General features: G+C 45.8%; 1 protein-coding gene across 1 annotated transcript; it reads left to right on the top strand.

Annotated features, from left to right (window-relative positions):
* Positions 1–16,158: 16,158 nt before the first annotated feature.
* On the top strand, positions 16,159–27,690 carry LOC308150165 (serine protease 27-like; the record flags this gene model as incomplete). Its single annotated transcript, XM_080523024.1, has 4 exons — positions 16,159–16,331; positions 26,062–26,330; positions 26,874–27,019; positions 27,364–27,690. Coding segments are annotated over 4 exons (915 nt in total), but the record flags the coding sequence as incomplete, so codon positions are not given.
* Between the last annotated feature and the right edge of the window lie 44,399 nt (positions 27,691–72,089).

Below are 72,089 nucleotides of genomic sequence, written 5' to 3' on the forward strand. Positions count from 1 at the left end.
CCTAACTTTAGATAGATAACTTTACATTAAATATGTCTACCATCATCCGCTGTCAAACACCACAGGTAATAATTTATTTCTAAATAAACATGATTGTACATCTCTGAAATGTGAATCGCGCACCGATGTATTTCTATGGGGAAGGCTGTGCTTGACGCTTTCCATTGGACTGACGTCGGGGCAGAGGAACAGGGTGTCTGTCACCCTGTGACAAACGCGCAGATATGAGTGCTCCGGTGTCCTGCTTTGGTAGTCTAATGGAAGTGATCAGGTACCAGTCCTCTACTGCTAAACCCGAGTGCGCTGGACTGTGGAACTTTCTATGTTAAGCATAGGCACAGCACCTCGGCATAACAGCGATTTTTTTGTTATGCTTGTTGTAAAGAAAATGTCTATAATGCATTGAAATGACATTAGGTGTCATATGCCATCAGATATGGAAATATGTCATATGCGCGACTGTCGTCCACAAATCAGCCTGTAACGTTAGACACAGCACCTCGACATAAAAGCGTTTTTTTTGTTATGCTTGTTATAAAGAAAAGGTCTATAACGCATTGAAATGACATTAAACTAAGATAATAAGATGGTTATCATAATTTTTCAAATCTTTATTTAAGTAATTACAGAAAAAGTAAATGACATTTCAGGCTAGCTTCCGTATTTACGAGAGCGAAAATGACATTTCTGTAGATGATTCGCAATGCATGCCGGAAGTCCCGGAGTCCCATGGCTCCGAATGGAACGTGGGTCCCGAATTTCTCCAAATGGAGTCGTGGATAGCCCTCCCCCTACCCCTAGCCCTCCATGAAAGATGAATTGGGACGCCAATACCCCTACACGTGAACGCGCAAAACGGAGCCGAAGCGGTGAAAACAGAGCCGGAGGGGTGAATTGGGATTCATCAAAGAATTAAGCAGGATGGTGTGTCCGGTCACCAACGTTTGCCCACACACACACACACACACACACACACACACACACACACACACACACACACACACACACACACACACACAATTGCCAAACAATTGCATTCCAGGCTCAGTCAAACCCCCTCTTCTGCCCTGTTTAGAGACCTAGGCTGCTCATTCATGACCACTGACCTGGTTTCCATGGGAGACCCCTGAACGGCCCGTACACACACGGCACCTTCTACGCCACGGCTGCGTCAGCCTGACCGGAAGGCCCGTTCTGTCAACAATGCAAAGCTGGAATGCCCACGGTAATGGGGTACGCTCGGTTCAACCCAGACTCACACATCACGTTATGTAAGCCAATCAGCTAGCGTTATAACAAGGGTCGGTATGTGGACTGACGTGGGTGTATTGTAAAACAAAGCATAGGAGATAACAGCAGCATCTTTTGGTATAATAAGTCAGGCCAGCTCATGGTTTGCTGTTGTCAGCTGTGGCCTGTTGAGAGATACTGTTCAGAACAAGTCCCCTTCCTTCTTCCCTCTATCTTCTTTCTCTGCTCCGGGACAACATCAGAGTTGACCGAGTAGGTATAAGCTAAGCTAGCTCTTTGCACCGAAAATTCACAATTCCCCAGCATGCTAGCTACATTACCTCCTACTTCCATTCTTTGGATTTGGTGAGGCTGCATTCTCATTTTATGCACCCAAATTGTGGAATGCACTGCCAGTTTACATTAGGGATGCAACCTCAGCAAATATGTTCAAGTCAAGACTAAAAGCCCATCTTTTTAATATTGCCTTTAAATGACTAAATCATTAAATTATGATTAAATAATGATTGGAGCACTTTGAGCTGCAACATTTGCAGGAAACAACTTTGTTAATGCAGTTTTTTCGGGTGGCTAGTCCGGCCCGAGTGTGTGCAAGTCTATTAGTCTTCTTACAATGAAAATCGTTTTCATCTTTGAGGTATGTTGTGGTCTGCCAATATGGAAACGCCTGGATTCCTGAATTTAAGCTATTACTTCAACTAGTTAAAAAAATGTATACCGACAAAATAGAACCATTTAAAGTTTGTTAGACTATAAAATAGAACCATTTAAAGTTTGTTAGACTACTAAATAGAAACATTTAAAGTTTGTTAGACTACTAAATAGAAACATTTAAAGTTCATTAGACATACAAAAAAATGTTTGATTATTATAATAAAAAAGGTTCTATACCATGATGAATGGCACCATCTCTTCAGGACCATTTAGAAAACCCCATATGGTTCTTTCGTAAGAAGCATGTAAAATGTTGCACTTTTAGGGGTGCCTTATATGTATAAAAGCATGGAACCATTTTTGGTTCCATATAGAGCTGCTAGTTCTAGAGTGTATAGCTCCGCTAAGGTTCTGCCATATTGCTTTCACCTATCCAGTCGTGTCAGATCCATGATAAGGAGAGAAAGAAGCAGAAGTTGTCTCGATGATGTGTTTGCCAAAAGACCCCAAAAAGGCAAGGCAAGCAAAAAACACAAAGTACAGTGGCAAGGAAAAACTACCTGGGAGGAAGAAAATTCTGCACAAATACAAACACGCTTTTCACTCATTTTGCAGTTTTAAACCACACTTTTTTCAAAACACTATGCAACATTCTCTACATTTGGCACAATCTTCATTGATAAAATCTCTTGTGTTCACATGGAAAAAAACATACTCCACAAATCTCTTGCAAAAGCAAACACTGCATTCAAAATAATGTTATGTCTTCTCAAAATGAAATGTTGTCGTCAAATGACACACACACACACCATCAAATGAATAGACACTTGTAACAACCAATTGAACATTGATGTGCACAATGGAAAACACTATGATCAGCGGAGAACAGTACTATGATAACATTATCAGTAGGCCTTTTGCATTTTTAGTGTTACCCTACATACATACAGTAGCCCATTATAAACTGTTATTATTTTCATATTCAAATATAAAACACACAAATGCAAGAATAGAACGTTTTTTTAATTCATGTATGTACACATCTCAGCAATGACAGTTGGATTTGTAAAGTGTTCTTCATACAGAACAAACAATAGAAGAAAGAAAATATGCATACTCTACACAAAGGCCACAAGACCTTGTCAACATCACAGGCAATGTTCTCCCTGGCCAAACGGAGGGGAAGGTTTCGCCTGGCATGATGAATCCAGCCCTGATATACCCTGATATATTTAAACACAGGAGAGCTCACCCTTGGCCCTTTTATTGCTAAAGCTATGATTGCTAATTCAAATGCAATAGGTGTTTGCCCATATGAGGAGTGTGATTGTGTGATTGGTGGTTTAGTTTAGTTTAGTTTATTTATTTAGCACACAAGAAATTGTGCAAGGAGGGAACGAAGCCCAGAAGGCTTGTACAGAGTTCCACTCCACGTCCATATCATTGTTTCAAATGAAAATCAAGGGACACTTACTGCACGTCAATAGGAGAAAAGAAACCACAAACAAAATCATATCCATCGGGCAGAAAGGGAGGATAGCACATACAAACACACAAGACAAAAACAAAACAAACAAAAATAACTGAAAATAGATACAAGGATAGTGAGATTAGTAAAAAAATAAACATAGATTTCCATCTAGCCCACCTTTCAACGGGAAAAGCACTACAATATAAAATAAACAGCTTATAACGAGATTAAATATTTTTTCAACTGCTTTTTGAAAGCCGATCGAGGTGTTGATCTCAGTGGCGAGCTCAAGGTGTTCCAGATTTTCGGACCTCTATAACAAATGTTAAATTGGTGGCTAGAAGTTCGACAGAAAGGTAAGTGGAGGTCATTATTGAATCTTGTTGGATAAGAGTGGATGTCAGATGAGAAAATAAAGAAACTATGGAAAGTAGAAGGAAGATCTTGCTTGTTGTTGATGAATTTGTGTATGAATAAGCATGTTTGCAAAATATTCAGTTTATTGGTGGGTAATAATGAATATTTCCTAAATAGTGGTGCAGACGGTTCGAATCTGTTAGAGTGAGAGATCATCCTAAGGAACCTCTTCTGGATAACAAGTAATTTGTTGAGGTATGAAGGATAAGTAGCAGCCCAGACTATATTACAGTAGTTGATGTAAGGAAATAAGAAGCTATAGTACAAGGTTAAATGAGCAGAGGAGTGGATCAGGGGGCAGACCCTTCTCATTATACCAAGCATCTTCATGGATGTCTTGCAGACCTGATCGATGTGAATATTCCAGTTTAAACCTTCATCAACAATGACACCTAGGAATTTGGTATGTTGAACTTGAATAATGATGGTTCCATTGATTGATATTTTAGCGTCATCTTTGGAGTAGCACTTGTTTTTGTTGCAAAAGATAATGAAATTACATTTTTTTACATTGAGGGTTAATTTATTCAGTTGGAACCAGTTAGAGGCAATTGATAATTCTTCATTAACACATTCAATCAAAGATTTGAAGTCTTCATGTACAGCTATTAGGTTGGTATCGTCAGCGAATAATAAGGGGAGAAGGTTTTTGCAAGACGTAGACAAGTCATTGATGTAAAGTAAGAATAGTAACGGGCCCAAGATGGAACCTTGTGGAACCCCAGAAAGAATTCTTGATTTCTTCGATGAGCAGCCGTTAGAGGAAACACATTGTTCTCTATTATCCAGATAGTTGGTAAACCATTTAAGAGCAGTACCTTGCACACCATATCTATTAAGCTTGGAGATAAGAATGTTGTGGTTAACAGTATCAAAGGCTTTGCTTAAGTCTAGAAAGACACCAAGAGCAAATTTTTTATCATCCAGTGCTGTAGAAATAGTGTTGACAAGTTGCAGTAGTGCATGCTCAGTGGAGTATTTCTTACGGAATCCATACTGATGGTTGTACAGGATGTTGTTCACTGTTAGGTGCTTAGAGATTCTTGTGTAGACCAGTTTCTCCAGGATTTTTGATAAACAGGGCAGAACAGATATAGGACGGTAGTTGCCGAAGTCCTTTGAGTCGCCTGATTTATAGATTGGTATAACTTTGGCGATTTTGAATTCCTGAGGGACGATGCCAGTTTGTAGGGATAAAGAAAGGATATGAGTTAGGGGATGGATAATATATTCAACAGTTTCTTTAATAAGACTGGTTTTGATACCATCGTGACCATGGGCAGAATTCTTTAGGTTCATTATTATATCATGTACTTCATTGTTAGTGGGGGGATCCAAAGTTGAGAGTGAAGAAAATTGGCCTTTGATTAGGCTACAAGGGTGCACATCAGAGGCCTTAATACTAGATGCTAAAGACGTGCCAACATTAACAAAGAATTCATTAAAACCATCAGCTATATCTTTTGGAGTATGGAGGGTCCCGTCCTTCCCTAGCATCTCAACAGGTGCAGCAGGTGGAGATTTGGTGCGATTTAGTAATTGGTTAATGATGTTCCAGGTTGACTTGATGTCGTTCGAAGCTTGACTAAATTGATCTGCATAGTACATTTTTTTTGTTTTCCTTAGTGAGGCGGTAAATTTGTTTTTTAATTTCTTATAGGTTTCAATATTTGTAGGAGTGGGGTTCATAAGAGCTTTCTTATATAGTTTTTTTTTTTTACGAGAGCATTTTAATAGCTCTTTGGTAATCCAAGGTTTCCCTTTGGAGGAATTTATCTTGTTTTTTGAGGTGGTCAAAGGAAAGCATGTAGCCAAAGCAGAATTGAAAAGGGTTAAGAATGAATGGTAGGCTTCATTTACATCATGGAGCTTAAGAACCACATCCCATGACATAGCACTAATAGCAGACTTGAATGACTCCATATTCTTTCTGGTATATTTACGATATGATCTCTGGTTGTGGGCAGGGTTATTACATTTAGCATTTACATTCTCTGATGGGTGAATAATCTGGAACACCGGGAGATGATCAGAAATGTCAGACATCAATAGACCTGAGGTGATTTCAAAATCCAGAGAGTTGAATAAGATGTTATCAATAAGAGAGGCTGATGAACTAGTAATTCGGGAAGGCTTATGAATCAGAGGATAAAAATAAGTAGAATAGAGTGTGTTAAGAAAATCTGCCGTGGTTGGGGATTCACTCTTAAGAAGATTGATGTTGAAATCACCAAGTAGAACACATATCTTACGTTCATTGGTTATCATTTCCAGAGTGGAATACAGGGCATCATTAAAGGTACTTATGTCAGAGTCAGGTGGTCTATACATACATCCAATTATAATGCTTTTCCCGTTGAAAGACGGGCAAGACGGAATTTCAATAAACACAGATTCACCTAGAGACATTTCTAAGTGAATACTCAGATCCTTTCTGGGGATGAAATGAAAATTGTTAGATACATATAGACTCCTCCTCCAACTTTGTTCTTTCTACAGGAGTGAACAACATTATATTCCGACAAAGGGTAGAGACCAGTGATATCATCATTTAGCCATGTTTCAGAGAGCGCTATAACTGAGAAATAATGAGTTAGAGTTGATAAGTATGCTGTTAGGTGGTCAAAGTTTTTGGGCAGACTGCGGATATTTAAGTGCAGGGTAGAAAAGGCTTTGTGTTTTCCAGATGATAGGGTATGAGTAAGATTGTTGAACTGATCATCAGAGTAGTATTCACATGATAATTTTACAATATTCGAATTTATATGATTCATATCTGGGCAGAAAAATTCGTCATAGATGTCACTGTCGGTTTGAGTTGATCATTCTGAATGGTAGTGTTTTCCATGTGAAAACAAGAGATTTTATCAAGGAAGAGTGTGCCAAATGTAGAGAATTGTGTTTAGTGTTTTGTTAACTGTGTGGCTTAGAGCTGCAAAATGAGTGATAAGCAAGAAATGTGTTTGTCATTGTGAAGAATTGGTGTGAGATAAAATACACCAGTTTCAGGTTTTGGTCATTGTGTTTGAGGTTCCGATGTTAGTGTTAAAGCGATAGAGAAAAACTGTAATTTTGCAGGATACTATGAGGTGTTTTGCACTTCGGGTGTGTGGTTTTGTGAATTGTGTTAAGTGCTTTGAGAAAATGAGCCGTTTTAAAAAATGTGTGTTAGCAATTGAAAAAAGCTGGAAGACCATGGCAGCTCTCCCCAATCAGACCTGTTGGCATTTTTCACAATATAAGTTGTATTGTCATCATAATCATATAAAAAGAAAGGATCATTGTCATCATGATCATCACCGCCATCAATGTCATTACCGACCTCATCACATGATTCTATGTCACATACAGACCTCATCACATGATTCCATGTCACATACAGACCTCATCACATGATTCCATGTCACATACAGACCTCATCACGTGATTCCATGTCACATACAGACCTCATCACGTGATTCCATGTCACATACAGACCTCATCACGTGATTCCATGTCACATACAGACCTCATCACGTGATTCCATGTCACATACAGACCTCATCACATGATTCCATGTCACATACAGACCTCATCACATGATTCCATGTCACATACAGACCTCATCACATGATTCCATGTCACATACAGACCTCATCACATGATTCCATGTCACATACAGACCTCATCACGTGATTCCATGTCACATACAGACCTCATCACGTGATTCCATGTCACACACAGACCTCATCACGTGATTCCATGTCACATACAGACCTCATCACGTGATTCCATGTCACATACAGACCTCATCACATGATTCCATGTCACATACAGACCTCATCACGTGATTCCATGTCACATACAGATCTCATCACATGAATGAATGAATGAATGAATGAATGAATGAATGAATGAATGGTCTTTATTGTCATTGCTATAGTACAGGTACCAAACAACGACATTTGGGAGGGGTGGCTCCCCTGGTGCTAGGAAAGAAAAAAAAAGAAGAAAAAAAAAGAAGGGAAAGGAGCTGGCTTACATAAATAAAGGCTATGTACACTATCCACTATACTATCCTGTACAGATAAAACACTGTGCTGTACTCTATGCTATGCTACACCTATTCTAACATTTCCTATTTCTCTGCAACCTTATGTACCCTAGGGTTGTCATATTGCACATAGTGTTATTGCACATTCATTTAAAGTGTCGCAGTTTGCAGGCTTGAAATGTACACATTTGTGCCTCAGCACTACACCTGATTTTTCAATCCAGCAGCTGCCATCAATCCGTCCAGACTGTCCAGGGCCCAGAACCTAGGTCTTTGCTGTGTTCAGGGCCTGGATGGCCCTGGGGTAGAAGCTAAGCTTCAGTCTGTTTGTCCTTGCGGCCATGGTCCTGTACCGCCTGTTCGAGGGCAGCCGGGCAAAGTGTTCGTACCCAGGGTGGGATGGGTCTCTGGAGATCTTGGAGGCCTTCCTGAGGCAGCGTGTGTTGTACAGCTCTTCCAGAGAGGGGAGGGGGGCGCCGGTGATCTTCTGGGCTGTTCTCACGACTCTCTGTAGCGCATTTCTCTCTGCGGCTGTGCAGCTGGAGAACCAGTTGCAGATGCAGTAGGTGAGGATGCTCTCCACTGCGCAGCGGTAGAAGGCCACCAGTATCTCCTGCTTGTTGTGGTCCTTCCTGAGGACTCTCAGGAAGAAGAGCCGCTGTTGTGCCTTCTTGATGATGGCTGCTGTGTTGTTCTTCCAGGACAGGTCATCCTGTATGTGCACCCCCAGGAATCGGAGGGTTGAGACTCTCTCCACGCTCTCTCCGTCGATGAGCAGGGGCTGGACCTCAGATTTTTTCCTCCTGAAGTCCACGATGATTTCCTGGGTCTTTGACTGGTTCAGCAGCAGGTTGTTAACCTTGCACAGCTTGCTCAGCTGCTCTACCTCATCCCTGTACGCCGCCTCGTCCCCCCCCGAGATGCAGCCCACCACGGTGGTGTCGTCTGCAAACTTTACGATGGAGTTGCTGGGGTGGACGGGGGTGAAGTCGTAGGTGTAGAGGTTGTAGAGGATGGGGCTTAGCACGCAGCCCTGGGGGGACCCAGTGCTGAGTCTGAGGGCTGTGGAGGTGTGGGAGCCCACCCGCACCCTCTGGGGGCGGTCGGACAGGAAGTCCTTGATCCATGCACATATATAGTGTGATAGTCCCAGGTCTAGTAGTTTGGTCACTAGCCTGTCTGGAAGGATGGTGTTGAAGGCAGAGCTGAAGTCCACAAAGAGCAGTCTCGCGTAGCTGTTTCCCCTCTCCAGGTGGGATAGAGTGGAGTGGAGAGTCGTCGCGATGCCGTCCTCTGTGGACCTGTGGGCTCTGTAGGCGAACTGGTATGGATCCAGGTTGGGCGGGAGGCGTGTGACTATGTGGGCCCGGACTAGTTTCTCGAAGCACTTCATGATGATTGGTGTGAGTGCCACCGGGCGGTAGTCGTTTAGGCAGCTCACCGTGCTTTTCTTCGGGACTGGGATGATAGTTGAGGTTTTCAGGCAGGGTGGGATGGTGGCCTGGGACAGGGACTGGTTGAAGATGTTGGTGAAAACCCCGGCCAGCTGGTCGGCGCAGTCCCTCAGCACCCGTCCCAGGACGCCATCCGCCATCACATGATTCCATGTCACATACAGTACATGCATGTTTGTGTCCCTTCTCCGACCTCATTCATCAGCATGACAGTGTGTACAAACACATGAAGTGAGGGTAATGACCTGTGACATGAACTTGGAGAGGAATGTCAGAGCAGGGGGACAGGTTTTGTGAGGTGTGTACACATAGTCAGGGATCCAGTCACCAACATTTGAGAGAACCTGACACGGCATGCTATACTTTTTGTTTGTGTTTTTTCTATTCATTTGGACATTAAGGTCCACTGCATGAGTGGTATGCTCTGCCGGAAACCTTGCGAATTATTTTGGTATAAGCACCCTTTATTTTTTGACCGAAAAATGTGAATTATGTTAAAATCCTCTGAAGGTTGGTAGGCTGTCAATACATGCATCCCAGATATGCAGCACACTGTGTTTATTTTGAGAAATACACTTACAAACCCTTTCCAAATGATCTAGAATTTTTATGCAAAAGCGCCCCGATTTTCTTTGCATTATTTCATTATTTTCAACTTTACTTCATTAGTAATCAACTATGCCCTGAGTTATGACATCAGCCAATGTGTCATTCTTTCCAGCAAACATTATATTATATACTTATAGTTAGGTCTGGAAATATTTGGACAGTGACACAATTTCCATAAGTTTGGCTCTGTGTGCCACCACAATGGATTTGAAATTAAACAATCAAGATGTACAGTAATTCAGGTCCAGACTTTCAGCTTTAATTCAAGGGGTTGAACAAAAATATTGTATGAAATGTTTAGGAATTCCGATTTTATACACAGTCCCCTATTTTCAGGAGCTCAAATGTAATTGGACAAATTAACTTAATCATAAAGAATATGTTCATTTTTAATACTTTTGTTGAGAATCCTTTGCAGGCAGAGACTGCCTGACGTCTGGAACCCACGGACATCACCAAAGGCTGGGTTTCCTCCTTTGTGATGCTTTGCCAGGCCTTTACTGCAGCTGTCTTCAGTTGTTGTTTGTTCACGGGTCTTTTTGCCGGGTTGAGATCAGGTGATTGACTCTGCCATTGCAGAATATTCACCCGGATGACATAACCTTTGACATGAACTTGAAGAAAAGAATGTCAGAGCAGGGGGACAGGTTTTGTGAGGTAAGTACACAGTTGTGTCACACCTTGAGTATAAAAACTATGAACAAATTGTTGAGGTTAAAGCTGCACAGCAGACAGGCCAACTGTACAGCTCGAGACAAGATGGACTGGTGGTGCAGACAGGTGTTGAGGACAGTGGTAATGCTGGCCTTAATGGTCAAGGGTAAGCGTGACATTTTCTACACACTTTAACAAAAGCCTCACCAAATGTATACGTCGATAAATATTTTTGTTGCTAGATAATGGAATGAAAATAAAGTCTCAGAAATTGGGCTAGTTCCCACATTGATAAGGGAAAATAAATCAAAGAACACTACTAGGCTCACCACAAACATTAAGGACTAATATTGACATGTTTAGAAAAGATGAGTTTACTGAAATTACTGTAAGTTCATAATATGTTTGATATGACTACTGGGGACAACAGTCTTTACTGTCTAAGTGTTTATAAATAACTTTAGAGTCTTATTCCAAGACGCTAAAGTGTATGTCCATTTTCAAACATTTTAATTACAAGATTTATTACAACTGCAAGAATATGATGAATATGTAAGAGAATAACCACCATTGCTTAAGTTAATATAGCTACTGTCCTTTCAAATGGATGATAAAGTGTTTTTATGTCATGACAGCAATCATCAAGTCAATTGGTGGATATATAGTTTTGTAGCTAAATTCTTCAATTGCTCTGATAAAGCGCAGTTCATGTGACAGTCACATTTTTACTATATATATATTTTTTTTTATACTTTATTGCAGGGTTGTACATTACATTTCAAATTCATTTCATACACTTTACAAGTTTTCTTCACTTGTCTAAGTTCATCCTGCATCATTTTTTATTTTTTTTTATTTTTTTTAAAGAGAACAAAAAATAAAAAGATAAAGAATAAAGATTAGAGAAAAAAGAAGAGAGAAATTATAAGGATAGAGATAGAAAAGTAAGAGATAAAAGGAGGGGGGTGGGATCGGTGAGGGGGGGGGGGGTTCTTCCTACTCATTCATTCGGTCCATTTACTCCAGTTCATAGTGAATTGCTCTTCACGGTTTCCCACTTTATAAGTAATTCTTTCCATTTCTTTTATCTCTTCAACAGTTTTTTTCCAATTATTAACAGAACACATTTTTACTAATTTTCAGCCAAATTAGCTGTTTAGTTTAACATTTCAATCATACACACTAACTATTTAGTTTAACATTTCAATCATACACATTACCTATTTAGTTTAACATTTCAATCATACACATTACCTATTTAGTTTAACATTTCAATCATACACATTAGCTATTTAGTTTAACATTTCAATCATACAAACTAACTATTTAGAGACAAATCAAGACACACACACACACACACACACACACACACACACACACACACACACACACACACACACACACACATATATTTGTCTCTAAATAGTTCGTGTGTATGATTTAAATGTTAAACTAAATAGTTAGTTCTATGTATATATATATATATATATATATATATATATATATATATATATATATATATATATATATATATATATATATATAGTCTTATACAGTATAGTCTTTTAAAGGGTGGGGGGAAGAGCTGGAAAAAACACTCCTTGTTCCATTATGTAATACATAATTGTATGGTTTCAAAGTACACTTGAGTTCTGTGAGCCTTTGTTATTTCTATGTTTACCTGCATTACCCAGCCCACATTTCACTCTTGTCACACTGGAACATTTCACCCATGTCACTTTAGATGACAATGAGACAGGATCATTTCTAGGAGGGTTCAAACATGAAATTCTGGAAATGTCAGTTTGTTTCTGCATTGCAAAAATGCCCGTAGAACTTAGAATGACTTGGATCAGTGACACAATGGTGGGCCACCAGAGTTGAACAATGGAATTACAGGAGCTGTCAACTATGGGTTGTCAACTAACAATGGTTGTCAACTAACTATGTCTGGTTGTCTGCAAACTATGGTTGTCAGCTATGGTTGTGGAAGGGGTGTGATGTTGAGTGGGGTCATTCTCCAGATAGGGTGCAGTCATTCTCTGGGGGGGTGAGGTCATTGTCACCAGCCTTTTGTAGGGTTTGGTTAGTCTCTTGGGTTGTTGATTTTCAAGTTTTCACTTACAAATCAATTGAGAAATGGTTATGAGAAACAAAATAGAGTCAGAAGAAAGCATACAAGAAATGGCTATATTATATATGATTATAATAATATAATAACAACATTGCAAAAAAGTTGCTAAACTAATTTATATTGTTTGCCATTACAATGAAAGCATGTATATTGTTTTGTCTAGTGGAAAGTATTCAGACCCCTTCACTCTTTCCACATTTTGACTCAATTTGAAATATATTAAATGTATTTTTTGCCATTAATTCACACAGAATACCCCATAATGACAAAGTGGAAACAAGTTTTTTGAAATGTTAGCAATGTATTAAGATTTAAATACAGAAATGCGTCATTTACATAAGGATTCAGACCCTTTGCTATTCGACTCTTAAACACAAGGGATGGTGCAGAGACTGCTTTGCATGTGATTTGCACTATATTTAATGTTCTGGAGTAAAACCAAATAAACACAATTCCAGCCACTTTCTTTTCTGTATCACTTAAATTCATTGTTGCATCACAATTATGGATGTGAGATTTTTCATGAAGGGATTCTTTTTGGCCACTTGGTCATGGACCAATTTTATGAAGTGACTGAGATTATGTTTTCCCATCGACTGTGCTTTTTCCTCTCCACCATTCAACTTTGTAGATGTTTGTAAGTCTCCCCAGGCTTCAGGGTCGCATTCCTAAACAGTTTTGTTCCTCTCCATTTGCTCAGTTTGTAATGACAACCTGATTAAAACAGTATGTAATTGATTCCTATGCAAATCAGAGACCCTATGAAAACAAACATATGAATTACAAAAGCACCGTAACTATTATCCTTGCATGAAGATGGACTCAATTCAATTTATTGAATGACTTGTTGACGACATTCTGCATTAAGCTAATTTTAAGAGTGTCATAGCAACGGGTCTAAAACTGTGTTTTCGCCTAGTCATTGTGGGGTATTGTGTGTCGATTGATGGCAAACAATCTCCTTAATTGAGTCTATAACACAATCTCTTTAATTGAGTCTATAACACAATCTCTTTAATTGAGTCTATAACACAACAACATGTGGAAAAAGTGAAGGGATCTGGATGTTTTCCAAAGCCACTGTACAAAGCCGCTACTAAACATTGCTTGAAGTTTCTCTGAGACGATTTTGGCATGTCATTTCAACAATGCTAAACTAGTTATCATCGGAATCCTGTCTATAGGAGATGGCACTGTTAGCCTGTGCTGCAATAGCAAAGCAGATAACAGAGAACCAAATAATCTTTCACCTCTGACCTATGAGGACAACTCAGGGTAAGATGATATTTCACCTGAACATGAAAACAGGCTGAACCTTCCATTTAAGCATTTGCGAGAACTGGACTTAACATTACATTTATAATGTGGTGAAGTACTTTTGTTGTGTTTTGACCAGCTAAAGTTGTAGTCCTAACTAGGCACAGCAAAAATAGGCTTTGGGGTTTACTGTAGCTTTAAAGTCCCCTGTCTCCATCATAACCACATTCACAATGTGGGTTACTGCATTTCTTTATGTACAGTAGCCCTCAGTGGCGGCTGGCCAATAGAGGGCGCTAGGGCGCCGCCCCCACCTTCCAACGCAGCCCCACTTCCTAGTTGCTACTTGTAAAATATTTTTTTAAATAAACATTGTTTATTCATAAAATGCGGCTGATATTCTGTCGGCGCCTATCAGCATTCATTAAAAATCCTCCAATACAATAAACATTTTATCTGTGTGTGTGTGAAATTCACTGTGAAAATACATAGGGGAGGAGTATGGGACGCCGGCCGAATGGCAGTCTATGGCAGTCCAAATACTTTTGGCTTACACGTGAGCTGTAGCAGCGCTCCAATTGGCTGTCTCCTATTTCTCGGTCGGGGTGCAAAAAATGCGCCCCGAGCCTGCGCAGATTATAGGCTTACCTAGGCTGCAGCCTAGGGCCACTACCACTAGGGGTAGTAAAAAGAAGAAAATGCGTGAGACTTGAGAGCCCTGAATATCCGGTTGTTAAGTCTGACGTCAAACGTGACGTTTTGCAATTTCCGGGTCCAAACCAGAAATTTTCCGCACCAGAATACCAGTGTACTACAGCGGTAGAATGACAGTTTAATCGTTTTTTAGACTCGGATCTATTCATACAACAAGGGACACAGCACTTTCCCGTTTTCCCCATATTGTCAGGGTATTTGAGCCTCGGAAAAGCGCTATATAAATATAATTAATTATTATTATTATTGCGGCATTTCGAAGACAGCGCCTCAGCCAACTTTGGACCCGGAAACACGTCGCGACTTAACAACCGATATTCGGACAGACAACAGGAGAGGAGAGCAACAGAGAGACAGACAACAGGAGAGGAGAGCAATAGAGACAGAACTGAGGTGAGGTGAGCAACAGAGATAGTTCAGGATGATAACAAACAGTTCAGTATGACAGAGAAAGGTACACTTTAATTTAATTAAAGAAGTAACAAAGAACACATTTATTATCACAATTGCATTGTGTTCCATGTCTTTCTCCATTGAATAAATAATGCCTAGTTGAATGGCTAAACAAGACAACTGTCTGGACAGTACTGCTAGAATTATTCACCTTACCGCTGCACAGATAGACAAAGGGTATAAGTCCATTCTGTTAACATTAGGTCTACTCTGCTAACAAAGACTATTCCAGTTGATTTGTCAGTTGTTGTGCATTATATTTTTGTTGTGTTTGCAGTTTGCCCTTTAATAAGTTATATATAAAAATAATTAAGTTATATATATATTCTCATGCTAAAATCGACTGTAAATCCAGATTTTAAAGTTGATATTCTTCCCCGTGGAGCATGCCCCCATAACCTGTGCCCCACCCAAAATGCTTATCACCAGCCGCCACTGGTAGCCCTCTCAGGTGGTTGTTATGTACAGTAGTTCTCTATCCTCCCAGGTGGTTCTTCCATTCTCTTAGTTGAGAGAGGTGACTGATTGACCTCTCTGTGAGAACTACATACTGTAGCCAGTGTAATACTACTATATAACAATGTAATACTACGATATAACAATCAAAATCTACTATATAACAATGTAATTAGACTATATAAGCATTAGCAAACTGTTAATTGAAAACACCTTTAATGATGTCAACCAACTTTCCCTCCTCCAGATGGCCACTCACAGTTAGGTGGTAAGTTAAAACGTTCAATCACTCCACACCCATTTATCCCACCCAATTCACTTAATCAGCTTTAAAGAGATTATATGGTTTTTGTTTAGTCTAGTATGTCTTGTTTTGGGTCCAGAGGGTCAATATATAGTTTTTACAAATCTAATCTTTAATGTGAATCACTGTTTTCTGTTGTGAGTCCCTCGTTAATCAGCACAGTTTTTCCACACTGTAAGCTTATTATATAAATCATTCTCTAGCATCTCTTTAAATAATAGCCTTCTGGCTCTTTTTGACACGGTGAGGGTTTGTGCTTTCTATTGTGAAGTATCTTTCTAACCTGTCCATTCTCTATCCTCAGTGTGTGGTACTGCGTCTCTCAACACCAAGATCGTGGGGGGTCAAGATGCCCCTGAGGGGAGCTGGCCCTGGCAGGCTAGTCTCCATAACTCTAATAACGCTCATTTCTGTGGAGGCTCCCTCATCAACAAACAGTGGGTGCTCACTGCCGCTCATTGCTTCAGCAGGTGAGTGGTCAAAGGATGCCATACTCGTATGCCAAAAATTGTAATGATGAGGTGGGTGCAGGATGAAGGAATCACAGCAGGCAGCGGTTGGCACAACTAAGGACTCTTAACAGACAGAAACCTGACATGAAAGCCACAGGAAGAAACCGCCTTTGACCGCCTGTGCTAAGCAAAACAGAAGCCCCACAGGGAGAAAGCTGCTCAAAACCGGTGTGTATACTGTAGACCGGACTGACACCAGGTTCTACACAGAACCACCGTCTAGAGCAGCTCACAACTCCCTGTGCAAGGCAGACAAAATAACAAACCAGGAACACACACTTACAAAGAACTGACAACGGCTGTGTTCGAAATGGCATACTACTCATACTAGATATGATGTAGTTTTGAGTATGCGAGTGCGTTCACACTGTACAGTATACGAAATTTGAGTATGCGAGAAATCTAGTATGTATACTAGATTTTGCAGAATCTTTGAGTATGCCATGACTGAACACTACTGAGGTACTAAATCCCCAAAATGCATTGCGTGTCTCTTCAGTCTCGTCAAACTGCGTCATACAGCTGTTGTTTACATTGTCCAATAGCCTGGAGACCGAAAGCTCGCAATAAACATATTTTTTTGCACAGATGCTGCTTTTTTGCACTCTATTTGATACTCTTCAGCTGCAGCACCCCAGCTAAGTCTGATCACGGATGAGCGGTTGTATTTTCACTATATTGGGAATTTACATGGTGAAATGCATTCTTAGACATGACTACATCGTGATTACAAAGATGCCACTTGAAATCCATGAAATCCAATCTAAGCAACGTAATGTAGCTAGCGAACAGAAGTGGGAAAAAAACGTCAGATCAGATATATAAATGGGTTATTTTGATAAACTGGACACATTTTGGGAATATATGGTTACTTTCTTGCCTGAAAACATATTCAAATTTCATAAAATGACACGTTAACACTTGTAGAGCCAAAATTACAGCTTTTAGCCAATGGAGGTTTAAAATGGAGGATTTAAAATCCCCGCTCCCGGCCGGTGCCAAATGCATTCTGGGATGCAGTATGCAGTATGCATGTGTGTTGATATGTGCAATAACACTATGTGCAATATGACAACCCTAGTCGTCTATCTGTACAGTATAGTATAGTGGATAGTGTACATAGCCTTTATTTATGTAAACCAGCTCCTTCCCTTCTTGTGTGTTTTTTTTTTAAAGTTTTTTTTTCTTCTTTCCTAACACCAGGGGAGCCACCCCTCCTAAATTTCGTTGTTTGGTACCTGTACTGTAGCAATGACAATAAAGACCATTCATTCATTCAAACGGTCGGCTGGTATTATACTTATTATGAATCTAGTAGGCAGTATGCAGTATATACTCATTGAGTATGCTAGTATGCAGTATGCTAGTATACCATTTCGAACACAGCCAAAGAGATCACCCAGTAGGGAGTGCTGGGAAGTGAAGACATAAATAGACAGGTGCCAAACACACACAGGTGACATGCATCAAGTCCATAATGAGGAGAGGAACAGAGGGAGTAATAATGTCCCAGGACCACCAGGGGCCGCCAGAGGGAGGTACCAAGGAGCTGCCAAGGAAATGGTGACTCCAACTGTAACAAATAATATAACCTGATTGGTATTATCCATTACCAATTCTTCAACGATTTGACACACATGTTTTTACTGTAGTTTCTAAAAGAATGCTGATTGTGGTTGGAGCAGGTTTTCAAGTTGGGCCAAGAAAGCCTCTCAAGTAGTTCCAGTTCACAGTCAGGAAGGTGAAACGTAATGATACAACTAGTGATGTTTCAAGAGTGATACTGTAGATGGGATATGTTCAATGGTATGGATCATGGATGGCATATATAGCATTTAAATTCAGATGGTCCTAAAAACATGTCCAAAACACACATCAAATTCAGCTATTTCAATGGTGTTATCTTCTCGAGAGGAAGTTTGCTTTAAAAAATGTTTTTACATTAAAGCAACTTTACCATGTAATGTTTTATTTCTCAGAATGGAACTTTTGCTTTGAGGCTTTTTCTTTTCCAAATTAATTTGATGATTATTAGTATTACTGCCAGCCACCCAAAGGTGGAAAATATATAAATATATTTTTGACATAGAATAAGTAGTCCAGTAATCTTACTGAATACATTTCTTGAAATTCTACACTATTCAGGGTGGGGTAGATTCCCAGGTATCTTACATATTGGATCACTGGAATCTTTAGTGGGAGAGACAGCTCCTGTGTTGTATTGTTAAGTGGTTATAGCACTGATTTACCCCAGTTGATCTTGTAGCCTCTCTCTCTCTATTAGAATGTCATATTTTTCTATCTGTTATGAGTTACTATAGTTCATTGGACCCAGATGCAGAGCAAAACAAAGGAGACGTAGGCAAGTTGTTGAATCAAAAATAAAGTCACTCTTTTACTAGAGGAATATTCAGGATCACAGAACAACCGAAACACTCAGGGTGTGTTCTGACTAGAACATTTGCTTCACTTGGAATCAGAGTTTTGGATAAAATTAGCTTTGCTCTGCGTCGTTTGGAGCTGTGAGAACGTGCATTCGAAGTCACTCCCAGAGCAAACAACCGACACATGCTCCGCCCGAAAAGGGTGGTTTTGCTCCGATTAGAAACGATGCATGCAACACTTCGCTTTTCGTGAGAACGCTGCTCGAGGCTGTCCATAGGAAAACAACAGCGCATGTGTGTTGATCTGGATAAGAGCGGGACGAACGGGCAGATCTGCCTAGCAAGCCGAGTAATTTGCAGGTGGTGAAGATCTATTTCCCGCTCATGCTCGTATTGATCTTGATTTGCCATTATCTGGCACCAAAAACCAAAAAGAAGCGCCAGTAGGGTTAACGCCATACGTTGTTGTGGGTCCATCATTCGTGTCTCTGTTGAATTCCCTCTAAATGTTTCTGACCAAACAACTACTACGTCTGTTGCTTCGATTGCGTGCTTTGATTGCTTCGATGACGTATGTTACTTCATTTACATAAAGGGCTGTGAGAACGCAAGTCAGAGAAATCATTAATGCAACAATGTTGCATAAATCTCATCCACTTGCTCCGGGTCATGATTCAGATTTTCATGTGAGAAAATCAAATCATGTCAAATCATGTCAACACCATGAAGGTAGAATGCCCCTTCCCCGGCTGCGACTTCGAGACCAGAGACGTGTCCGAAGCACTCGCCATCGTCTTGCTGACAAACCATGGACATTTCCATCGAGGTGCGGCGGTTCAGACCCCAGCTCCCCGAGGCCCGAGGATGGAGCGGCCTAGGGTTGACACCGGCATCTCAACGGAGGAGTGGAACGTGTTCGTCCGGCGGTGGGAGGTCTTCCGGGCGGGGGCGGGCATTGGAGCGGCCCAGGCCCCGTTCCAGCTGTTTCAGTGCGCGGGGATCGAACTTGGAGACAGCCTGTTGAAAGCGGACCCGGACGTCACCTCTGGGACTCTAGAGGAACTACTTGCTGCTATGCGCTTGCTGGCCGTTGTCCCGGTCGCCACATGCGTCCTGCGCACAGAGCTGCTTCAGCTGCGCCAGGAACGCGATGAGACATTCCGCGCCTTTACTGCCAGAGTGCGTGGGAAGGCGGAGACGTGCTCTTACGTGGCTGTCTGCGAGTGTGGCAAGAGTGTGAGCTACACTGATCACATCATCCGCGATGTCCTTGTTAATGGGATCTACGACCCGGACATACGCCGCGAGGCGTTAGGGACGCCTGACATTCTTCTGAAGCCCGTTAATGATGTGGTCGCGCTCGTCGAGGGCAAGGAGATGGCTCGTAACGCCCTTCCATCATCCGCCCTGTCGGCTGTCTCCTCATTCCAGCGCTTGAGGAAGGACCCACAGCCAAGCCCACAGCGGAGCCCCTCCTTGGCCCCGAGTCCAGCTGATGTGGCAAAACGAGCCGTGTGCCCAGGGTGTCAGAATACGTTCCATGTCTTTACAGAGGGGTCTCGCGGATGGAACATCAGGCCTCACCAGCTCTGTGTCGACTGCTTCAAGGCCCGTCGACGCAAGCGGCGGCTGCCACCATTTGACGGTCAGCAGGCTACCATGGGATCCGAGGTGTGGTTGCGGACGCCGTCTAACGGTCAGCAGGCCGCCCTGGAGTCGGAGCCAATCTCCCAGCTCTCGGTCATTCAGTCTGAGGCGCGCCCAGATCGACACTACGGGAACCATCGTCGGCGCCGCACAACGGCACCACTCAGACTCGAGCACCATATCTTCTCCAAGGGCGAATGGAGGCGGGCCAGGCTGAGGGAACACCCCCGGGCACTGATCTCCGTCTCGATTGACAATCCGGTGGGTCAGGGGGGCGGCGCCAGCTGTCGGCCCTCGGGGAACATGGTGGAGGTGTCCGCCATCGCAGACACAGGTGCGCAGTCGGACATTTGGTCGTTAGAGGAGTACCTGTCCTGCGGATTCTCGCGTGACGACCTGCGCCCTGTTAGCCTCAGCCTCTCGGCTGCAAATCGCTCCCCCATAGCCATTGATGGCGCATTCTTTGCTACAATCTCGGCGGTCTCCAACGGCGGCGAGGTGTCGTCCTGCCGCTCAATGGTGTATGTGAGCAGCTCGGTCCGGGGAATGTACCTCTCCTATGAGTCGCTGCTCAACCTCAGCCTCCTGCCTAAGGACTTCCCAACAGGTGGTGCGGGGCGACCCAGGGACACGCACGATCCTGCCCCCCCTTCCTCGCCGGATCGGCCCTTGTCTGTTAATGCATTGAAGTCCGCCAACGGCGGCTGCAACGGCCCGAGCGACCCCCATGACGCCAGGTGCTCGTGTCCACAGCGTGCAGTCCCTCCGTCACGCCCCGCGGCGCTGCCATTCTCTTGCGAGCCTGAGAACAATAGCCGGATGAAGGGGTGGTTGATTGAGAGGTATGCCTCATCTACATTTAACACGTGCCCCCATCGGGCATTGCCTTGCATGGAGGGGCCGCCCGTCGAGATGCATGTGGACCCTGCTGCCGCGCCGAAAGCGTGCCACACCGCAGCCGGTGTGCCTCTCCACTGGCAGCAGAAGGTCCACGACGACCTTCTCCGGGACGAGGCCCTTGGTGTCATCGAGCGTGTGCCGTACGGCGAACCGGTTACATGGTGCCACCGGATGGTGGTTACCCGGAAGCACGACGGGTCCCCCCGCAGGACCGTGGACCTTTCCCCTCTCAATAAGTTCTGCCAGCGTGAGACGTTCGCCACTGAGTCCCCATTCCACCTCGCACGTCGTGTCCCGAAGGGCACCTGGAAGACAGTCACGGACGCTTGGAATGGTTATCACAGTGTGCCACTGCGCGAGTCTGACCGTCATCTGACAACTTTCATCACTCCCTTTGGCCGGTGGCGTTACACCAGGGCACCACAGGGTTTCCTCTCGTCGGGTGATGGCTACAACCGCCGTTTTGACGCCATCCTCTCAGACTTTGAACGCAAGGAACGGTGTGTGGATGACACGGTCCACTACGACACCGACTTGGAGCAGCACTGGTGGAGGACCATCGATTTCCTGACACGTGTCGGGCGGTCAGGCGTCGTGTTGAACCCGGGCAAGTTTCAGTTTGCGCAGAGGAGCGTGGACTTCGCTGGCTTCAGGGTGTCGGACGCTACCATCGAGCCACTTCCCAAATACCTGGACGCCATCCGGGACTTCCCCAGCCCGGTCTCCACGACAGATATCAGAAGCTGGTTCGGCCTTGTCAATCAAGTGACTAACTACGCCCAGTTGCGCGATACTATGGCTCCTTTCAAGCCCTTCCTCAGCCCACGCTGCAAGTTCGCATGGTCAACCGAGCTGGAGGAGGCCTTCTAGGCGTCTAAGCATGCCATAATTGGGGCCATTCGCGAAGGTGTAGAGATCTTTGACATGCAGAAGCGCACCTGCCTCCGCCCCGACTGGTCCTGGCGAGGCATTGGCTACTTCCTTCTCCAACAGCATTGCAGCTGTGCCTCGGGCGTGCCGGATTGCTGCCCGGGAGGTTGGAGAATCACACTCGCTGGGTCTCGCTTCCTGTCCTCCGCGGAGCAGCGTTATGCGGCTATCGAAGGGGAGGCCCTGGCCGTGGCCTGGGGTCTGGAGCAGGCACGATACTTCACGCAGGGATGCGACGATCTCGTCGTGGTCACCGACCACAAGCCCCTGGTGAAGATCTTCGGGGACCCACACTCGACGAGATCACAAACTCACGCTTGTTCAGGCTCAAACAGCGTACCCTCCCATGGCGTTTCGAGATTGTTTACCTCCCTGGCGTGAGCAACCATGCCGCTGACGCTGCCTCAAGGCACCCTTCCCCCTCGGGCTCGGCTAGCGGCCTCTCCCTGGAACCGCCAGGCGTGCCTGACACTGTCGAGTTGGCACTCATGGCTTCCATCTGCATCGATGCTCAGGAGCTCGGCGCCGTCTCCTGGCCCCTCCTCGCGCAAGAGACAGCGGCTGACGCATGCCTCGGCCGCCTGCTGGACATGATTGAGCACAGGGACGGAGTGGACGCGCATGACCCTGCCGTGGTGAGTTTGTCGCCGGTCTGTGACTCCATCTATGCGCAGGACGGGGTCTTGCTGTATCAGGATCGCGTCGTGATTCCCCTATCCCTCCGCGAGAGAGTCCTTCGACACCTTCATGCTGCCCACCAGGGGGTTTCGGCGATGGAGCAGCACGCCCGGGCCATAGTCTACTGGCCTGGGATGTCTGGGGATATCCGCACTGTCAGGACCGGGTGCGCGGACTGCAACCGCAATGCTCCATCACAGGCAGCTACGTCCCCTCTGTCATCTCCGCCACCGTCCACCCCGTTCGAGGCAGTGTTTGCTGACTTCTTTGATTACGGGGGCCGCCACTACCTGGTCGTCGGGGATCGGCTCTCAGGCTGGGTGGAGGTCCTGGGCGCTGCGGCCGGGACTGATGCTGGAGGCGCAGCTGGCCTTGTTCGCCACCTCCGCTCATTCTTTCGGACCTTTGGGGTGCCTGAGGAGCTTTCAAGCGATGGCGGCCCGGAATTTATGGCAAGCCACACTCAGGACTTCCTCCGCCTATGGCAGATCAGGCATCGTGTGTCCTCCGTCAGTTTCCCACAGTCTAACGGGAGAGCGGAGGTCGCTGTTAAGACTGCGAAGCGGCTTCTGATGTCCAACAGTGGCCCGGCGGGCAGTCTCGACCAGGATCGCTTCTTGCGCGCGATGATACAGTTGCGTAATACACCCGACCCAGACTGCAACCTCTCACCAGCACAGATCATTTTCGGTCACCCCCTTCGAGGTTCGCTCTCCTTCGTTAACAGGCTGGAGAAGTTTTCGAACCCGCATATCCGTCCTCTCTGGCGTCAGGCATGGGCTGTGAAGGAGGATGCCCTTCGTACGCGGATGTCCCGTACCACCGAGTCTCTGGGGGTTCATTCAAGACCACTTCGCCCTCTGGCACTCGGTGAGAGGGTGTTTATCCAGAATCAGCAGGGCCCGAGCCCCAATAAGTGGGACAGGTCTGGGGTGGTGGTGGAGTCGCTTGGCCACGATCAGTATCGGGTGAGAGTTGATGGCTCAGGACGCCTGACGTTGCGCAACCGGCGGTTCCTCCGTGGCTACACGCCAGTCGCCCCATGTACCCAGCGGCTGCCGTCGCCGCCTCCCCTGCCTCCTCCCTCCCTGGACTATCTGCCCCTAGCTACCCCCTCTGGTCCAGTGGTGCCCCAGGGTGACGCCCGGCTGGGGACGGATGGGCCCCGTGTTGCTGTTCTGGGCCCCTCTCTGCTAGGGCCTTCAGGCGGGGCGTCGTCTCTCCCCGCGCCCCTAGTTCCCGCTGGTGTGGCTCCCGCTACACCTCTTCCTGCGCCGTCGCCACTGCGGCCCGCCCGGCCGGCCCGTGCTAGGAGGCCACCTAAGCGATATGAAGCTGAGTCTGGCCAATGGATTTGAGCCCGTGGACCCACGTGGATTCGTGGCTCCCCGGTCTGGGGGGGATGCAGGGTGGAGTGTACTCCCGACCGCTAGGGGGCGATAGTATCGGGTTATGTGTTTAGTACTCTCTGTTAAGAGGTTAGAGTTAGGAGAAGTTGTGGCGGCCATTGTGGATGCCAGGTGGTCCGAGGATTCACGGTGTTTCTCCTCTCTCGTTAGGACGTGTTTGCCTGTTATACGGTGTTGACATGAAGAAGACTCCTTTGTCTAAATAAATATTATAAACAGACATTGAGGAGTCTTCTTCAATAATAAAGAGCACAAGGCCAATACAAACAACAGTTCTCAGCATAAATCAATCTCAGCACTTAACTTCCAACTGGGTAAGGCAGTGTTTTTCAACCACTGTGCCCGTGAGAGATCATCAGATGTGCCATGGGAAATTATCAAATTCCACTTACCGTATTGACCCGAATATAAGACAGGTTTTTTTCCCCGGAAAAAAGTCTGAAAAAGTTGCATCGTCTTATATTCGCGCCCTAGACTTTTACACGTCAATATTAATTCACAACAACGTATGGCACCAAAAGACTGTTCCCCACGCGAGCCACCCTGTTTCGCCCTCTCACACACACCCCTGTGACGGGTGCCTGGAGAGATGGAGACACACTCACACACACACACCCGCGGAGAGACACCGCAGAGACACACTCGGACCAGCTCGAAAAAAGTGGCTCAAGTGGTTGGTCAAGTTAACAAACAACAGAGGAGGAGTTACGATGCCAATTTTAAGACCATGGTGGTCAATGAAGCAGAGGCATCAAACAACTGTCGAGGAGCCAAGAAATATGATATGACAGAGTGTAATGTTAGAAGTTGACGAGCCCAAAAAGATCGGCTTAAGAATGGTAACAGTCAGAGAAAAGCGTATCGCCGTCCGCAAAGCGGCCTCTTCTAGGTGATTGACAGGAGGGTGTGTATGTGACTGAAAAACCTAACGATTGTATGTCCATACCCCAAGATGATAAAAACAACCTACATTGTTTCATTCATTCATTAAGACGATTGCCAGACGCATTGATGACATGTCTGCAGACATCGAACATTTTGTTTTGGAGAAGATACGTGGCAGTGGGCAGTTTGCTTTGCAACTTGAGTCTTGGCTCAACTCTTGGCCAATGCACTCTTTGTGGATGGAGACACAATCACTTCTTTTTTGCAAGACATTGCATAAAAAGAACAACAGGGGAGGACTTCAGTGGGACAGCTGCGTAAGTGTCTGCACTGATGGAGCAGCAGCTATATTGCCGAGACTTTACCAGCAGAGATAGCTGTTGTTCGTATGGTAAACTTTAGTATTTGCGTTGTATAAGTATACAATATTATTAAAGCATAATTTGATTCATTCTATTTGACCATTCCTGCACTGAATCAGCACAAACTCAACATTTATTAGCACATGGTGATAAGATTAGATTAGATTAGATTAGAGTCAGATTATCAATATTAGATTAGACCTTTGCATGTAAACTGCCATTCTTATAAAATGTTCTACAACGATAACTGGTACTTTGTGCCAGGAAGAGTGATTGACAGTACAGTCAGGTCACAGAGGGACCACCCTGAAGAGGACCCCAACAACAGAAAACCATTGCTGAAAAAACTATTAAATTGTACAGTGTCGGAAAACATGAACAAGTGGATCACAGCACAACAAAGTAATGAATGGGAGCCTACAGTTGGGGATGTTTGGAGTTAGAGCATTACTACAACAGAATGTGGTTAAATCTCCTTTCCCTTCATTCTCAGCTCCAGCACATCTGGTTTCATCGTCTACCTGGGTCGGCAGACCCAGGGGAACCTGAACCCCAATGAGGTGTCCCGAACAGTTTCCCAGGTCATCCGCCATCCCAGCTACAACAGTGACACCAGCGACAACGACATCGCTCTGCTGCAACTCTCCTCGGCCGTTGACTTCACAGACTACATCCGGCCCGTGTGCCTGTCTGCAGCTGGCAGCACCTACTACTCTGGCACAGTGACCTGGGTCACAGGTTGGGGCGATATCAATTCTGGAGGTGAGCTCTGGTGGTACTGATTTGTTCATGCTTCACTCATTTAGTGCTGAGGGTGAATAAAGTCACCCATATTGTTAACATTCTGGAGTGCCATGGGTAAATGTATTCACCAAAAATTCATAAATTACTGTATGATGCTTCATTTTGTAGCCAATCAAAGTATGGTTGCTAGGTTAATACCACATAAAACGCTTGAGTGGTGAGTGTTCTGGAATTTGTGGTGCGTGAGTGAGTTAAAGACAGCCTCCACCTGCCTCCACTACTTACTCCTATAGATCTGACTGTATTGGACATTTACAGCATAGAGGTCATATGGTCAATATTCCAACTAGCCTATCAGAAGGCTAGGTGGAGCCATGTGTCATGGTCATTACACCTATCCAATATTCTCACATCTACAGAGATGGCTAGGAGCTTGAGACCGATTGAGAATTCAGATACACAAATAAACACTGCATGTATTTATCCTTTTATAAAACATTACGAGCAACCATGTCAGAAAAGCTGACCTATCTCTCATTGGATAACTGTGTCTCTCCTCAGTATCCCTGCCCTCTCCCCAGACCCTACAGGAAGTGGATGTGCCAGTAGTGGGGAACAGGAAGTGTAACTGCCTCTACGGCGTGGGCAGCATCACAGACAACATGCTCTGTGCTGGTCTACTGGAGGGAGGAAAGGACTCCTGTCAGGTGAATCTATGCATCTGGTCACTAAGTCCACCTGCTTTACTTTACATTGTCATATTAGCACTCCTATTTGTTGTTGTTTTATATAGTGTAATAATTGATACTTTCACTTAGTTACCACATTGTTTCTAAGTGAATTCTAGACAATAAGTGTTCACCATCTCTTTACGACAGGTGAAACTAGGTCTTCTACGATTGTATTGTGACTTTGTGTTGTTCATCCTCCTGAAAAGGAAGTGATCAAAATCAAACATTGAAATGAATCACAAACTGAAAGCATGAGAACCTCTCCTGTTCATTGATCCTGCGGTTGAATCTAGGATAACATGTTCCATGTGTCGTTACAGGGAGACTCAGGGGGACCGATAGTGAGCAAACAGGGTCAGGTGTGGGTCCAGGCTGGTGTTGTGAGCTTTGGTCGAGGCTGTGCCCAAGCCAACTTCCCTGGTGTCTATGCCAGAGTGTCCCAGTACCAGACTTGGATCAACAGCCAGATCAGCAGTGACCAGCCTGGCTTCATCACCTTTACTTCCAGTGGGATCAACAGTGACCTCAGTGTCACCTGTACTGGTCTGACAGCACTGGACAGTGGGACCACTCATCTCTTCTCCTTCTCTCTCACCCTCCTCCTTTCTCTCTCCCCCCTTCTCCTCTCTCTCTGTCTCTTCTCATAGGGGGGACACTACATGTAGATACTAAATCTGTTTACACCAATAGCAACTGAAAGGCACTGTAATACGTATATAACATATAGACCCTACATATTAGACCCTAATAACATATATATGTTTACATATACTTCATCAAATCCAAAAAATAAAATTTTATTTTCATACATATATACAGTTGTAATTGACAGTTGACAGTTGTAATTGACACAGTGAAATGTTTTGGGATCTTGCTCCACACTCAACAACAGCCGACGTCAACAGACAACAATTCAATAATAAGTAATAAATAGTGACGAAAAGTGACAATAAGTGACAATAGTACTGGTGCAATAATGTCAGTGTGTAATAGATAACTTTTGTCTGATCAAGCATTATGGTGACGGAGTATTTTGGGATTAGAATAAATGTGTTTATTTTCATATGTACTGGGATACAGGGGAGTGTATGGCAAAGCAATTAAATTCATACTCACAACACGACTTGACTGTTATGTGCCATTCTATCTAAACCCCTCAAAAGAAGTTCGGAAACGCTTTTTTTGTTGATTATTCCTCCCCGTTAATAATACCAATTGGTATTGTATTTTATATCGTTGGAAAGCCTGATTAGTCACCTTTACAATGAGGTACAACTTGTAAGGATCATGCATTCGTGGAATGAGCAACAGAGCTAAACGTGTGGGTAGCGGCCCAACATTTTTTTGCCAAAATCCCCTATATTCTTCTGTTGGTATTCACTCTCGTTTTGAGTTGCTTGGTGGATTGGATGATTGCACTCTCCCACAGTACTAAGGAAAAAACAACACATATTGGCAATTTTTACACTTTATTAATTTGACATTGTCAGGGACCTCAGTAGTGTGTGGAAGATCCATACGCAGTCACAACAGCTTGGCACCTCCTCCTCATGCTGGTCACCAGCCTGGTCACACACTGCTGTGGGACGGCATTCCATTCCTCAACTAGGATTTGCCGCAAGTCAGCCAACATGGTTGCGTTGGTCTCTCTGGCACGTACAGCACGCCCAAGCTGATCCCACAAGTGTTCAATTGGGTTGAGGTCTGGACTCACGGCAGGCCATTCCACCCTCTCCACTCCCAAATACTGGAGGTGCTCTGTGATGATCCTGGCTCTGTGGGGGCGAGCGTTGTCATCATGAAGGATGGAGTTAGGTCCCAGATTCTGGAGATATGGGATTGCCACTGGACCCAGAATATCATTCCTGTCAATTAGGTGCCATTCAGGTGCCAGTCACACACCTTTGACTGACATACACCTGCCAGCACTTGAAGCTCAAAACGAGAGTGAATACCAACAGAAGAATATTGCAGGGGATTTTGGCAAATTTTTTGGGCCTGCTACCCACACGTTTAGCTGTGTTGCTCATTCCACGAATGCATGATCCTTACAAGTTGTACCTCATTGTAAAGGTGACTAATCAGGCTTTCCAACAATATAAAATACAATACCAATTGGTATTATTAAAGGGGAGGAATAATCAACAAAAAAGTGTTTCCGAACTTTTTTTGAGGGGTTTAGATACTATACTTAGCTTCATAAATAAAATATGTATGGACAAAATAAACAACACCTGTCATGTAAACAACGCATATCAACGACCTGGGAATAAAGTGAGAGAAATGTGCTGCTTATAGATCAATGTACAGGGAGTATATCGTTATAGACTGTATACAGTACCAGTCAAAAGTTTGGACACACTTTCCCATTCAATTGGGAAATGCAAATGGGAAAGCGTGTCCAAACCTTTGACTGGTAGCCTACTGTACATATCAGGATAGTTTTGATACATCTTCTGATGCACACACTTGAACACATCATCAGTGTTGTATTCTGGAGTCACAGGGTGTTTCGGGTCTCACAACAGACACCCTCATCCAGGCGACCCGACAGAGGTTGATCAGACCTCGATTCTCCACCTTTGAAGACAGTGAATGGGGTAATTTTTATTTTATTTTCATTAATACGTTCTTTGGAATTTAAGTAAAACATGAATTCATGCTTTGTCACATTTGTCACAAATCAATGTTTGTCACATTAGGTCGCACCTAATGTGTCCAAAAAGACACTTGACGGAACATTCTTTCGGGATTTTGTTTCTTCCTGTTCGAAATGTTGTTTGATTGATTGATTGATTGAAAACTTTATTAGAATGTTTGCAGAAGTAGGTACATGAAAGTACATATTACATACAAGGTCAAACTAAGAGGATAAAAACCCAAGAAAGCCACTGGCTTATTTCAATTGGGGTCCTTGATTTTCAATTCATCGTTACATGTAAGACAGACATAAGAAAAGAACTAGTACTATCTACATGATAATACAGACAAATAACTATTACTATCTACAAGATAAACGTACATCCATCATGGGAAGAACAATACAACAAAACATAAGGTATGTACAGCGGGTAGGACAGGTGGGGACATACACCACAGGTGGGGGCGGGGGACAAAACACAAAGTATGTACAGTGGGTAGTTCAGGTCTTTTAATCTGATTTTTGTTTTAGAGGGTCCAGTTACGGATTGCAGCCTCCTGTAAATGTTTTTTGAGAGTGGTTTTGAAGGTGGGCAGTGTTTTGCACTCCTTTAAGATTATAGGAAGGGCGTTCCACATCTTTACTGCATAGTTTGCAAACGAGTTTAAACCCTTGTTTGTGGTGCAACGCGGTTGAACGTGGTTCGTGGAGCTTCCTCTGGTGTTGTAAGTGTGGACGTTGTTCACTTTTTGGAAGTATGTTGACAGGTACTTGGGTGTCTTTGTGGTGTAGCGTATCTTGAAGACTAGGCCCAGTGCAAGCTGCTGCACTCTGTCAACTACTCGTAGCCAATCAAGGCTCAAAAAATGAGTAGCGGTTAGATGTGTCCTAGGGTTGAGGCCTAGCAGAAGCCTAACCAGTTTATTTTGGGCTGTCTGGAGTCTTGTTTTATGGGCCTTTGTGGTTCTATAGTACCATGATGTTACGGCATAGTCGAAGTGACATTGAATGAGAGCTCCTGATAGGGTCCTCAGTGTGTTTTTACTGACAAGTGAGGATATCCTGTACAAGAATCTAGTTTTATGGTTCACTTTTTTGATTACTTTTGCTGCCATTTTATCTCCGGAAAGATTTGCCTCTAAGATGGAGCCCAGGTATGTAATATCCTCTTTTCTTGTGATATTAATGTTACCCACTTTTATTTTAAAATGTTCAGCCTTTCTGAGTTTAGATGGGGATCCGTATAGGATGGTTTCAGTTTTACCTAGGTGTATTGATAGTTTATTGTCAGCTAGCCAGATGCAGATTCTACTCAGTTCAGTGCTTAGCGCTTTTTCCACCTGCAATATGTCCCTGTCAGAGACCAGCAGAGCCGAGTCATCCGCGAACAGGAACAAATTGCAATTACATGCTGATGACATGTCATTCACATATATTAGGAACAGTAAAGGTCCCAATATGCTTCCTTGTGGAACGCCGCAGGTCACTGGGAGGGGGGGGGACAGTGTTCCGTTCACACTAACCACCTGTTCCCTCCCCTCTAAGTAGGATTGCATCCAGCTCACCGATGTTCTATCGAACCCAATTGCTTTCAGTTTATCTAACAATATGTGGTGATCTACTGTGTCGAAGGCCTTCTGGAGGTCCAGCATGACCATGCCGCAGTACTTGCCCGAGTCCACCTCATGGTTGATGTGGTCGTTCAAATAGAGAAGGCATGTGTCAGTGGAATGGGATGTTCTGAATCCTGATTGAAATTCATACATCAGCTTTTTTTCGGTAAGGTACCTATCGACCTGTTCATAAACTATTTTTTCCATAAGTTTCGAGATGGAATTAAGAATAGAAACAGGTCGGTAGTTGCCTGGGTCTAATTTGCTTCCTTTTTTATACAGTGGGGTTACCCTTGCTATTTTAAAGTCAAGGGGGACGTGTCCCTGTTTGATGGAGAGGTTTATTATGTGGGTGATGATTGGGGTAATGGAGGCAGCTGAGTCTTTTAGAAATCTGGCTGGAATATTGTCATGGCCCGTGGCCTTTTCTGAGTGTAGAGCGCCTAGCTTTTTAAACACCTCATCGTTTGACACCATGGAGAGTTTAAAATCATCATTGCGTACACCCAGTTTATTGTAGAACCCACGGATGTGCTCTACACCATAACGCCCTGAGTGGGGTGGTAGATTGTTAACTAATTTAGTGGCTATGGTTGTAAAGAAAGTGTTTAAGCACTTAGCCACATCCAGCTTGTCTGTAAGGAGAGAATCACCAGATTTTATGCTGATTGTCTTGTGTAAGATATTGACAGATACACTACATTTTCTTCTGCTGAAAACGTATGTATATTGGAGGAATATACGTAATGTGGAGAAAAGTATACTGCTTTAGCAGTTTTAACCAGTGAAGTAGTTTACCGCGCTGGAGTTACAGCAGGGCTCTCAAGTCTCACGCATTGGGCGTGAGACACACGCATTTCAACCCGCTCACACGCTCACACGCCACACCTTGTATTTCTCTTGCAGAGAAATTACCAGGGGCGCCCACCAAGTTGCGCCGCTATTTTTAAAAATAGAACAGGTAGAGAATCAAGTGAGTTCCCTCTGGTTTCCCTAGAGTTCAGAAGGCCACGCACCAGCTAATCAAATAAAAAAATATAGCTACCGAACAGCCAATCAGAAAATAATAGCATTGCTGTATCTGGGTAACATTTTGATATTCCCGCTACAACAAACAACGTTCTGATTCCAACGACACGGGCTGACTGGAGCTATTGATTCAGATGCTCGCTACACAGAAGAGGACAGATAATTTGAATTGATCATCATTCACATCTCGAAGTGGCTACAGACTGGTCGACGTGGGAGAAGACCATATCCTAATGAGTACAGTAAGTCATCTCATCATTGATTTCCGTTGCTGGGGAATATATGTGTCCAGGCAGTATGGTATGTTAGCTAACAGTTTGTCCAGAGTATGTGTGTAGCCGTACAGGTTATACTAGGACCCTTGAGTACACAGCAAGAGGAGGCGATATATATTTCAACAATAAGTTTATTAACAATTTATTTAAAAGCACATGCACCAGGATCAGGATGAGTAATATCAAACGTATAAAATCAATCTCTAAGGCAGAGTGGTCAGGCGGCACTAGTCACAGCTACCATACTTTGGTGGGACAACAATAAGCTAGGCCCAGTTGGGCTCCCCCTGGTGGAGAGTCCGAATAGTACTGCTTTAAATGCACACGGCACGCAATAAACAACCACACTGTATCACTGTAAACCCACTGCCAAAAATCGTACCACTGCAACTACACTGCAACCATAGCACTGCAAAATCAAGTATGGGGTAGGCTATACCCAATAAGGCACGCGAAAAACTACACACTGCAGCTGGCTCTACTGGTCCTGAAACTACACTATTATCTACAAGCGGGCAGCCGAGACTATGCTTCGAACCGCAAATACTATTACAGCTAAAAAAACTACTGAACCTGGTGGTGAGGAGAGTTTAAAAGGATAACGCCGCCCTCTCAAGGCCCAACCCACAGTCTCGTCCAATCGGGGGAAGAGTGAGAGGGAATCCCAGGACGTCAGTATTAGTCGCTCAGTCCTGGGGACTCTCAGGGGAAGTCCAGGGGGCGGGGCGTTCGTGATAGGCGTCGGCCGATAGATGTTTGGTCGTTCCGAAATTCTCAATCGTCGCTCGGTGTTCGGCGATGGTTGGCTGGTCCGGTGTGCTGCGAGTAAGGGGAGGGGGAGGCAGAATCAGCCGCCAGACACATGTACTAAACAGACAAACACTGGCGTTGCTCAAACCACCCACAAGCAATGGTTGTCAGACTTCCCTTTGCTGTGATGATTTGAGGGCGTTGTATGTTTAGTCTCTCGCCGATCTCCACACTGCCTGGTCGGCTGGTCCAGTCCGGTGCGCGCTATAGTTCAGGAGGGGGAAGGATAAAATCAGTCGCCAGACACACACAAAAGGGAAAACCTGTGTTGCTCAACTCAGTGGCGCCGGCAGGATTCGATTTCATAGTACGCACAGAAACGTAAAAAACTTTGCAGAAATAGCGCAGACTAGCCTACAATATACATAGGTTGGATGATTGTATCACCTATTCATAGTTTTCAGTCACGTGACTGGCACAGAGCCCTGGCGGCCAAAACATAGTGGAAACTCCGTAGAACTGCAGCACTGACCTGTCATTTCCCACCTGTTTCAAGCAACAATTATTTAGATCACCTCTCAAAAGAAGAAAAACAAAGATATGTGAACAAACTACACATTTTGGGCACTTGCGATCCATATAGAGCACCCGCCGCAGTATTTCAATCACTAAAAACAGCGAAGTCGGTGCCAGAGCTGCAGTTCGGTGATGTCTACATACAGTATATCTGGTGGAGAATCCTTCCCCTCACACTGCCGCCAGGATGAAAGCGTACAAAAGTACAGACAGTTATCTGTTTGCAAGATTTGCAGTTTGCAGTTATCTGTAGACCTCTGCAGCTCATCCAGAATGCTGCTGCCCGGCTGGTATTCAACCTCCCCAAATACTTGCATGTCACCCCTCTCCTTCGCACCCTGCACTGGCTCCCGATAGCAGCTCGCATCAGATTCAAGACCCTGGTGCTTGCATACCAGGCAGCTAAAGGGACAGCCCCTGCCTACCTGAAGGAAATGGTAACCCCCCAAACCCCTGCCCGCTCACTCCGCTCCTCCACCTCGGCTGGCCGACTGGCCCCACCTCCTCTACACAGCAGTTGGGCTGCCCGATCACGTCTCTTCACAACACTGGCTCCCCGCTGGTGGAATGAGCTCCCCACGGCTGTCAGAACGGCAGAGTCACTACCCATCTTCCGTCGTAGACTGAAGACCCATCTCTTCAGGTTACATCTTAACTGCTCCTCCTGAGACATCTTCTGACCCTCACCACTACGTCTCCTAAAGACACCCGCTTTCCCCTCTACTGTGTCCCTAAGAACTTCTATTGCCCCCCTTGTACTGTTTCTCAGTTTCTCCAGTAATATAAAAAAATAAAAATAAATAAAAAAGTTTTAGTAGAAGGCGATAATAGGGAGAAGGTTTTTCCTTCTATCAGTGGCCCCGGGCCCGAGCTAGAGTACTCTTCCTGCAACGAATGGTGGACTGCTGATTCACATGCTTAGTATTCAAATGTATTGATTGTAAGTCGCTTTGGAATAAGGCGTCTGCTAAATGCCAAAAATGTAAATGTAAATGTAAATGTCTGAGATACAGCTCCCATGCCACTCTCAACATCAAGGCAAACCTCATGTGCGTACCATCCATTGGCTCAATGGACAGTATAACATCACGTCCCGTGTTTCATGATTCTGAGTATCTGGACTCGTCCAGTGACCGCTGTGAAAGGACAGCTGACAACATAGGAAAGTCTGTGTGACGGCTTGGAGAGACAGCTGACTGGAGGGAATAGACCCCACTGGGGCTGTCATGGGCTAGCTACCCATGGCGGCAGTCTCCGACGCTGTTTCAGTTTGTTGAAGACACCCGCCAAATGCTACAGAAAGTCAACAAAGAAACATCCCCTAGAGCCTGCGAGAGCGGGGGCGCAAGATGGCTCAACGATTGACAACACGGCTACAGACCCAGGAACGGACACGACTACGAGCACGAACACGGCACACGAGACAACCGCAGCAGCAGCAGGACACTCACTTCAGGTGTGCACCTGTGGTTGGGAAAAAATGACATCAGCCAGGGGGTTGAAGATCCACCAAGGAAAGAAAGGGTGCTTGAGAAAGCAGAGACAAGGGCCTCGCATTGACCAGTACTTCTTACGAAGCAACCAGTCAAATCAGTCGATTGAAGCACAGCGACGGGACAAAAACCAAAGTTCGCAGAGCATCATCACCCCTGTCACTGAGGAGGATAATACAAGCACAGAAATGCCGGTGGAGGAACCTACCCAACCAAAGAGACCTCCCAAGGAGGAAAAGATCAAAGGGCACAGACTGAGTGTGAAGTGGCCCAAAGCTGTTGAAAAGAGAGAGTGGGAAACAGTCAACAACGACCTGATAAAAATCCTGGAGCAACAAGTGGGCACAGCAGAGAGAAAGCTTGACCGGATCGGCGATATCATCTACCACTACGGAGAAGAGCACTTTGGAGTGAACATTAGGAGAAGTGACAAAGCAACACCAGCGCCAGCCAAATCCAGGAGGCAGCAAGAGATCGAAAGACTGGTCAGAGAGAGAAGGCAGCTGAGAAAGCAGTGGAAGAAGGCCTCTGATGCAGAGAGAGAAGGTCTCATGCTACTCCAGGGGGACATCAAATGCCGGTTGGCAACCTTGCGAAGAGCGGAGAACTTGAGGAAACTTCGCAAGAGGAAGGAACACACAAGAACACGGTTTTATAAAAACCCCTTCAAGTTCGTCAAAGATCTCTTCGTTAAGGAAAAAAGCGGAATCCTGAAAACTCCAAAGCAGGAACTTGAAGAACATCTGGAAAAGGTCCACCAGGACACGAAAAGGCACGAACAGCTAGTCATCCCACATGACATCCCACCTATTCAACCTCCTGATGTCAACCTGGAGACTGGCCCTCCAAATTGGAAGGAAGTAGAGAATACAGTACGGCGCGCAAGATCAGCATCAGCCCCTGGGCCGAATGGAGTACCGTATAAGCTCTACAAGAACGCACCAGATGTTCTATGCTATATTTGGAGGCTCATGAGGATAGTGTGGCAGAAGGGAATAATACCTAAGGCGTGGCGAAGGGCGGGAGGTGTGCTAATTCCCAAGGAGAAGGATGCGACAGACATCAGTCAATTCCGGCCAATCTGCCTTCTCAACGTTGAAGGGAAAATCTTTTTCAGCGTAATAGCACAGAGGCTGTCCACCTACCTGGTGAAGAACAAGTACGTCGATACATCCGTACAGAAGGCCGGCATTCCTGGGTTCTCTGGTTGCTTGGAGCATACCAGTATGATCTGGCACCAGATCCAAGCAGCAAAGAAGGACAAAAGAGACCTCCATGTCATCTTCCTTGACCTGGCCAATGCCTTTGGCTCAGTTCCCCATAACCTCCTCTGGGAATCCTTCGACTTTTTCCACGTTCCATCATCCATCACAACCCTAGTAAAAGCCTACTTCGAAGACCTGCAACTGTGCTTCACAACAGCCGACTTCACAACATCATGGCAGCGCATAGACGTAGGCATCATTGCAGGCTGTACAATCTCACCGCTAGCCTTCACAATGGCCATGAAGGTCATCATCAGGGCCTCAAGATGGGTGGTCGGGGGTGAGCGAACTAAGAACGGAATCCGCCTTCCACCTATCCGAGCATACATGGATGACATGACCACTCTGACCACTACTGCAGCATGCACCAGGCGGCTACTTGGAAAACTGCAGGAGAACATCAAGTGGGCCCGGATGAAAATCAAGCCGAGCATGTCACGAAGCATCTCTATAGTCAAGGGAGAGCTTAAAAACGTGAAGTTCTGTATTGGGGACGACCCAATACCAACAGTGTTAGAGCAACCTGTAAAAAGCCTGGGTAGATGGTACAACGCAAGCCTCAGGGACAAAGACCAAGTGCAGCAGCTAAGGCAGGACATCACCAACAGTCTGGAAAACATCAACAAGACCCTACTGCCAGGGAAGCTCAAGCTCTGGTGCCTGCAATGTGGACTTCTCCCTCGGGTAATGTGGCCACTCACTATCTACGAGGTCCCAATAACAACTGGGGAGAAGATGGAGCGAACCATAACTTCATATGTGAAGAAATGGCTCGGTGTCCCACGCTGTCTGACCAACATCGGCCTCTATGGAAAAGGGGTCCTTGAACTACCCATCACGAGCCTCACCGAAAAGTACAAGTGCTCTAAAGTAAGACTCCAGATTCAGATTCAGATTCAGATTCAGATTCAGATAACGTTTATTGCCATTATGCTTGACACATATAGGAATTTGCTTTGGCATTACAGAAGGTGCATTTATGCTTTTTCACATATATATGAACAAAACAAGTACAATACAAATGCAAAAACAGGCAAAAACAGGACAACACAGGACAGACAGTGCATGGATAGTGCTGTGAATAAAGTGCAGTGCAGAGTTATACAAGGTCTAGTGCATGTTCAGTCCTGGGCAGACTTGGAGGCGGGGGGGAGGGGGAAGCCAGAGTCATTTAGCAGCCTGGCGGCTGAGGGGAAGAAACTGAGCCTGTGGCGGGCCTTCAGTGCCTTAGGCAGCCGCAACCTTCTTCCAGAGGGAAGCAGGGTGAGGAGGCCATGGCCGGGGTGGAAGGGGTCGGCCATGATCTTTCTTGCCCTCCTCAGAGCCCTGGTGTCATGCAAGGAGTTGAGGGAGGGCAAGGGACAGCCGATCACCCTCTCTGCTGAACGTAACACCCGCTGCAACTTGGCCTTGTCCTTGGTCGTTGCAGCAGGGAACCAGGTGATGATGGAGTGGGTGAGGATGGACTCTATGATGGCCGTGTAAAACTGGACCATCATGGACCTCGGCAGCCTGAATTTCCTCAGCTTTCCAGATGACGTTGAAGGATTCCAGAGACCAGACCATCAGCAATGCTGTACCACCCCTTATAACAGGACGGAAATGGACACCATCTGACGCGGTGCAGCATGCTACGTCAGCCCTGAGGCACAATGACATCGTGGGGCATGTCCAGCTGGGAAGAGGAGGCTTTGGCCTTGCAGCAAGTAAACCAACTTGGCGTAAGGCCTCAACATCAGAGAGGAGGAAAATGGTGGTCGAGGAGGTGCGCCGTCAGGAGGAGGCTGAAAGAAGCGCGAAGGCCGTCTCTCTTGCAAAGCAGGGACAATGGATGAGGTGGGAAGGTCTGGAAAGGAGAAAGCTCAGCTGGAGGGAGCTCTGGGGAATGGAGGCAAGCAACATCAGCTTCATCATCAGAGCTACCTATGATGTGCTCCCATCTCCAAAAAACCTTCACCAGTGGTATGGTGAGGACCCAACCTGTGCCCTCTGCCCAACTCCAGTGACTCTCAAACACATCTTGTCCGGTTGTAAGACCAGCCTCACACAAGGCCGCTACACCTGGAGGCACAACCAGGTCCTCAAGAGCCTGGCAGCAGCTCTTGAGAGCAAGAGGAATACCACCAACTCCTTGCCCTTGAAAGCAACCAATTCCATCACGGCACCAACATTCATCCGAGAGGGACAGAAAAAGTCCAACCATCCTCCAACCAAACCAGAAGCTGGACAGCTAGCCATGGCCCGGGATTGGAAGATGCTAGTCGATATTGGCCAGCAACTAATCTTTCCACCCGAGATTGCAGCCACCACCCTTAGACCAGACTTTGTACTCTGGTCTCCTTCACTGAAGTCTGTTTACATCATAGAGCTCACAGTCCCGTGGGAGAATTCAGCTGAAGAGGCCTATGAGCGCAAGAAACTGCGCTACACAGAACTGGCAGCAGACGCTCAACAAAGAGGATGGAAGGCAAAAGTCTATCCGGGTGAAGTGGGATGCAGAGGTTTCGTGGCTTCTTCCACCATTAGGCTGCTGAAAGACCTTGGCATCCATGGACAGGCTCTGCGACAGACAATTAGATCACTCTCTGAAGCGGCCGAAAGAAGCAGCCAGTGGATATGGATCAAGCGGAAGGACCCTTGCTGGGCTCAAAGAACAGCAACATCACCCGCTCACTAATCCCCCCCTACCCCCACTCCCACTTGAGAACCCAGGTCAGAGCCCTCCAGGAGGAGGGTGAACAAGGTATGCGGTCAGCTCTAGGCCTGACTCAGGGAAGAGGACACCCCTGCCTTGCATAGTCCCGTGGGTTGCGCCATTTAAACAACCAGGCAATTCTCATGATTGGGCATGGGACACAAGCTCAGGCTTGATCACCCTGTAGCTGGCCGCCTTAGATGAGGGTGTCTAGTGTTGAAAAGGCCGAAACACCCCATGATTCAAAGGTACTCTACTGACGATGTGTCCCGAAATTTAACATCCTTCCCATGTCTGAGATACAGCTCCCATGCCACTCTCAACATCAAGGCAAACCTCATGTGCGTACCATCCATTGGCACAATGGACAGTATAACATCACGTCCCGTGTTTCATGATTCTGTTAGATCTGGATGGGTCAATAATGCTAATGTTAGCTAGCTAGCTAAAGGACCTACACAACCAACTCCAAGCTGGTAGCATCCACAACAACAAACCATGTCAGAACGATTATGCAAAGATAATGACTAAAAATAGAATAACTAGGCTAGTCAAAGTCAAAGTCAGCTTTATTGTCAATCCAATATATGTACAGACATGGATTATATGTACAGTCAATCCAATATATGTACAAACACAAGATTAGAAAATAACTATATATACAAAAAACACTAGATAAAAGATTTGAAATGTGCGGTACAATGTACAGGGGTGGAATACAATATGAACAATGACAATAGTGCAATAGTGGTAATTGGCTCAGTATAATCGAGTAAAGTGGCTAAGTAAATAATTAAAATCATCAGTGTTTACTTGAGCTTAATCTTCTCTTCTGAGTTTTTCTTTTTCTGACGGAATTCTGTAGAAGGCCAACCCAGGGTCGTCTCCTCGTCGGTTAGTGCACCCGATTGCACAGCAACTATCCAGCATTTTGTCAAACAACTAATTACTTGGTAAAAACCTGATAAAATAGCTGGCAGGCTGCGGAAGAAAGATTTGTTTTGCCCGCCAGGTGGGCGTTCCCCTTATGCCGTGACGACCTCGAAACACAGATGAAAACAGCCCAGGTGACAGCGCATGCGCACCTAACACATGGGGAAAACAAAGGGCCTACTTGGTGACACTGTGACAGCGCACCAATACATAGGCTAGCACCGAAACGAGAGTTTTGCACTCACTTTAGGCCTACAACACACACAGCAGCATACACGTTTCAACGACCAGATATGTGACAATATAGGCTAGCCCAGACAGAAGCCGCTGCACCACTTAACAATAAAAGCAAGACCAAACCAATCCGACTGGCAATAAAATCATAAAATGTTCCTACCTATTTGAAGTGAAGTCTGCGCCTCCCCGTTGCATCAAACTCCAGCAGAATGGCCTCTGCATCAATAGGAATATCATGATGTATATTCATAAGGGCAAGTCCACTCAGTCTCTTGTCTGTCATGCTGTTCCGGAGATATGTCTTCAAGCGACGTAAACAGCTGAATGAACGCTCCGCACTGGCAGTCAGGTGGGCCGCGCTAGTTTTGGGCCGGTTGCGGCCGACCCCAAACTAGCGCGGCCCAAAATAGTGCGGCATCAACTAGCGCTGAATCAAGCGGCGGCCCCCGTTTATACTAACACATGGGCTGGCCCAATCACATGCTTAGACCCTGCTGTCCATCGGCCCCCTCCCCCACTCTGATCCCTCGGCCGACAACCCAAGTGCAGTGTCATGTTCGTAGATAAGATAGTGAAAGGGGGTGCCCAGAAAATTAGGGAGAAAAAAAGTAAGAAGCTAGCAGAGGATGCCTCAAAATGTCAGAAACTGACAGATATGTTCTCTGGATCGACTGTGGGGGCTAGGCCTACTACAGATACAGCAGCCATGTCTCATCACCGTGGAGTACGTCAACAGTGAGTGAGTACACTGGTTCACACTTGCATTGGTATACTTGCATTGGTATACTTGCTGTCCATGTCACTTACTCCACTCTATAGTTTTTTTTTTACAAATGGTATATTCAACAGACTGCCAGCATGTTGATCGGCGGTGTCGGACCGATTGTGTTGGGCCGGTCTGAGCCACATGGCAGGGCCTAATTTTTGTCCCAGTCCAGCCCTGCTGGCAGTGGACACGGGCATTGTTAGGAGAACCTTCATGACAGTATGCAGGTTGGGGTAGAAGTCTGCGGTTAGTCTCAGAACTTGGAGGATGTCACTGGTGACAGGTGTATCATGCGGCCTGTTGCGCTCCCTCCACAGATTAAGCTCCATATCTGCAGTGTCAACACTGGGCATCAGCGCACCATACTCCTCCTTGATCTCCCTCCATAAACTGTCCGTCAACAGTGGCAATTTGTCGGGTAGAAGGTACTGGGCTTTAAGACGTGGCAGTGCAAGGCATACTCTGTCTCTCACCTCTGTGGTCAGGTGGTCGATGAACGGAAAGAAAATGGTTCTTTTCCAGTACTCTAGTGGGTTTTCTGCAGGTGTGTTAGACCTGTGGGCTTGTCTTTTGGCGATGCGAGGCAGTGAAGGGACAACATCAACAATCGCAGCCAGAGAGCATGTTTTTCCCCATATATCGCTGTATGTGGAGTCATCTCTTTTGTGCTCAAGCACACTCACAAGATCCGTGGCCATTTGAGCGGCCATAGGTAGCTCGCATTTTGGATTCTGTAAGCCATTACTCAGCGGTGTCAGGCAGTGAAGAAGCTCCTGAGTAATGATTAGACAGACGATGAATTCAAAGGTCTCCATGGCCCGAGTGAGGGAGGATGCTGTGGAGCTGCATTTGGCGTCAGTGTCTGTTTTCAGCTCAGCCAGTGTGGTTAACACGTCCTCGTAGTTTTTGATTATAGTAGACAGGCACATATCATGCTGAGACCAGCGGGTATCAGAGAACTTTTGGAGGCGTTTTTTGCTGCTACTGTTGCTCAGTAAGCACTGTAAGCGCTTTGGGGAGGCTGTGATGAAGGTTACTATCTCTTGACTTGTTTGCAGAGTATTGCGGACCACAGGGATTTTCGTTGAGTGCACAATCGCTAGGTTTAGCGCATGATTTCTACAGTGCACATAGACGGCAGCAGGGTACTGTACTCTGATGCGTGCCTGAACGCCTCGCACCTTCCCACTGACATTCCCAGCGCCGTCATACCCCTGTCCAACCATACGAGCAGGATCCAGATCCAGTTCTCTTAATCGGTTTAACAGAAGTTGGGTCAAGGTCTCGCCTGTTGTGTCAGCAGTAGAAAAAAATCCCAAAAAATCCTCTCGCACAGAGTAGCTGCAATCAAAACAGTCCACGTATCCAGTGTTGCCACAGTTACTTTGAAAAAGTATTCTGATTACTGATTACTGATTACTCCTTTAAAAAGTAATCTAGTTACTTTACTGATTACTTGATTTTAAAAGTAACTACGTTAGATTACTAGTTACTTTTTTAGTTATTATTGGCAGCTGCCTAGGCACCCGACCCCCCCCCCCCGCAACATAAAAATGAAAACTGGTTTTGCCAAAACTCACTTTATTTTAACAGTAACTTAAATTACATAATTAAACTTTAAACAATAACTTAAAACAACAAAATAAAGAGTCTTTCTTTGCCTCACCCAACATAAATACTTGTTTTTAAACAATAAAATAAATATAATCTTTATTTAACAGTAACTAGCAAGGAGTGGTTTCACAACACCTAAAACCTACCCTGACCATTCAGATATGATCCTAATATAATCCTAATCCTAAACTGGGTGAGTCTGAGTTTATCAATGATCAACATTTATGTTCTTGTCATCCTTTGCTGACACAAACTCAAAATAATCCTTATATTTCCAGCTATTTAACGCATATCTCTGTTCTCGCTCCATTGTGTAGGCTACGCTTCTGTTTACACTGTGCAATCAGCGTGGTGATACACGTGAGCGATTCTGCTGCAATCTCGCGATAGTCGAGAGCCGTTTTTTGCGGGCATGGCCTTCCATAGTAACCTCGTGTTGAAAACGTGAGCACTGACGCGAGAAAAGCTATCGAACATTACAAAGAAATACTGCATTTAGCCTAAGTTATGAGGTAGTAACGCAATAGTAACGCACAGTCACTTGAATAAGTAACTTTAATCCGATTACTGATTTGGAAATAGTATCGCGTTAGAATACTCGTTACAGAAAAAGTATTCAGATTAGAGTAACGCGTTACTTAGTACCGCGTTACCGGCATCGCTGCACGTATCTTACTACAAGAGCTACTTGTTCAACGTTGCTTATATCAGCAGTCTCATCAGCCAATAAGGTGAACCACTTGGCATCCCTGCATTTGTTGAGAATTTTGTCTTGAATCTGTTTCCCACATAGTTCAATCAACTCGTTCTGGATTTGATGACTAAAGTACTTTGCGTTACTTGGTGCATTTTCGAAATATTCTTTCAGATTCTCATCTCCTTCAGCACGGTATTTCAGAAGCGCCTGGAAATTACTTCGCTCATCAGTGTGGCCTCGAATGGGTATATTTTGCTGTCCGCAAACAGCAATTAGATCGATGACTGCTTTCAGTCCATGTTTATTGCGCTCTACTGCTTGTTGGTGTGAGCGATCTAATTTCTTGCTTTCCCGAAGCAACATCAACAAATTCACCTGCTCGCAGTTGGGCACTAATGTGAGCTGGAGTTGACAAGTGTCTTGAAACTATTTTCTTTGCATTACTCCAGTCAGTAAGTGGCTTCGTTCTCAGAATGTCTCCTGATGAGAAAAGCATGCAAGCTACACAAAAAACGCCATCAACGCTTTTACTGTAACGCAGAATGGGGTAAATTCTCTCATCAAAAAACTCCTCCGGTATTTTCCGTTGCTTCCCACATATTACCCTACTTGGGGGTATCCAACCTCTGGGAGGCTTGAATCTCGTCTGTAACATTTTCAGTTTTACAGAGTCTGATGTCGTTTTCAGTTCACCAATGACACAGCCAATGTCATCTTCAGAGCCAGCACATACAACCTCATACCTCTGCTGCTCTGTGTCCTCGGGGCTCGGCCTAGCTACACAGCTAGCTACCGTAGGGGGCTCGTCACCGTGTACCTGACTGCTGCTGGTGCCTTCGCTGGTGCTCTCCCAAATGCCTGAAGAAGGCTCAACTGTCTTTTGGACATTTTCACATCAAATCAGACACTAGACAGCTAATTAGGAAGCTAGTTGAGCTAGTTGAAAATCATTTTTGCGCCAGAAATGAGTGACAAGTCAAATCAAATGACAGTGACGTAAGCACCAATCATTGGCCTTTATCAGTGGCGGACTGGCCACCGGGCAAGCCTGGCAAATGCCAGGAGGGCCGCGAGACTCTGGGCCGCTCAGAATGTATTATATTAAAAATATATATATATATTTGTAATTTGATATCGGCCCCCGCGCAGGGCTGCGTTCGTAATTTTGCTCTGAGAGTTCCGGAACGCACACTAGGTGCAACGTCATAAAGGGACCAAGTAATTTGATTGGACAAGAGGCATTCCATGAGTGTTGATCAGATTTCCAGAGCGTGTTTACGAACGCAGCCTCGGTTATCTCCGTTTTGAAATGATTGCTGGTAGCATTGCGCCGCTCTTTTCCCATTGACATCATGGTGTCAAGTAATGTATAAATAAATGTGCTGAATTTATATGCCCTTTTGTGTTTTCATGTATGCAGGGATGTTCAAAGTATTTTACTTTCAACCAGGTATCTGATTCTGACCACCTGTAGTCACTTACTTAATGTAGGAACTACTTAATTCTTGTTGCACTGAAGCAGGTGGTTGATTGACTGTGTCCCCTTGTCTAAATGTAAGGGGTATCCTATGGTTGTCTAGTGGTGATGTTAGGACTGACTGTGTACCCTGGTCTAAATGTAAGGGGTATCCTATGGTTGTCTAGTGGTGATGTTAGGACTGACTGTGTGTACCCTTGTCTAAATGTAAGGGGTATGATATCCTATGGTTGTCTAGTGGTGATGTTAGGATTGACTGTGTGTACCCTTGTCTAAATGTAAGAGGTATCCTATGGTTGTCTAGTGGTGATGTTAGGACTGACTGTGTACCCTTGTCTAAATGTAAGGGGTATCCTATGGTTGTCTAGTGGGGATGTTAGGACTGACTGTGTCTACAGTCTAAATGTAAGGGGTATCCTATGGTTGTCTAGTGGTGATGTTAGGACTGACTGTGTGTACCCTTGTCTAAATGTAAGGGGTATCCTATGGTTGTCTAGTGGTGATGTTAGGATTGACTGTGTGTACCCTTGTCTAAATGTAAGGGGTATCCTATGGTTGTCTAGTGGTGATGTTAGGACTGACTGTGTACCCTTGTCTAAATGTAAGAGGTATCCTATGGTTGTCTAGTGGTGATGTTAGGATTGACTGTGTGTACCCTTGTCTAAATGTAAGAGGTATCCTATGGTTGTCTAGTGGTGATGTTAGGACTGACTGTGTACCCTTGTCTAAATGTAAGGGGTATCCTATGATTGTCTAGTGGTAATGTTAGGATTGACTGTGTGTACAGTCTAAATGTAAGGGGTATGGTTTGTGGATGGTGGGGGGGGGGGAGAGGATGACCCGGGGGTGCGCAGGGGGGATATCCCTTATTTTCCCTTATTTTTTGGAAAATATCCCTTATTTTCAAATCCCAATGTTGACAGGTATGCTACTTAGTAGTCTGCTAATTACATGAAGGTAAGACACATTTATTACACTGTGGCTGTGCAGTGCTCTTTTTCTGCTTTGGTGAAGCTAAATGTAATATGCACTGTGGCTGGTGTATTGTTTAGGCTCATACATGTCATGGTTCATGTAACTGTAGCTTTTTTTTGCTAATGTTATTGTATTCCGTGTCAGAGCAGCTTCATTTAGCTACACCGAGTCTATATTAACGTAAGCTATTAGGCTTAACTGGGCCTCAAGGTCCTTTTGGCTAAGATAGATGCCACAGTTCAGGTTAAGTCAGTCACTGTGGATTGTTGTCGGCACTCTGAATTCTTCAGCGATTGTAGTGTGTGTCAGTTGCGTGTGCGTGTGTGTGTTACATTTGTGTTCCAAATGTCTACATTGGATTCTAGTCAGTCTGATTATCTCAAGCTTTATATGTTAACAATCCGTGTTGCGTGTTGGGTTTGGAAATAGGGCTGTTGTGTCGCAAATGCCAGGGCTGTTTTTCTATCCCAGTCCGCCCCTGGCCTTTATGTTTACAAACAACAAACTAAGTGATTGGCTGAACGCAACGTGAAAGAGTTTATTAGGGGATGTTCACACTTGACTTATTTTTTAAGAAAAAAGCGTGGCCTTCAGCACCTTTTTACATACAACCCTATGGGAAAAGGGGAAAAGCGGCCGCCTTTTAAAAAGCGTGAGAAAAGCGCAGCTGCCTTTTAACTTTTCAGAAAGGCGCTGTGTGATGTCAAGCGCCTTTCTGACAGCTGACCAATCAGGACGAGGAGAATAGGTACCTTCCCCTACTTCCGAGCTACCGGTGCTCCGAGACGTCAGACCCACCAAGATGGACAAAAACAATGTAGCACTACCAGTTGAACAACTCGTGATTGCTACTGGTGTTTCATAACGTGGTTCCAGTGTTAGCAGCATTCGGCAGAAATCTTCATTTTCCGCAACACTGTTGCAAATATACCCAGTTCAACACAACACAAAATACATATAATTATTAAGCACGTTTATTACAGAAAAAAAAATCCTTTAAAAAAATGTGTACGCACAGTGGATCGGATCGGACTTTGCTTAGCGGAAAGACCCGCGGAGGTGGGCTCATTATATCTACGAAGGATAGCTGGTGCTTAAACACGAAAACTGTAAGTAGCCACTGTTCCCCAAACCTGGAATACTTGACTGTTAAATGCCGACCCACTTACCTCCCGAGGGAATTCAATGCAGTGTATATTACAAGCGTTTACATTGCACCAAATGCAGATGGTAGCTTAGCATTGGCGCGGCTATATGACGTCATCAGTGGTCAACAGAGCGCAGACCCACAGGCAGTCAACATTATCGCCGGAGATTTTAATCATGCCGACCTGAAGGCAGTACTACCCAAGTTCTATCAGCATGTTAAATGTGCAACAAGAGGAGAAAAAACACTGGATAAGGTATACACCAACATCAAGCTTGCTTACAAGGCTAGACCGCTAGCTCATCTAGGCATGTCTGACCATATGTCAATCCTCCTGATCCCAGCCTACACTACCATGAGGAAAAGTGCTCCCATCACCACTAAGACTGTTAGAACCTGGCCAGAAGGGTCCGCTCCACTGCAGATCTGCCTAAATGACACCTCATGGCAGGAATATGAGCATGAGGACCTGGAACAGTTCACGTCGTCGGTTCTGAACCACATAGTGAACTGCACCAACTCAGTCACCGTGGACAAACGGGTCCGGGTCTACCCCAACACGAAGCCATGGATGACTAGGAAGGTCCAAAAACTGATCAATGAGAGGGACAACGCCTTCTTCGCAGGGAAGGGCACACTGCTGTACAGCACCACCAGGGCTAACCTAAAGCGCGGCATCCGAGAGGCCAAGGCAGACCACAGAGAGAAGATTGAGGAATGCTTCCTGAGCAACGACTCCAGGCGGATGTGGCAGGGGGTTCAGCACATGACAAACTTCAGAGCCAACAGGCTCACAGCCGCAGAGGACGACCCCCTGCTGGCGGAAAAGCTGAACTCCTTTTACGCCCGGTTCGACGAGGGGCGAACGGAGGTAACCACAACACAAACACCACTCTCTCCAGCTCTCAGCAGCCTCACCCTCACAGAGCATGAAGTGAGACGCGTGCTGAAAGCGGTGGACCCCAGGAAAGCCTCGGGGCCGGATGGCGTCCTGGGACGGGTGCTGAGGGACTGCGCCGACCAGCTGGCCGGGGTTTTCACCAACATCTTCAACCAGTCCCTGTCCCAGGCCACCATCCCACCCTGCCTGAAAACCTCAACTATCATCCCAGTCCCGAAGAAAAGCACGGTGAGCTGCCTAAACGACTACCGCCCGGTGGCACTCACACCAATCATCATGAAGTGCTTCGAGAAACTAGTCCGGGCCCACATAGTCACACGCCTCCCGCCCAACCTGGATCCATACCAGTTCGCCTACAGAGCCCACAGGTCCACAGAGGACGCCATCGCGACGACTCTCCACTCCACTCTATCCCACCTGGAGAGGGGAAACAGCTACGCGAGACTGCTCTTTGTTGACTTCAGCTCTGCCTTCAACACCATCCTTCCAGACAGGCTAGTGACCAAACTACTAGACCTGGGACTATCACACTCTATATGTGCATGGATCAAGGACTTCCTGTCCGACCGCCCCCAGAGGGTGCGGGTGGGCTCCCACACCTCCACAGCCCTCAGACTCAGCACTGGGTCCCCCCAGGGCTGCGTGCTAAGCCCCATCCTCTACAACCTCTACACCTACGACTTCACCCCCGTCCACCCCAGCAACTCCATCGTAAAGTTGGCAGACGACACCACCGTGGTGGGCTGCATCTCGGGGGGGGGACGAGGCGGCGTACAGGGATGAGGTAGAGCAGCTGAGCAAGCTGTGCAAGGTTAACAACCTGCTGCTGAACCAGTCAAAGACCCAGGAAATCATCGTGGACTTCAGGAGGAAGAAATCTGAGGTCCAGCCCCTGCTCATCGACGGAGAGAGCGTGGAGAGAGTCTCAACCCTCCGATTCCTGGGGGTGCACATACAGGATGACCTGTCCTGGAAGAACAACACAGCAGCCATCATCAAGAAGGCACAACAGCGGCTCTACTTCCTGAGAGTCCTCAGGAAGGACCACAACAAGCAGGAGATACTGGTGGCCTTCTACCGCTGCGCAGTGGAGAGCATCCTCACCTACTGCATCTGCAACTGGTTCTCCAGCTGCACAGCCGCAGAGAGAAATGCGCTACAGAGAGTCGTGAGAACAGCCCAGAAGATCACCGGCGCCCCCCTCCCCTCTCTGGAAGAGCTGTACAACACACGCTGCCTCAGGAAGGCCTCCAAGATCTCCAGAGACCCATCCCACCCTGGGTACGAACACTTTGCCCGGCTGCCCTCGAAAAGGCGGTACAGGACCATGGCCGCAAGGACAAACAGACTGAAGCTCAGCTTCTACCCCAGGGCCATCCAGGCCCTGAACACAGCAAAGACCTAGGTTCTGGGCCCTGGACAGTCTGGACGGATTGATGGCAGCTGCTGGATTGAAAAATCAGGTGTAGTGCTGAGGCACAAATGTGTAAATTTCAAGCCTGCAAACTGCGACACTTTAAATGGATGTGCAATAACACTATGTGCAATATGACAACCCTAGTCGTTTTATCTGTACAGTATAGTACTGTATAGTGGATAGTGTACATAGCCTTTATTTATGTAAACCAGCTCCTTTCCCTTCTTGTTTTTTTTGTTTTTTTTTCTTTCCTAGCACCAGGGGAGCCACCCCTCCCAAATTTCGTTGTTTGGTACCTGTACTATAGCAATGACAATAAAGACCATTCATTCATTCATTCAACACTATAACACATATATATATATATATATATATATATATATATACATCAGGGTTTCCGTTAGAAAAATTTGCCGCCGGACATCGTGTCCGGGAAGATTTCGAATTACCGGACAAACGTGATATATTCCGGTCATCATATTAAAATATAATAAAACATTTTTTTTTCAAAATCATAATTTTTTTTCTCCAAATCTAATATAGCTGTTTGGCGCGGTGATTACTGTTGTGTAGCGGCCTATATATGCCATTTAATGTCTATTTCTCATCCAATACGATTAGATGCGAGCTATATAATATATAATAATATAACATGATTCGCATGCGCGCTATGCCATTATGTCCAGCGCTGAACGGGCGCCTCACTGGGAACTGAACAGACAGCATCGATCAATGAACGGACTCCACATTACGTTAACTGAAGTTTGTTAAATTGTTTGGGATTAATGTGAGTTTTCTATTTTCTCTTTCCAGTTTTACCCTTTTTTTTTATCAATAAAACAACGTCATTTCTATAACCAGGGGGGTATTCCATCAACATCGCTAAAAGAAAATCCAGGTTTAGTCTGACAAAGTCTCGCGAGGGTTCCTAAAAATATACAGGCATATTCCGATAAATCTCACGAGAGTTATCAAAAATAAGCCAGGATTTTCCTTTAGCGACGTTGATGGAATACCCCCCAGGTCTCGCTGGTTGGGAAGGCATTTCGTTTAGCTGCCTGTCAAATCATACTTAATCGGACTCGGGAGTATGACAATGAGGAGAACATAACTGTTTTTGTATGTCGTCCTGAAGACCGGCTGTTAGATCATATCGCTGAAGTTTGTCTCCATAGTGTAAATGTTGTCCGTTTCGTTTGTTATCCGCTCCGCTTCGGGACACCATTTTCAGCTGAGCACCAAACACACACACACAACACTGCCCGAGAGAGAAGGACCCGCCCCCTTTAGTTAGCCTATAGGCTATAGGCTAACTAAAGGGGGCGGGTCCTTCTCTCTCGGGCAGGCTAACTAAAGGGGGCGGGTCCTTCTCTCTCGGGCAGGCTAACTAAAGGGGGCGGGTCCTTCTCTCTCGGGCAGTGTTGTGCGTGTATGAGTGTGTGTGTGTGTTTGGTGCTCAGCTGAAAATGGTGGCCCGAAGCCAAATTGTGCTTAGAGGGAATTATTTTCACCGGACATTATGTCCGACGAGTTTTCAATTTGTCGGACTTCAACACAATTTACCGGACAAAGACCGGTAATTACCGGTTAACGGAAACCCTGATATACATATAGATATACATACACACAGATACATATCAAATATACACCTCGTACAGCATATGGACAGTAGTGCACATGCGCCAATCCTAACATCAAGCAATCTCACCAACCGACAAACATTCGACATCTAATACATTTCCATATATCCTTAATTACCTTAACACAATTCTAATTATCTTTACTATAATATTTACTCTACTCACTTTATCATGGACGCACAACTCACAATTCGTAACAATCTTAACTGAACAATCTTAACTGAACTCTAATGTGTTAACTAAACTAATATGTATTCGCAACTTTCTCCATCGTAATTCTCACTCAACCTGCCAGTCTTCTTCTCTCGCTCTAGGGTTTTTTAGAGCCCGCCCTCTGCTGGCCAGTGATTGGCCGCTCTGACCACTCAGTCCTCCACAGCCTTTTCAACAGAGTCAGTGAGGGAAAGGTGAGAGGGTGGAGTCCAGGATGACGCCCAGGTTTCGGACTTCGGAGGATGGGGAGATGGAGCAGACGTCGACCTCACGGATGAAGTCGCCAACCTTCCGAAGCAGCGCCTTGGGTGCCACAACCATGAGCTCTGTTTTCTTGGTGTTAAGTTTGAGAAGGTTAGATGTCATCCAGGTTTTTATTTCATGCGGGCAGTTGATAAGGGACTGGGGGGGGAGCGGAGAGGATGGGGTGGAGCTGAGATAGATTTGGGTATCGTCAACGTAGCAGTGAAAGTTGAGGCCATGGCGACGGAGGATCTGGCCGAGGGGGAGCATGTAAATGGTGAAGAGGAGGGGTCTGAATACAGCGCCTTGGGGGACGCCTTGGTTGACTGGGGCTGGGGAGGAGCTTGAGCCGTTGATGGAGACAAACTGTTCCCTGCTTGAGAGGTATGAGGTATGAGGTAGGAGATCATTGATGATTTTAATGAGGGCGGTTTCCGTGCTGTGGTGTGATCTGAAGCCAGATTGTAGGGGCTCATAGAGCTCATTGTTGGACATGTACTGATGGAATTGGCAGGCGGCTGCTCTTTCCAGGGTTTTACTCAGGAAGGGAAGGTTCGAGATCGGCCGGTGGTTGTGGAGGTCATCAGGGTCCACACCAGGTTTCTTGAGGATGGGGTGACTGAGGCAGTTTTGAAGCTGGTGGGGACTATGCCAGATAGCAGGGAGGTATTAATAATATCCACCATGTAGGGGCAGAGGGTGGGTAAGCAGTCCTTGGCCAGGGCTGTGGGCATGGGGTCCAGTGAGCAGGTTGAGGTCTTGGCCAGAGTGACCAGCCTGGCGACCTGGGCAGCGTCCACTGGAGAGAAGGAGGAAAATCAGCATTGGGGGGGGCACAGCGCTGGGGTGGCGTCATCGTGTGGCTAGGGTGCAGGAGAAGCGGGAGGGGCTGGTGCCCGGAGCTGCTGGTGGATGGAGTCAACCTTTGCGTGGAAGAAGTCCAGGAATTTGGAGCAGAGGTCGGGAGCACCAGGAGGGTGGGGGGCGTCGGGGGGGGGACGGTTGATGGTGGTGAATAGTGTTCTGGGGTTTTGCTGGGAGCCAATGAGACGTGAGTAATATAGGGTCTTAGTATGGGAGAGAGCATCCTTGTAGGCAGTCACGTGGTCCCTGTAAGCCAGGAGATGGACTGTGAGGCTAGTTTTTTTGGACAGCTTCTCCAGCTTGCGACCAGTGGCCTTCATGGTGCGGAGTTCGTTGGTGAACCAGGGGGCAGGGCGGGTGAAGGAGATGGTCCGGGTTTTGAGGGGGGCGAGGGAGTTGAGGCTGAGGGATAGGGCAGCGTTATAGTGGGCTACCAGGCTGTCCACCGTGGTGTCGGGGGGAGCCGAGGCCATGTGGGACACTATGAGGTTGGATAGGGCCGGTGCACTCACAGATTTGATATTCCTAAATGAGATGGTGCGTTTGGGATGCTGCCTGGGCAGGGAGACCGGGACAGTGAAGAGGACGGCATGGTGGTCAGAAAGTGCAACTTGCCTGCCTGACACATGCAAACACATTCAGTTTTCTGTGTCCTCCATCTTAACAACCACTTGACTGAGCTCTTTTGACTCACGTCCTCTATATAAACTAAAGTTAAGTTTAAGCAGCAGCTCTCCAGTAACATTCTCTCAAAAGTATCATACGCAACTTCTCACGCCATATACATTCTCACTATGTTGTCCCTGTCCTTTGATGAATCTTGCAAGACTTCTGGTCTTATTTTGTTCTTGCGAGACTTAAATAAGCCTGGATTTTCCTTTAGCGACATTGATGGAATACCCCACTGTGTTGCACCCACTCCATATCATATGGAACAACAAGATGTGAAGGCAGGAATTGAGACATTAGGACTGTCAAGCAACATTGTTTACTTCTTTTTTTTGATAACACTTTATTCCCAGGTCGTTGATATGCATTGTTTACATGATATGTGTTGTTTATTTTGTCCATACATATTTCATTTATGAAGTTAAGTATACTATCTAGATTAGGGCTGCCAATGTTAACGTGTTAACGATCGCGGTTAATTTGGAAAACTTAACACAGTGTTGTGTCCTTTGTGTCAGATGAATGAACATGAACATTAATGTATTTCTCCGCTTGCTGAACTGTAGTGAAAATCAGAACAGCGCCACAAAACCAACCAGTGGTTGAAGATAAAATACATTATAGTAATATCCACCATGACAATGAATGGGGGAAAATTATGGGACTTTCAGAGTAACTTTTCCCGATCCAGAGATTCTAATCTTATTCAGCAATCATCAAAACTAAGAGATGTTATAATAAAGTAAAAAAACCAACTCACTAACCAGTTTGTCATGCATTTCTTTATTCCAACACCACACATGTTTTTGTTTTATCTCCCCCCCAAAATCCAAGTTAATACTAGTATTTTAAACTTGTGATTAATCATGATTAATTTAAGAATATTATTGTGATTAACTTGTTTAAATGTTTTAATCGATTGACAGTATTAATATAGATAGAATGGCACATATAACAGTGAAGTTCTGTTGTGAGTATGAATTTAATTGATTTGCCATACAGTCCCCTGTATCCCAGTACATATTAAAATAAACATACATCCATTCTAATCCCAAAATACATCACCATACTGCTTGATCAGAAAAGAGTTATCTATTACACACTGACATTATTGCACCAGTACTATTGTCACTTATTGTCACATATGGTCATTTTTGTATTACTTTTTATTGAATTGTTGTCTGTTGATGTCTGCTGTTGTTGAGCGTGGAGCAAGATCCCAAAACATTTCACTGTGTCAATTGTCAACTGTATGTGATATATGTGACAAATAAAAAGTACATGTAAACATAGCATTACAGTGCCTTTCAGTTGCTATTGGTGTAAACAGACTTGGTATCTCCATGTAGTGTGTCCCCTATGAGAAGAGAGAGAGAGAGAGGAGAATAGGTGAGAGAGAAAGGAGGAGGGTGAGAGAGAAGGAGAGGAGGTGAGTGTTCCCAGTGTCCAGGATTGACTCATCTGTCGGATCTGTCGGATATGTCGGATATGTCGGATATGTCGTATATGTCGGATCTGTCGGATCAGTGCAGGTGACACTGAGGTCACTGTCCATCCCACTGGAGAAGACGGTGACGAAGCCAGGCCAGTCACTGCTGATCCAGCTGTTGATCCAAGTCTGGTACTGGGACACTCTGGCATAGACACCAGGGAAGTTGGCTTGGGCACAGCCTCGACCAAAGCTCACAACACCAGCCTGGACCCACACCTGACCCTGTTTGCTCACTATCGGTCCCCCTGAGTCTCCCTGTAACGACACATGGAACATGTTATCCTAGATTCAACCGCAGGATCAATGAACAGGAGAGGTTCTCATGCTTTCAGTTTGTGATTCATTTCAATGTTTGATTTTGATCACTTCCTTTTCAGGAGGATGAACAACACAGTCACAATACAATCTTAGAAAACCTAGTTTCACCAGTCGTAAAGAGATGGTGAACACTTATTGTCTAGAATTCACTTGGAAACAATGTGGTAACTAAGTGAAAGTATCAATTATTACACTATATAAAACAACAACAAATAGGAGTGCTAATTATGACAATGTAAAGTAAACCAGGTGGACTTAGTGACCAGATGCATAGATTCACCTGACAGGAGTCCTTTCCTCCCTCCAGTAGACCAGCACAGAGCATGTTGTCTGTGATGCTGCCAGTGCCGTAGAGGCAGTTACACTTCCTGTTCCCCACTACTGGCACATCCACTTCCTGCAGGGTCTGGGGAGAGGGCAGGGATGCTGAGGAGAGACACAGTTATCCAATGAGAGATAGGTCAGCTTTTCTGACATGGTTGCTCATAATGTTTTATAAAATGATAAATACATGCAGTGTTTATTTGTGTTTCTGAATTCTCAATCGGTCCCAAGCTCCTAGCCATCTCTGTAGATGTGAGAATATTGGATAGGTGTAATGACCATGACACATGGCTCCACCTAGCCTTCTGATAGGATAGTTGGAATATGACCGTCATATTATGACCTCAATGTTGTAAGTGTTCAATCCTGTCAGATCTATAGGAGTAAGTAGTGTGGAGAGCATGCCGCGTCTGGCCTGCAGAGGGGGCTGTGGGACTGTTGGTGGAGTGTGCATGAATGGGGGCCTGACTGGCATCCGCTGATGCGTGTCTAAAGTGTCGATCTATCGATGCATTAGATACAGCAGCTCCATAAAGACATCTGCTGGTCAGGTCATGGTATGGCGGCTCTATCGACTGATTGACAAGTCAGGAATTTGGGACGAAATACAATAAGGCCACCGTCATCTGTGATGTCTTGTTCGATAAAGGTGCTGTGACAAACTGTGTCGTTGTGTATGTGGCCATAATGCGGTCTTAAATGTTGCTGTGTCTCATAGACTATAATAAATAAATATATGAATAAATAAATGCAAATGTTGGGTCCATTTCTGATATGTAAAGATACAAATCTGTATCAAGCACATTGAGAGAGCCGAAAGGGTTGGCTGAGGACCGTTGCTGCGCAACGAGACTGCCGAGCTACTGTCTGTTATTATTATTGTTTTGAACTATGTTTTATTGTTTATGTCAGCACACCCGCAGTGGTGTGACTGAGGCTTGTTTCCGTTCTGGGGTGTGTAAATAAATGGGCAGTGTCCCAAAACACTAAATTCCCTCTGTGCTACGAACCCCTCACAGTAGGGGAGGCAGGTGGTGGCAGAAACCGGGGGACGGGCTCATTGTTGTCAGATTGTAATCGGAAGAGAGACCACTCTAATACACTGTTTTTAACTCACTTACGCACCACGAATTCCAGAACACTCACTACCTAGAGTGCCAAGTGTTTTATGTGGTATTTACCTAGCAACAATACTTTGATTGGCTACATAATGAAGCGTCATAATTTATGCATTTTTGGTGAATAAACTTGGCCTTGGCACTCCAGAATGTTGACAATTTGGATGACTTTATTCACCCTCAGCACTAAATGTGACAAGGTCTGGTGAAAAGGGCCACATCTCTGCAATTCTAAAGTTGCGCAAATTAGCTATTAGCTAGCTATTAGCAGCTGTTTTGCCTGTTGTGTTGATTCAGAGCACGTTTCTCCACTATTTGGTTAGAGGTGGACCAACATTCAAATAAGCATATCTTCTTCAATTACTTCAACTGATTTCAATGTATGATGACATAATTTGAAAGCTTACAATCTGCACTTTCATAATAATAAATAAAATAAAAAAGACAAATGAGGACTTGAGGACTTTTTAACCAGACCCTGTCATAAATGAGTTAAGCATAAGGGGGTTGAACAAATGGACCACCAGAGCTCACCTCCAGAATTGATATCGCCCCAACCCGTGACCCAGGTCACTGTGCCAGAGTTGTAGGTGCTGCCATTTCCAGACAGGCACACAGGCCGGATGTAGTCTGTGAAGTTGACGGGTGAGGAGAGTTGCAGCAGAGCGATGTCGTTGTCGTTGGTGAAACTGTCGTAGCCGGGATGGCGGATGACCTGGGAGACTGTTCGGGACACCTCGTTGGGGTTCATGTTCTCCTGGGTCTGCCGACCCAGGTAGACGATGAGACCGGCCGTGTTGTTTTCGTTGCTGTGAATGAAGGGAAAGGAGGGAGAAAGGAGGTGAAGCTCATGTTGTGCTAGTTTAAGTAGTAATGCTCTAACTCCAAACATCCCCATCTGTAGGCTCCTGTTCGTTACTTTTTGCAAATGTCACTTTGTTGTGCTGTAATCCACTTGTTGATGTTTTCAGACAATGTACAGCGGTTACTGCACATTATTGATGTATCAGATCAGCTCTTCCAACAAATATTTCAGTGATCCAATATGTAAGATACCAGGGAATCTACGTCCTAAATAGTGTAGAATTTCAAGTAATTTATTCAGTAAGATTACAGGACTACTTTCCCTTATTCTATCATATATGTGACATGGTCCGGTGAAAAGGACCTCTTCTCCTACCAACACTGCTAACACACCTTCCAGACTCTCTGCAAATGCACTCCATCTCTGGCTTATCATCTTTTCCCCCCCTCTCCCCTGATGAGATTCTCACACTGATCACATCTAAGCAGGCAACCACCTGCCCTCTCGATCCCATCCCCTTCCCTCTTCTCCAATCCCTTCCCTCCATCATCCTTCCTTACCTTACGACGACTCCTTATCCACAGGATCTGTCCCGGCTGCCTTCAAGTTAGCCAGAGTCAAGCCTCTCCTCAAGAAACCAACCCTTGACCCGTCCTCTGTCCACAACTACAGACAGGTATCCCTTCTCTCCTTCCCTTCCAAAACCCTTAAACGTGCTGCATCTAAACAACTGACTGACTATCTCCTTAAGATGGAACACCTGGATCCCCCAACAATTCGGCTTCAAGGCTCGGCACTCCACTGAGACTGCTCTCCTTGCTGTCACAGAGGCCCTCCACATTGTTCACGCTTCCTTCCTCTCATTCTCATTCTCCTGTTCTCATTCTCCTGGACCTGTCTGCTGCCTTCGACACAGTAAACCACAAGATCCTTCTCTCCATCCTCTCAGAAATGGGCATCTCTGGCACTTCACACTCCTGGTGTGCTCCTACCAGGTGACTTGGAGAGAATCATTGTCTTCTCCATGAACCCTTACCACTGGGGTACCCCAAGGCTCTGTCCTAGGGCCCCAATTGTTCTCCCTCTATACCAAGTTTCTTGGCTCAGTAATCTCCTCACACGGGTTCTCCTACTACAGCTACGCAGATGACACTCAACATTTCCTGTCTTTCCCCCCCCTCTACATGTGGCAACACGTGTCTCTGCATGTCTTGCTGACATATCTACATGGATGTCAGCCCACCATCTCAAGCTCAACCTTAACAAGACTAATCTATTCTTCATCTCTGGGAAAGCCTGCCCTCTCCAAGACTTCTCCATCACAGTGGAGAACTCTACTGAAACCTCCTCCCAGACAGCCAAGAACCTTGGAGTGATCCTGGACAACTACCTATCCTGTGCGGAGAACATCGCAGCAACAGCACGCTCCTGCAGATTCTTCCTTTACAACATCAGAAGGATACGTCCATTCCTCACCAGAGGAGCAGCGCAACATGACCCAGTCACTGGTCATCTCCCGCCTTGACTACTACAACGCACTCCTGGCCGGGCTCCCCGCCTCCGCCAGCAGACCCCTGCAGCTCATCCAGAATGCTGCCCACCTGGTGTTAACCTCCCCAACTTTTCTCATGTTACTCCCCTCCTTCGCACCCTCCACTGGCTCCCGATAGCAGCTCGCATCAGATTCAAGACCCTGGTGCTTGCCTACCAGGCAGCAAAAGGGACAGCCCCTGCCTACCTGCAAGCAATGGTCACCCCACAAACTTCAGCCCATTCACTCCGCTCCTCCATCTCTGCTGGCCGACTGTCCCCACCACCTCTACGCCAATGCGGCAGTCACGTTGCCCGGTTACATCTCGTCACTACACTCACTCCCCGGTGGTGGAATGAGCTTCCCATGGCTGTCAGAAAAGACCCATCTTTTCAGGCTACACCTTAACTGCTCCTCCTGCTTTCTACCCCCCCCCCCCCTTGTACTGTTTCTCCAAGTCTATAAAAAAAATATTGTTTATAAATTTAAAAATCTTTCTTTCTTCTTCTATCATGACAACTGCCAATGGCCCTGGCCTGAGCTAGATTACTCTTCCTGCTACGACTGGTGAATTGATGATTCACTTACTTAGTCAAATGTTTTGATTGTAAGTCGATTTGGAATAAGGCGTCTGATAAATGCCAACAATATAAATGTAAATGACAGTGATTCTTTCTTTTTAGCTGCTAGGTATTTACCAATGCAATGGTTGCAACGCGTGTTTTGATTCAAAGCAATTTTCTCCAATTCTCCGTTTGAGGTGTACCAACATTAAAATAAGCATATCTTCAGATTTCAATGTAAGTCACATCATTTGAAAGCTTACAATCTGCACTTTCATAATCTGTAAAAAAAAAAACTTTTTCACCAGACCCTGTCACATATTATGTCAAAATGATTATTTTTCCACAAATATGTGACACTTTTTTTGAAAGAAAAGTCTGATCATGATATCGGATCCTGATATGAGGACCAAAGCATTAGAACGTGTCACATATATTTTGTTCAATGATTCCTTGAGTACCACCTCTGGGCTGCTGGCAGTAATACTGCCATTTGATTTGATCATCAAATTAATTTGGATAAAATATGTGAAATGCACACATTCACACACCGATGGTGGCAAGCTACCATGCAAGGCCTCCAGCCCGCTCATTGGGAGCAATTCGGGGTTCAGTGTCTTGCCCAAGGACACCTCGATATATGGCCAGCCGGGGTTTGAACCTTCCTGAGAGTGAACTGGAACTACTTGAGAGGCTTTCTTGGCCCAGTTTGAAAACCTGCTCCAACCAGAATCAGCATTCTTCCTGTGGCTTTCATGTCAGGTTTCTGTCTGTTAAGTAAAGTGTCCTTAGTTGTGCCAACCGCTGCCTGCTGTGATTCCTTCATCCTGCACCCACCTCATCGTTACAATTATTGGCATACGAGTATGGCATCCTTTGACCACTCACCCGAAGCAATGAGCGGCAGTGAGCACCCACTCTTTGTTGATGAGGGAGCCTCCACAGAAATGACTAAATCTTTGGAGACTAGCCTGCCAGGGCCAGCTCCCCTCAGGGGCATCCTGACCCCCCACGATCTTGTTGTTGAGAGGCGCAGTACCACACTCTGAAGATAGAGATGGACAGGTTAGAAAGATACTTCACAATAGAAAGCACAATCCCTCTCTGTGTCAAAAAGGGCCAGAAGGCTATTATTTAAAGAGATGCTAGAGAATGATTTATATAACTGAAGCTTACAGTGTGGAAAGACTGTGCTGAGGGACTCACAACAGAAAACAGTGATTCACATTAAAGATTAGATTTGTACAAACTATATATTGACCCTCTGGACCCAAAACAAGACATACTAGACTAAACAAAAACCATATAATCTCTTCAAAGCTGATTAAGTGAATTGGGTGGGATAAATGTTTGTGGAATGATTGAACGTTTTAACTTACCACCTAACTGTGAGTGGCCATCTGGAGGAGGGAAAGTTGGTTGACATCATTAAAGGTGTTTTCAATTAACAGTTTGCTAATGCTTATATAGCAGTATTACATTGGCTGCATTTCCTGCTGTTTTCAATTAACTACTGTACATAACAACCACCTGAGAGGGCTACTGTAAGTAAGGAAATGTAGTAACCCACATTGTGAGTGTGATTATGATAGAGACAGAGGACTTTAAAACTACAGTAAACCCCAAAGCCTATTTTTGCTGTGGCTACTTAAGAAACTGCAACTTTGATTGGTGAAAACACAACAAAGTCCTCATAGGTCAGAGGTGAAAGATTATTTGGTTCTCTGGTATCTGCTTTGCTATTGCAGCACAGGCTAACAGTGCCATCTCCTATATTCCGATGATAACTAGTTTAGCATTGTTGAAATGACATGCCAAAATCATCTCAGAGAAACTTCAAGCAATGTTTAGTAGCGGCTTTGTACAGTGGCTTTGGAAAACATCCAGATCCCTTCACTTTTTCCACATGTTGTTGTGTTATAGACTCAATTAAAGAGATTGTGTTATAGACTCAACTAAAGAGATTGTGTTATAGACTCAATTAAAGAGATAGTTTGCATTGAATCGACACACAATACCCCACAATGACTAGGCGAAAACATGACACTCTTAAAATTAGCTTAATGCAAATTGTCGTCAACAAGTCACTCAATAAGTTGAATTGAGTCCATCTTCATCCAAGGATAATAGTTAAGGTGATTTTAACGTGAATTACATACTTTTTGAAGCAGGTTGTCATTACAATAAAACCGGACCCATCACACTCACCATCGATGACACCACCATCACCCCCTCCCCCCTGGCTCGCAACCTCGGCTTCATCCTGGACCCCACCCTCTCATTTGATCCCCACGTCAGCTCCATCGTCAAGACCTCCTACTTCCACCTCCGCAATATAGCAAAAATCAGACACTGCCTCTCCCCGTCCGCTGCTGAATCCCTCATCCACGCCTTCATCTCCTCCCGCCTTGACTACTGCAACTCCCTACTCACCGGCATCACCTCCCGCTCCCTCCATAGACTCCAGATGGTCCAAAACTCTGCTGCACGCCTCCTTTCAAACACCCGCTCCCGTGACCACATCACTCCTGTCCTCCACTCTCTCCACTGGCTCCCCATCAAAGAACGCATCCAATTCAAAATCCTCATCCTCACATACAAAGCCCTCCATAGCCTGGCCCCCCCTTACCTGACTGACCTCCTTCTCCCCCACCGCCCTACCCGTACCCTCCGATCCTCATCCATTGTTCCCCTCACTGTCCTACCCTCAAAACTCAAAGGCTTCGGCCCCCCCCCCCCTCCCCGTTCGCTGACTCTGTGTTCCATGATACTTGTTGTTTTTGTGTTTCCCATATCCCCTATATTGTCAGCGTCTTTGAGCCTCGGAAAAGCGCTATATAAATGTAATGAATTATTATTATTATTATTACAACCTGAACAAATGGAGTTGAACAAAACTGCTCAGGAATGCGACCCTGAGGCCTGGGGAGACTTACACAAATCAACAAAGATTTGGTGGAGAGGAAAAAGCACAGTCGATGGGACAACATAATCTCAGTCACTTCATAAAATTGGTCCATGACCAAGTGGCCAAAAAGAATCCCTTCATGAAAAATCTCACATCCATAATTGTGTTTGCAACAATGAATTTAAGTGATACAGCAAAGAAAATGGCTGGAATTGTGTTTATTTGGTTTTACTCCAAAACATTAAATATAGTGCAAATCACATGCAAAGCAGTCTCTGCACCATCCCTTGTGTGAAGAAGAGTGGTAGCTGCATCATATTATAGGTATGTTTGTCACTGGCAGGGACTGGGGAGTTTGGCAGGATCAAAAGAAAATTATGACATTTTTAAGGTATTTGTGTACTTAAATGCATTTGCTAACATTTATAGAAAATCACTTTGTCATTATGGGGTATTCTGTGTGGATTGATGGCAAAAATAAATGTAATACATTTATATTTTAAATTTAGTCTATAACAAAATGTGGAAAAAGTGAAGGGGTCTGCATACTTTCCACTGGACAAAACGACATGCTTTTATTGTAATGGAAAATAATGTAGTTTTGTAATATTATGCAAGATCGGTTGTTACATACATTTATTTAACCCTTAGATAAACAGACCCAGTTTTCTGGAGTGATTATGACCCAATTACTTTAAAAAAATAATAATATATATAGGTAGTTTATAACACTCATTATGTGTAATGAAGAGATCCTGACTTTGAATGTACGTTTTTATTCAGTTTTTGAGCCACAAAAATATTATGTTACATGAAAGCCTATGCAAAACATGAACGTGCAATTGCAGTTCTTAACGCCCCATATTGAGTATCAAATAGAATGAAAAGAAGCAGCATCCGCACACTCAAAAGTCAAAACTGTGCAAAAATCTATGTTCTATTGTGAGCTTTCAGTCTTTCATAGATCTTCTTCAGGCATAAAACAGTGACAAGTGAATGCATACGGTTCAAACCACATCACTTGATTACCCAAATGCACAAAAACACCTGTGTCAAAGAATTCCACCTAGTGGCTAGACATCAAGGGAATTGTAGTCCTAGGTTTAGTGGACAACAAACGCGTTCAAGTGTTCACTGAGACAAGAAAACACCAAAATACAGTACAGGCCAAAAGTTTGGACACACCTTCTCATTCAATGCGTTTCCTTTATTTTCATGACTATTTGGTACATTGTAGATTCTCACTGAAGGCATCAAAACTATGAATGAACACATAGGAATTATGTATTTAACAATAAAGTGTGAAATAACTCTAAATATGTCTTATATTTTAGATTCCTCAAAGTAGCCACCCTTTGCTTTTTTGTTGTTAATAAAATATATAATAATAATATTAAATATAATATGTGTTAATAATAATATGTTATTATATATATATAATATTATTATTATATATTTTATTAACAACAACACATTTTTATTTTATTAACAACAAAAAAGCAAAGGGTGGCTACTTTGAGGAATCTAAAATCTAAGACATATTTAGAGTTATTTCACACTTTTTTGTTAAGTACATCATTCCACATGTGTTCATTCATAGTTTTGATGCCTTCAGTGAGAATCTACAATGTAAATAGTCATGAAAATAAAGGAAACACATTGAATGAGAAGGTGTGTCCAAACTTTTGGCCTGTACTGTACATCAAATATTTATAATATATATACATAACAGAACAAAAAACAATAGAGAAATGCTACAACATGCAGACATCAGGCAGTAGCCATCATATAGCATAGAACATACAGGGTCTATCTATGGTAATTTATTCATAGAACAACACGCATGTCGAAATCTTAATTCAAACCTAGGGGTTGTAGACTTTTTCTTTTGCAGTTTTGAGTGTGCGGATGCTGCTTCTTTTCATTCCAAGTAACGAAAACTTGAAAATCAACAAGCTAACTTAGAGACTAACCAAACACCTACAGAAGGCCGGCAAAAGGGCCCACCCACATCCCCTGCAAACAAAACAACAAAGGTGCACAAAGCAAGATACTCAACACAAAAGAGTGATTTGAAACCATACAATTATGGATGCCCTATTACATAATGGAACAAGGAGTGCTTTTTTCCACCTCTACCCCCATCCTCAGACAGTGTTTTTCTTCAAACCGATCACTGTTATTTTCATTCTCGAATTGCTATCACAGAATACAATATACAGTAGGAATATATTATAATAATATATTCATAATATATAATATAATAATATATATATATATATTTGTGTGTGTCTTTATTTGTGTCTTTAATGTGTCTGTATTATGCATTCACACAGAGACATCGACAGTATAACAATGATTATAAACATATCACACAGTTGGTTTACATGATTGAAATGTTAACCTAAACAGTTAGTGTGTATGATTGAAATTATAATCTAAATAGTTAGTGTTTAGGATTGAAATGTTAACCTAAATAGTTAGTGTGTATGATTGAAATGTTAACCTAAATAGTTAGTGTTTAGGATTGAAATCTTAACCTAAATAGTTAGTGTGTATGATTGAAATCTTAACCTAAATATCTAATTTGGCTGAAAATGTGTAAAAATGTTACTGCCACATGAACTGCACATTATCAGAGCAATTGAAGAGTTTAGCGACAAAACTATATATCCACCAATTGACTTGATGATTGCTGTCATGACATAAAAACACTTTATCATCCATTTGAAAGGACAATAGCTATATTAACTTGGCAATATGGTGCAATGGTGGTTATGGTGCAATGGTGCATGGTTATTCTCTTACATATTCATCATATTCTTGCAGTTGTAATAAATCTTGATTATTAAAATGCTTGAAAACGGACATACACTTAAGCATTTTTTAATAAGACTCTAAAGTTATTCATAAACACTTAGACAGTAAAGACTGTTGTCCCCAGCAGTCATATTAAAAATAAAAAAGTGTGTAAAAGTGTGTAAAAAATGTCACGCTTACCCTTGACCATTAAGGCCAGCATTACCACTCTCCACAACGCCTGTCTGCACCGCGAGTCCATCTTGTCTCGAGCTGCACAGTAACTGTTGGCCTGCTGTCCATGTTCATATTTTTATACTCAAGGTGTGACATAACTGTGTACTTAACTCACAAAACCTGTCCCCCTGCTCTGACATTCTTTTCTTCAAGTTCATGTCAAAAGGTTATGCCAAGTCATTCTGCTGAATGACGCAGGGACAAAGGGCAAAAGGCATTTCTTAATTGTGATAAAGACAGTAGAGATTGACAGGTAGGATGGGTGAGAGAGAGGAGGGATGACTTGCAAGATACAGTCATGGACAGAGTTGTGTGGAAAGATTAGCCTTATTTTTCTCAGCATTTTTTGGTGTTGTTCCAATGCAAACACAATAAATAAACATGTGAATACCAAAGAATTAGTTTTTGCAACAGTTTTCTGGGAGAAGTGCAGGGGTGCCAATACTGTCCATGACTGTATGAGGAGGGTAAAGGCCTTTTGCACACCTATGCGTTTTTTACATCAGTTTAAAAAAGAAATTAGAATGTTGTGTCAATCACGCTTACACCTAATCCAAAATATTCTTCCGTCATAATTTTTTTCGGAACAGGTTCGATTTTCTGCGTTTTTCTCGTCCGTCAAAAGCCTTTTGAGAGTTTGACCACTCCGGTATAGCGGGACACATCGTCAAATTAATGTCTCAAGTATTATCTCGGCGGTTAGTCGAGTGAAAGAAAAACAACATACAGGTGATAATTCACACAATATAATACCACGAAAGGGTACGGCACTAAACAATAACATTCATTTGGGTAGCATCATACTCAAATTCAGGCAGAAGGGCAGGGTCCAGGCAGGTGCACACACTGTCACACACTGTCACAGACTGCCAATGCATCACATAGGTATATAATTCAGCATGGTTATAGCTGTTTATTTTTCTATTCTCGAGAAGTGACAGGAGCACAAAATCATCGTCAACCGATTTTGTTCATGGAAAATAAGTTAACATTTTTGTTAATAAGCATATAGTTGACGGCCATGGTTAATTTCCAAAATGTTAAAGCTATTTTCTTCACAACCGGGGACAGTTAAGGTGTTCTTCCCCCTGATGTAGTCTACCATTTGGTTTTAGTTATATTGCTCTCAGTTGTTTGTACCTTTTGCTAAATCAAGCATTTAGAAAGTAGAGTGTTGTGAATCCCTCTTCGGCTCCGCCCCCTCCTGCCTCGTTGGCGCTCGTTGAGCCTCATCAGGCTCAAGTGGAGACAGCTGGACCTTCCACAGCAGGCTATCAACTCAGGAAGAGGCAGCCCTATAAAGAGCCCCAGAGACCTTCCTCCGACGCTTGATTATTTTGACCCATGTGGTTAGTTGTTTGGCGCTCCCTGTTGTCGATTCTAGTTCTAGTAGTTTTCACGTCGAGTTTTGTTTGTTTGTTATTTTGTTAACTCTTGTTGTTTTCTTTGTTTACCCTCGCTCCCCAAAGGAACCTGCCTTCCCTGCCTAGACCCCTGCCTGCCTATCGACTACGTCTCCTGCCTATGCCCCAGCCTGCCTGCCGACTACTTCTCCTGCCTAACCCCCAGCCTGCCTGCCGACTAATCCCCCTGCCAAACCCCCCCCCGTCTGCCTGCCGACATCCTCTCCTGCCTAACCCCCCCCCTGCCTGCCTGCTGACTATTCCCCCTCTCTGCTCTGGACTGGTTAGTACACGTACATATTTCAACACTTCACTCATCTGCATATCTACACCACACTAGCTCTTGCACGCTAGACACTCACACTCAGACACATAGAGTACAGTCCCACTCACACCTCATTTACATTTTCTAGTTTTCCGGCATCCACACATTCCCCCCACTTAGGTCCCGTTAGAGTAGGTTTATTATTTTGTCCATTTTAAATAAATCCTTAAATAAATCCTTTTATTGTCATTTGCCTCTTGTGTCCGTCTGTTCTGGGGTTCTGCCACACTTGACTCTTTTCTTAGTTACATCATAACAGAATAATCAAGCCATAATGAGTCAAGGCAGAACCTCGGGGCAGACGCCCGCAGTTAAGCCCAACCCAGTTTCCCATTCTGTTGACGAGCTTGTTTCCGCCCACGCGGTTGAGCTCGCGTCCCTCCAGGCGGAGTTGAGTAAAGCTTTCCCCTCCGTTCAGGGTAACATCGCTGAGCTCCAGGAGTCGTCCACCTCCGCCTCAGCTGCTCTCACCTCCCTTGCTGTCCAGATGGGCACTCTTGCCTCTGCGGTGGCTTCCATCCAGCTGAGGCTGAACACGCTCCCTGGAGGAGCTGCAGTCCCTGCTCCCCCTGCTGATTCACCGGGGGTTCCAGCCTCCCCAGGGCGAGCTCCCGCCCAACCCGAGCCCAACCTGGTTACCCCTCGACCCTTTGGAGGGAACTTTGATCTGGGCAGAGGGTTCCTGACCCAGTGTGAACTTTTTTTTTCTTTCCAACCATCCAAGTATGGGTCAGAAGAGGCTAAAGTAGCCTTCGTTATGTCCCTCCTGGTGGACAAGGCTCTAGACTGGGCCATAGCCGTGGTGGGCAGAGACCCACATCTTGCCCAGGACTACGAGGCGTTCCGCCGGGAGTTTTCCTTTTTATTTGACCACCCCTCTGACGGCGCGGACGCCGCCTCCAGGATGCTGGAACTCCGGCAAGGCTCCAGGACCGTCGCGGACTACACCCTAGAGTTCCGGATCCTCGCCGCCGACAGTGGGTGGGGAGACATAGCGCTCCGTTGCGCCTACCGGCGGGGTCTGAGTGAGGCTGTGAAGGACCTTATCGTCCGGGACCGCCCAGGCTCCCTTCAAGAACTGGTCACCTTGTCCCTTCAAATGGATGAGCGCCTGCGGGAGCGCCGCCAGGAGCGCAGCCAACGCGCCGTGGGGCCCCCTCACTTGGTCCTCAGCCGCACGTCCTCTCTCCCCCCGTTTTGCGGCCGCCCACTCGGCCCTGCCCCCTCGGGTTCCCATGCTCTCCCCAGCCCCATCCACCTCCGAGTCAGCGGAGGAGCCCATGCAGGTCGGCCGGTCCCGCCTCTCTCAGGAAGAGAGAGAGCAGAGAATGCGGGGCGGGCTGTGCCTGTATTGCGGAAGACCCGGACACGTCCTCCGAACCTGCCCGGCGCGGCCAAAAGACCCGGCTCACTAAAGGAGGGGTTTTTGGTGAGCCGTGCCTCGATCCCCCAACCCATCAAGAACCACAACCGGCTGTTCCCAGCCACCCTCTCCTGGGGTGAGGAGTCCTTTTCTGCCGGCGCCCTCATTGATTCCGGGGCCGACGAGTGCTTGATGGACATCTCCCTCGCTCGTCAGGCCGGCATCCCGCTCGTTCCCCTCGACCATGCCTTGTTCCCCCAAGCCATCGATGGTAGGCCCTTAGGTAGGATCACTCACAGCACTGAATCCCTCACCCTCACCATGTCCGGTAATCACGTCGAGACGGCACGTTTTCTTGTCCTCCACGCCCCCACTGCACCCCTTGTATTAGGTAGGCCGTGGTTGGAGAGACACGATCCCCACATCTCCTGGACCACTGGGCGGATTTTGGGCTGGAGCATCCCCTGTCATGCCAACTGCCTACGCTCCGCCCTCTCTCCGTCCAGCCCAGGCCCGTAGTCTCTCCCCCGGACCTCACTGGTGTCCCCTCTACGTATCTTGACCTGGCCATGGTATTTAGTAAGGACCGCGCCCTTTCACTTCCTCCTCACCGGCCGTATGATTGTCCCATCAACCTCCTTCCCGGGGCAGCCCTTCCCAAGGGTCGTCTCTACAACCTCTCGGTCCCGGAGAAGGAGGCGATGCGCAATTATATAGCCGAGTCCCTAGCCTCGGGTGTAATTCGACCATCGTCTTCCCCCCTCGTGGCGGGCTTCTTCTTTGTGGCGAAGAAGGATGGTGGCCTGAGGCCCTGTATAGATTTTCGTAGTTTAAACACCATCACTGTTAAGAATAAATACCCACTCCCCCTTATGAGTTCCACTTTCGAGCCACTCACTCACGCCCGGGTGTTCACTAAACTTGACCTCCGCAACGCCTACCATTTGGTTAGGGTCAAGGAGGGGGACGAGTGGAAGACCGGGTTCAACACCCACCTCGGTCACTTCGAGTACCTGGTCATGCCCTTTGGCCTGTCCAATGCCCCCGGAGTCTTCCAGGAGCTGGTCAATGACGTGCTGAGGGACATGATCAATGTTTTCGTGGTTGTTTACCTGGACGATATCCTGGTCTTTTCCCCGACCATGGAGGAACACCACCAACACGTGCGCCTGGTCCTACAACGGCTCCTGGAGAATCGTCTCTTTATCAAGGCGGAGAAATGCGTCTTCCACTCCTCCTCAGTGACGTACCTGGGTTACGTCGTGGAAGAAGGGCAAATGCGCGCCGACCCGGCTAAAATTAAGGCGGTGGTAGAGTGGCCACGACCCACCGACCGAACACAACTCCGGCGCTTCCTCGGATTTGCCGGGTTTACCCGGCGGTTCATAAAAGGGTTTAGCCAGGTGGCGGCCCCTCTCACCGCTTGTACCTCCACTGTTCGCCCGTTCTCTTGGACCCCTGAAGCTGAGGCAGCCTTCTCCACCCTGAAGGGCCTTTTTACGACCGCGCCGGTGTTAGCCCACCCGGATCCAGCCAGGCAGTTCATCGTGGAGGTAGACGCTTCAGACACGGGCGTCGGGGCCGTTCTCTCCCAGCGGTCGGAGGAGGACCAGAAGGCCTACTACTCTCGCCGGTTTGACCCGGCCGAGAAGAACTACGATGTGGGCAACAAGGAGTTGCTGGCCATCCACGCTGCCCTCGGAGAATGGAGGCACTGGCTGGAGGGGGCTAAGCTGCCGTTCCTTGTGTGGTCTGACCACAAGAACTTGACTTACATGAGGACGGCAAAAAGGCTTAACCCTAGACAGGCACGCTGGGCCATGTTCTTCAGCCGATTCGACTTCACCCTCACCTACCGCCCGGGGTCAAAGAACGTCAGGGCGGACGCCCTCTCCCGGCTGTTCCCGGGGGAGTCCTCGGATATGCCGGTGACCCAAGACACCATCCTCCCCCCTACCCGGGTGGTAGGGGTCGTCACCTGGGCCATCGAGTCGGTGGTCAGACAGGCCCAGCGTGCCGAGCCGGACCCAGGTACCGGACCCCGGCACAGACTTTTTGTTCCCTCCACTGTCCGGCCGCAAGTGCTAGAGTGGGGGCACTCTAGTCACTTTGCCTGCCACCCTGGCTCACACCGGACGGCGGAGTTTATCAGCCGGCGATTTTGGTGGCCCACACTCCGGGGGGACGTTAAGGAGTTTGTGGGTGCCTGCACCACCTGCTCCCGGAGTAAGGCCTCCCATTGGCCCCCTTCAGGCCTCCTATGTCCCCTCCCTATCCCCGGTCGTCCTTGGTCCCACATCGCTTTGGACTTCGTTACGGGGCTCCCCTTATCCAAAGGTAAGGACACCATCCTAACCATTGTGGACAGGTTTTCCAAGGCTGTCCACTTTGTCGCCCTTCCCAAGCTCCCCTCCGCGGCCGAGACTGCTGACCTCCTCACGCTCCATGTGGTGAGGCTTCACGGGATTCCCCACAACATTGTGTCCGACCGGGGCCCCCAGTTCATCTCCAAGGTGTGGCAGGCCTTCTGTAAGGGAATTGGGGCCTCGGTCAGCCTCACCTCTGGATACCATCCACAGTCCAACGGACAGGCCGAGCGGACCAACCAGGCCCTGGAGGCAGCCCTGCGTTGTGTCACCACCAGCAACCCCGCCTCCTGGGCCAAGTACCTACCATGGGTGGAGTATGCCATTAACACCATGGAGAGCTCTGCCACAGGTATGTCCCCTTTTGAATGCTCCTTGGGCTATCAACCTCCTCTCTTTCCCCAACAGGAGCTGGAGGTGGCAGTCCCGTCCACCAGGGTCCACCTCCGCCGGTGTCGGCGCATCTGGAGGACCACCCGGACCGCTCTGCTGCGGGCCACTGAGCGGTCCCGTCGCTGTGCTGACCGGCGGAGGGTGCCAGCCCCGGCCTATCGTCCCGGCCAGAAGGTCTGGCTGTTGGCCCGGGACCTGCCCCTCCAGACCGCCCAGACCTCCTCCCGTAAGCTAAATACCCGTTATGTTGGGCCCTACACTGTTGACCGGATTATTAACCCTGCAGTGGTTCGATTAAACCTTCCCCCTGCTCTCAAGGTCCACCCAGTATTTCACGTGTCCCTCCTCAAGCCTGTTTCCACTAGCCCCCTCCCGTTCCAGCCCCCCCACCTCCCCGGGTCCTGAAGGATGGCGACCAGGTGTGGACGGTTGACCGCCTACTGGCTGTCCGCCGTAGGGGACGGGGGTTCCAGTATCTGGTGGACTGGGTGGGTTACGGCCCCGAAGACCGGAGCTGGGTGCCCCCGTCCTACCTCGCCGACCCCACACTCCTGGAGGATTTCTATCAGGCCCACCCGGACGCTCAAGGACGGTCGTCAGGTGCCTCCCCTAAGGGGGGGGGTACTGTTGTGAATCCCTCTTCGGCTCCGCCCCCTCCTGCCTCGTTGGCGCTCGTTGAGCCTCATCAGGCTCAAGTGGAGACAGCCTGCTGTGGAAGGTCCAGCTATCAACTCAGGAAGAGGCAGCCCTATAAAGAGCCCCAGAGACCTTCCTCCGACGCTTGATTATTTTGACCCATGTGGTTAGTTGTTTGGCGCTCCCTGTTGTCGATTCTAGTTCTAGTAGTTTTCACGTCCGAGTTTTGTTTGTTTGTTATTTTGTTAACTCTTGTTGTTTTCTTTGTTTACCCTCGCTCCCCAAAGGAACCTGCCTTCCCTGCCTAGACCCCTGCCTGCCTATCGACTACGTCT

This window comes from Nansenia antarctica (genome assembly GCF_963989245.1).
Source record: "Nansenia antarctica genome assembly, chromosome: 2".
Taxonomy (NCBI): Eukaryota; Metazoa; Chordata; class Actinopteri; order Argentiniformes; family Microstomatidae; genus Nansenia; species Nansenia antarctica.